This window comes from Humulus lupulus, chromosome 5 (assembly GCF_963169125.1).
Source record: "Humulus lupulus chromosome 5, drHumLupu1.1, whole genome shotgun sequence".
Taxonomy (NCBI): Eukaryota; Viridiplantae; Streptophyta; class Magnoliopsida; order Rosales; family Cannabaceae; genus Humulus; species Humulus lupulus.
Window position 1 is genome coordinate 115,117,439 of NC_084797.1, and position 72,089 is coordinate 115,189,527.

Genomic DNA, 72,089 nt, shown 5'->3' on the forward strand with positions numbered 1-72,089 from the left:
AGGCAGGAGTACTTTTGCAAGCCTCTGACACGTACTACAGCCGACCACCACTCCTTCAACACCACTACGAACTGTGCCACAACCCTGACAATGTACCTATGTACAATCTTGTCCCTTGGGACCATGATGTACCAGGATCCATTAGAGCTCCAATATAAATAAACTTTCACCCCTCTAGCAAGGGGGTTGGAAAACTCATTGTACACTCAGGCCATTGAGCAATATACAAAGGCTTACTCCATTGGTTATCTGTGTTTTACCTTTCCTTAAATTTATTCTAAGTTCTTATCTAAATCTAAATATCTCCATACATATCTTTGAGTTTTTCGATCTAATTTCGTTGACGAGATTTCACTGTCAACAGTTTGGCGCCGTTTGTGGGAAGAACAAGCATCAAGCCAACATTTTTTCATCACTTCCAACAAAGAAAGATGCTAAGGCGTTCAAAACGCCTAAGGCAGCTACAAGATGATAAGGTTCGTCGGGACAGAGTAGAGCAGAGGTTTTCCAAGAAAGACCCCCCTCTGCCTTAGCATGGAGGTAGGTCAGAGGAACCTCATCCCCTAATGGAGGAGAAGGAAGCATCATCCCTGGCTATCCAGCCCGACGGAGGTCATTCAGAGTTGCCAGTGCATCCACTTCACCGGCCCCTGGTGGCACCACACTCAGGCCACCAAGAGCCAGGTCCATCGACGCACGGGCCAGGCAAGGGTCCCAGGGTGCACACGGTAAGTTCCAGCTCAAGGACTCATTTCTATAAGGATGAGATTCAAGAGTGACATAAAAAGACTCGAAGGCTGGATACTATAGACCCAAAGTATCACTTAGACTACTTGAGTAACTTGATGAGGTTAAGTGGGGTCAGCAGCAGAGCAAAATGCCATTTCTTTGTTGTTACACTTAAAGGTGTCGCATACAAGTGGTTCAAGAGGTTAAGGCCAGGACCAATCATGTCATGGCAGCAATTATCTGGCGAATTTCTTTAGCAGCACCATGCGGTCTGTGATTACGTTATGCCAATTACCAGCCTCACTAACATAAAGCAAGGTGAAAATGAAAGTTTGAAGAACTATATCCATAGGTTCAATATGGAATTAACAAAGGTGGCAAGTTTAACCAAAGTGGAGCTCAAGATGGCTATTACTGCCGGAGTTCGTCTAGGAAGCAAGTTATGGGGTAACATGCTGAAAATAGAAGTTTCAAATTTAGATGATTTCTTTGAAAGAGCATGGAAGTACATATGTGTGGAAGAAGGCCATAAGAACTCGCATGTTAAAGAAAGCAAACCTTCCTCCAGTCGCCCTACTACCAATACGTCTGAAGATTCCATATAGAAGGGGACACCGTGCTAGAGGGGACGCTGACCAAGTTTAAAATTGGATAAGGACCATCTGGCCATAAAAGTTCTAACCCAAGGGGAGATCACCTCAAAGATCGTAAAATGGGTCTCAAAGTAGACGCTTGCAAAAATGGGTCTCAAAGTAGACGCTTACAAAAAAGGTCTCAAAGTAGATGCTCACAAAAAGGGTCTCAAAGTAGACGCTTCCAAAAAGGGTCTCAAAGTAGATGCTTTCCAAAAAGGGTCTCAAAGAAGACACTTGCAAAAATGGTCTCAAAGAAGATGCTAGCAAAAAGGGTCTCAAAGAAGACACTTGCAAAAATAGTACTATGCCTAATGACGAGAAGGATGCTTCTCACAACAAAAAATAAGCACGGGCAAAAGTGTGTAAAAGGATAACTAGAACCCAAGGGGTCAACATATCCTTATAGATACAACCAAGGTGCACCAAAGAGAGACCTACCGAACCCCCTTTCGCGTGGGTTCGAAAGGACCTTAAGCATGATAAATACAAAAAATAAAAAATAAAAAAAAGAAAGAATAATAAAAAGGAAGAGAACAGTGTAAAAGAACGCCTAAAGGCCTCCCAATAGACTGGGGGCAAGTGTGGATGCCAAAAATCCCTAGAAGAAAAAAATCTATAGTCCCTAATTGGAACACATGGAAAACAGTCACTTAGTCATGTTACTGGGCTCGTGCCCATGGGTCTCATGAGACCACGTTCTGGCCAAAACTCATAAAGCACCGTAAGTCTTTGCCTTTCTGGAGACTAAGTCACCTTATGGTAAGGAACCACACACCATTACGCCTTGTGAGACCCTCATGCCCAATGGGACCATCCCGCCTCACATGCAGCCAAGGAGCCCCGCGCACTGATGCCTCGGCCAGGAGGGCCTTACGCGAACGCTGGTGGCCTCGCACACATTCTGGTGTCTCGACCAGGAGGGCCTCGCACATGCTGGTGTCTCAGCTAGGAGGGCCTCGCACGTGCGCTGGTGTCTCAGCCAGGAGGGCCTCGCACACACACCGATGTCTCAACTAGGAGGGCTCGCGCGAGTGCTTCAGCCGCCCATTCTCTTCGTCTCACCCGCCTCGATGGAGACCCGATGGTCTCGCACACCTATGGGTCTCACCCAGGTGCCATCTCACGCGAGTGCTCCAGCCAACTCATGCCTCATGTAGTCGCGGCCCCCGTCTCGTTCTTAGGTGATGCAAACCTACGGACCACGCCCAAGCACCATCTTGCACATGCGTCTCGCGGCAGCCAAGCAACCTTGGCTCGATGGTCTCACGAGCCCTGTCATGCGCTTAGGTAATGGGCACCTACAGATCGCGCCCAGGCACCATCTCACACATGCATCTCGCGGTACCCAAGCAACCTTGGCTCGATGGTCTCGCGGACCCGTCACGTGCTTAGGCGATGCGCACCTACGGACCGCACCCAAGTATCATCTCGCACATGCGTCTCGCGACACCCAAGCAACCTTGGCCTGATGGTCTCGTTGCCCCTGTCTTGCGCTTAGGTGATGCGCACCTATGGACCGCGTCCATCAGTGCCTTGGGCCCCTCAACATCTTGCGCCCATCATGGGTGTCGTGAGGGCCTTCCCTCACAGGCATCTTCGAACCATGTCATCCAAGGCAGCACATAAGGGCTTCAATACATTAAACTCGTGGGAATAAGGTGCCTTGTGAGAGTAAGAACTCACGTATGACTCAAAGAGCAAGTACAGGTACGAAATGCACATACTAACCAAGACGAATTAGAGTATGGATACGACGTCCACGCCAGACAAGTAGTGGCAGTACAAGAATGGTACATGGTGAGGACTCCCTCAGCACGCTTATGAGGTCCGTACTCGACAAGTAGTGGAGGCATAATATGGTACTAAGGCAGGAGTACTTTTGCAAGCCACTGACATGTGCTAGAGCCGACCACCACTCCTTCAACACCATACGACCTGTGCCACAATCCTGACAATGTACCTATGTACAATCTTGTCCCATCGGACCACGATGTACCAGGAGACATTATAGCTCCAATATAAATAGACTTTCACCCCTCCAGCAAGGGGATTGGAAAACTCATTGTACACTCAAGCCATTGAGCAATATACAAAGGCTTACTCCTTTGTTGATCTGTGTTTTACCTTTCCTTAAGTTTATTCTAAGTTCTTATCTAAATCTAAATATCTCCATACCTATCTTTGAGTTTTCCGATCTAATTTCGTTGACGAGATTTCACCGTCAACATATATCTACCAGTCATATTTTCTGAATCATCACCCACTAGACTAACGTCTCTATGCAAACTTTCTACGATAGTGTATATATGTGCATGTGTCTCCATACTAACATACAATACAATAGTGGTTTCATGTTGTAGCCACACAATAGAAGTTGACTTACTTGGAGTCTTTTGCTCTCAGCAAGATTTCATCCTCCAATGTATAATCAAGTAATGCTTAGCCAATACTGCAATTATCAATACATTATACTCGGATTAATTGTGGCACTTCTTTATTCATTATTATTATTTTGGGTAGTTTGGTCATTTTAAAAATCATTTGTAATGATTAAAGATCCTTATTCGGTTTTACACCCATTAAGGAAATTCATACAAAAATATTTGAGACTAAACCCTAAGTCTCGAGGAGAACTACCCTATGGTCTCGATACCTAGGCTCGGGTATCATAATAGTATTTTCCCACAATCCGCTAAAAATCTTATTCTTTAAAAGTTCCGCTATTACCTCGTACATTCAACAGTCGGTAAAATATATAAAAGATTTTAGCTGGTATTATATCCCGAAATTACTAATTAAATTCCTTAATTATTTTTCAAGAAAATAAACTCTTAATATTCTTTTTATTTTACTTCTAGTTTTAATCTCTAAAAATCGTTATAAGAAAATTGCTTAGTTTATCTTAATTAGGAAAATCGTTAAAATTTTCCCATCTGGACTAGTTAATTTTTTTCAAAGTCAAATAATCAAGTTTACTTACTATAAAAATAATTCACTTAATTATTTTCTCAAAATATAAGGTTTTAAGCCCTCTTTTAATTTATTAACTCATTAATAAATTAATTCTTATATTTTTAGAAAGAATGAAAATTCTTTAATAAAAATAATTCTCACTAAACTCAAAGTGGTATTTTAGGTCAAAATATGTTTTCAAGACTTATCAAGTTTTTATCTTGTAAAAAGCAAAATTTTACTTTTTACCTTAAGTTCAAAAATCTCATTTTTACACTAAGTGTGAAAACCCTATTTTTCACATTTTTAACTACATATTTTGTTAGGTCATAACTTGAAATTTACTAACCCAATTGTTACCAAAATTTCCCAATTTCATTTTTGGTATGGCAGTTAGGTCATTGCAAAATCTTAGGTCAAAAGGAGCATTTTTTATTGGTAAAATTAATTTCCAACAATGAGGTAAAAATGACCTTATTTTCAAGTCCTTAATTTTTCCAAATTTTGGCACTTAATAACTTTAAAAAAGTTCAGTATTTTGTTACCAAATTTTACAGTGGAATACTAGGTTATGCCAAGATTATGTCCACCAAAGTTTAGAAAAAACTGGATTCATTTTCCTTATACAGTGGCTGTCCAAACTTGGTCCCGAAATTAAGAATACGAAAAAAACAGTTTTTTTTAACCTAAACTTTGAAATAGCATAACTCACTCATTTTTAAACATTTTTGAGTGTTTCAAAAGCTAAATTTTATGTACCTAATCTCAAGAACATCAAAGTACAATTAAATTTTACAAAATAAATATACAGTGGATGCTTGACCCCTTGGAAGTCACAGCTCAAAACTCGTATTTTGTTTAAAGGTTCTCACCAAAACCCTTAGGGATTTTGGTCCCTATTTTCAAAAAATCAACACACAAGCATCATAAATATTATAGAGCAACTACCATAGCCTTATTACATCACCAATAAGAAACTTTAAGCATTAAATATACAAAATAATGCTTAAAAAATAAAAACCATACAATAACAACCATAATAAGTAAATTTTTTACCTCTTGTTGTTCTTGTTCTAGGTTTTGATGTTCCTACTAGCTTTGAGTCCTTCAAAACTCTTTCAATACCTTAACCAAATTCCCCCAACAACATAGATAGTTAGCTATTGAAATACCTTTGGTTAACACTTTACAAAGTGAAGTTTTTTTAAAACTTTACCTTAGGGAAACCCTTCCTAGACCAAAGCATGATGCTTCCAAGCCTGCTTAGTGTTCTTGAGGTTGAAGATGGACATAAAACTTGAGAGAGAGTTTTCAAAAAAGATGAGAGTGAAAGTGAGAGAGAGTAGGGTCGGTTTGGGGAAGGTTACAAGAGCATATAAACTAAAAAAATATCTAAACACTTGAGTGGTTTTACCATCCACTTTATGCCTTAACCATTATATTTAAATTGGAATTAAACTAAAAAAAATTTGGTCAACCCCATTAACTCCTTCACATGGCCGGCCACCACTTATTTTATATATGTGATCATACATATTTTTTTATATATATAAAGGTTAATAAATATTTCCCAAGAAGAAAAATCCAATTTGACTTCCTATAACATTTTTCACTCTTATTAAGTTTTAAAAACAAAACTTAACACATAATAATTAAATAAAATGTCTCTCACATTAAATATAATTAATCACACAATAAATTTTAAGATAAGGTCCATTCATGGAATAAAATTCCCCAATTCGGTAAAATTAAGCATTTAACACAACATGCCCTAAAATTTCCATTTTCCCTTAGGTTTATAATTTTTGACCAAACTTCAATTTTTATGAATGTATTTTATGCCCAAAATATACTTGCAATAGTTTTTCATTTTATTTTCTGAGATTTTTACCCCATCAGGGTTTTTGTGTCGGTCCAAGACTGAAAGTCTTATCTTGACTTTTAAACACAAAATCCATAATTTGGCTAGCAATAACTCATGGAAATAAATTCCGAACAAATATAATATTATTTAAAATAATATTCTTAACTCGGGGAAAACAATCCCGACCCGAGTCGTTTCAAGGTACCCGAAACGCAAGACGTTACACCTAAGGGCAAGATCGTTTACAAGGGTCGTTCTTCATTTATTTTACGCTCAAGTCTAAGGAAAGAAAACTGCAGCCAGTATGTGACATGCATGGTCATTGATGAGGCATGTTGAGTGCTCTATATCTCGACATTGATTGCATTGTAAATGCTTAGCAACATTGCTTATTTGTGAATGGTATTGACTTATTAGTCAGAAACGACATTGGTCTTAGTACTGGTCATGAAGTATTCACTTATTAGTCATGATCGACAGTAGTACTGAGCACTGGTCATAAGGTATTGGCTTAAGAGTCAAGAACGACATTAATGTGTTTAACACAGGCTTAAATGTTTAGATCTAATAACAATGAGCTTTAAATGCTTGACCCACCCTAAGTTCAAAGAAAACTAAAAGCACTGGTCTAGTCTAAAGGCTATTTACTTAGAACCAGGGCCAAAAGGCTCAGGTGACTGAAACGTCACATGGCTTAGGGTGCAGAACCTGAAGGTGTGACTTATTAGTCACCTATCCAGAGTGTGACTCATTAGTCCCCTATCTAGGGTGTGACTCATTAGTCACCTATCCAGAGTGTGAGTAATTAGTCACCTATACAGAGTGTGACTCATTAGTCACCTATCCAGAAAATGACTCGTTAGTCACAATTTGATTAGGGCTGCAAGCCCCAGAATGATTTATTTATCTTGAATACTTGTGTATGCCCTAATTCTCCACGGGCTATTAGCGAGCTGAGGTAGGGCATAATTATATCAGCCACGTGGATGATACATACCCGGAGCTGCTATTACCAGGTCCCACATCTTTAGCTCGAGATAACCAAAGGCTTACTAAGGAGTCCGGTCAGGAGTATAGACACCACAGGCTAAGAAGACATCCAGCTTGAGGAACGTGCTTGAGTTGGAAGCTGTGACCCTTTATAAAATCAACCACGCAATGTAAACGTGCATATATCAGACATCACGTGTGTGATATATCCCTGAATTCTCGGACACGCAGCATAAACGTGCGTGTTCAGGCACCCACGACTGGGTTGGGCCGTGCGGCCCATTATCCCCCTTACCTATTGATTAGACCACACTTCATTTGTCAAGTTTTAGGAATTAATCATGAATGTCACAGAAGTGACATGATGGGTAGGAAGGTCACGGGATGACCCCCCTTGCCAACCCCCAGGTGCCCTCTCTTCTATAAATATGGAGATCCTGGGAGTTGCAATGGGTTGGATTCTATTGTGTAAAGAAATACCTTGTAAAGAATATCAGAAAGCTAGCTATAATATTGGCTGGTGGAGTAGAAGGATTTTAACCATTGAACCACCTAAAAAAGTATTCATATCATCATTTTATTAAAAGATCATTCATCTTTTACGGTTCATTACTTAGCACTAATCCCATTCTCTTATTCTATTAATTACCTGTTGGCGAAGAACTGCGTCAATAACTTGCATGTTTAAGTTTTCTTGCTGAGCCTCGGCTCACGGGTACTATGTGGTCCAGGTAAATGTAAAAGAAAGTTGTACCATCCTTGAGTTACAGAGCTTAGGTGACGATGTGTACATATGCGATTGCTCGACCACCACGGTCGAGGGTTTAAAGAAAAACTAGGGTTAAACCCTATTTTTCCCCTTAGGTCAACATGTTGTAAATCTTTTATTGTAATAACCTTTAAAATGTATTTTGGGATCTCAATGTATATAGTAAACATTTTAGTGACATGTTGTATCATTGACCAAAATTTTTAACCCTAAACCATTAGTCACTTTTAGTAACACAATTATGGCCAAATGACTCATTTAGCGAGTTTAAAACTGTTTAAAATGCACAGCATAACGGTCCCTGGGTAGTAGGGTGTTACAACTTTGTATCAAAGAGAGCCAATGTTAAGTTTCTTGTAGACAATCTGAGCATGTACACTCATCACTAAAGACAAGCTTCACTTAGGGTATGGTAACTATTTATGTAGTTATGTGCTTAAATGCTTAAATAGAATGTAAATGCATTACCTGCACGCCTTATTTGGGAGACTGAGATTTTGTTTGTTCTTAGCCCTTGAATATTGAATATGCTAATGTTATTACCTGCTCAGTGATTATATGAATGTGTTATTTGCATGCTGAAGGTTGAGGCATGGTATGTATGTTGGAATGCTAGGGATTATGATTGATCTATGAATTCCATGGGCATGTTTTTAGCACTGCAGTGGTTTGTGAATGTAGTGTGGTAAGATTGTTTCCGTGGGGAAAACATTTGAATGTGCTTATCATGCTTAATGGATCAAGTTATTGAATGCTGAATTAATAAGATATTATGTACCCAAGGCAGTTAATGAGGTCTGGTGGTGGTTATTTTGAGGCTGCGGATTACAGCCAGGGTTTGAGTTCTTCACCTGCCCCTCAGAATTTGCAGTAGGTGTTTATAGATATGCAATTTAGATTGCAGAGGTAAGAGGAAGAGATTATGTGTTTGAAACAACAACAGGTTCTATCAGGGAACACCTCTTCCTTTGCTATGCCCGGAGTGGCACCAGTATTGGCTCAACCTAGGATTGAGAATAGGTGGGAATTTCTCTATGGAAGATTCTAGGAATACTTCCCTCCAGATTTTTAGGGAGGCTTAGATCCATTCAGAGTTGAGAATTTGATGGGCTTGATTAGTTACATCCTCGACAGTATGGGGGTTGTAGGTCTTGATAGGATGATGACCGAATAGGGTGGGTAGTATTACCCCAGACACAAAATATAGCTGTGATGGAATGGAAAGAATTTAAGTAACTGTTTAATGAAAGATATTACTGTGATGCAGCCAAGACTGCTAAGATTAATGAGTTTCTGAACCTCGTTCAAGGAATTGCAACAATACTCAAGTATGTTGACAGATTCGATGGGTTGGCCAAGTTTGCTTTTGATATGGTACCCACGGATGTAGCTCGGAAAGAAAGGTTTATCCAGGGATTGAATCCCTGAGTAGCTCAGGGCATTAGAGTTGCCCAGTACATGAAATCTCTACCTATGCTCAGGTGGTAGGGAAGGCTATTGCTATTGAGAGCACACGGAATGAGATTATGAAGGAGAGTGTTGGACAGCGTAGCACTCAAGTAGTGATACCTCCATTGGTTGGATCCGAAAGGGGCGGAGATCCCAGTGATCAGGAAAGAAGAGTTATCAATGTATTCAGTACCTCTGGTTTAGGAAAGGGGTTCCGAAGTGTTACGGTATGCCAACGGGGCAAGAAAGAAAATTGGAATTTTTACCTAAAATGCACTCAGTGCAAAGGCTTATTTCTTTTATGGAACGATTGGCCACCTCATAAGGATTGCCCAGGATGGAGGACAGATGAGGAAAAGGGGGCAGACAGCTCGACTCCAGCTCGAGAGTTCACTCTGACGTAGTTAGAGTCAGAGACTGAGAGTGAGATTTGGGTTGGTTCCTTAGTGGTGGCATGTCAGCTTTCTAGTTCTAATTTGTGTATTGTGCTGATTGGTCTTGGAGCCATGTTGTTCTTTGCTTGTTGCATCTAGAGAGTCATATATTTGTTATGAAGATTACACGGTTATGTTGTGAGGAGAATTTGATACTTCATTGGTAATTTTAAAAGATGAGTTGGATTATTTTGGAATGGGCTCATCAGTTGACTTGATAGAGTTAGTTATGACTGACTTCAGTATGATCCAGGATATTGATTGGTTAGCTGAGTTTGGGCAATGATAGATTGTAAGGAAAGGATAGTAATCCTTGGGTTTGAGGGTGAGAAACCCTTGTATTTATTGGCACTGTGCATGGATCTTGTATGTTTATGACATCAGTATTTAGAGCTAGAGACCTATTGTAGGAGGATGCATAGGACTCTTAGCTAGTGTGGTAGATACCACTTAGGTCATGCCAGTGGGACCAGGATAGACTGGATTAGTTTGTGAGTTTCTGGATGTGTTTCCAGGAGATTTTCCAGGATTACCTTTAACCAAAGAGATAAAATGGTGATTAGGTCTAGGGCACTGTATTTTATGGCTTCAGCAGAGCTGTAAGAACTAAAGGCTCAATTATTAAGTGATATGGTATTCTCCAAGGTGGATATTTGATCTGGTTATTACCAGCTGAAGATCAGGGAGAAGGACATGCAAAAGACTGCTTTTTATATTAGATATGCGCTCTAGGAGTGTTGAGTTATATTTTGAGGATTTAATTAATGATGAGTTGTTTTGATGGATTAGATGAACAGAGTATTCAAAGATTATCTGAATTGGATTTTTGATCATCTTGATTGACGTATTGTGGTATACTTTTAGTTGAAGATTGGCCAAGGCCAAGGAATGGCTCAGATGATAGGAGTTTCCTTGGACGGACAAGATATTACTTGTGCTTTGTGTAAGAGTTCTGAGTCTTCTCACTAATCAGAACCAGTTTAAAACTTATCATGGTATCTCATTAACAGGAAAAGGTGATTTCCAAGTAACATGTTAGTCGAAGGGTGTGACCAGAACTAGAGTAGAGTTATTGGTGGGCCAGTTGGCAAACATTTTGTTTGAGTTTACTTTTGTAAAGTGGATCAAAGGAAAAATAGTTGAGGGACCCATAAATGGAAATAATTGAGGGGAATGTCTTAGTTGGATTAGCTAAGGATTATGCAGTGTCAAGTATGAGTTTATTGAGGTATAAGGATTGGGTTAATGTTCCGATGGACAATGGGATTAAATAGGAGATTCTAGATGAATCTTATATTACCCTCTTATTCTCTTCATCTAGGCATCGTGAAGATGTACCAGAATCTGAAAGCCTTATATTTGTGGCTTGGGATGGAGAGGAACGTAACTGAATATGTGGCAAAGTTCTTACCCTATTAGAAGGTCAAGACAGACTATCAGAAACCAGTAAAGCCATTACAACCTATTTGTATTCCATAGTGGAAATAAGGAAACAATGCAATGGATTTCGCGGTGGGGCTGCCCAGGATAGTGGATCAGCATGATTCGGTTTTGGTCATATTGGACAAGCAGACAAAGTCAGCTCACTTTTATCAGTGAGGACGAGTAATACAGTTTATCAGTATACAAGTCTTTATGCTAGATAGATAGTATGCCTTCATGGAATTAGAGGTTCATCTTATTAGATGAGGACCCTGTTTTTACTTCCAAGTCTTGGGGAAGGTTACGAGAGGCAATGAGTATATAGTTGGAGTTTAGTACAGTTTATTACCCACAAACTGATGATAAATCAGAGAGAGAGTTATCCAGTTATTGGAGGGGCACCATATGTAATGATGTAAGATGGAGAATATTTATCTCCCATTCACTAGGATGAAATGGGTGAGATGTTATATTTGGATCCTGTGATAGTTTAGAGGATCATTGAGGTTATTGAAAAGATTTGAGCTTGGATGCTCGATTCTCAAAGTAAATAGGGAAGTTACGTTGATGTGAAATGTAGGAACATGGACTTCCAAGTGGAAGACTATATCTTCCTTAAATAATCACCATGAAAAAGGGTGAGGAGTTAAGGGCAGGTTGATCCCTAGATTAGTAAGACTATTGGAAATCCTGGGAAGGATCAGTCAGGTTGCCTTTGGGTTTGCCTTAGTTTTGGCATTGTCGACTGTATACAGTGTATTTTAGATTTCCATGTTGAGGAAACATGTGTTAGATGAGACTCATGTGTTGAGTCACGATGATCTAGAATTGGAAGCTAAGTTATCATGTTAGGAGCTAGCAAGTTTATATATGAGACAGAAAGAACAGAGTTTAGAGAAAAAAAAAGTAAACCTTTGATTATGGTATTAAACCGAAACAATGAGGTCAGGGGAGCAACCCGGAAACTGGAATCAGTTATGGAAGATTGATATTCCGGGCTAGTCAGATGAAATTTGAAGGACGAAATTTCTGTAAGGAGGGGATAGTTGTAACGTCCCAAATTTCCAAATAAGGCTTAGGGCATTGATTAGGGGGCCAGGATGGCAAATTATTCAATTATGTGATATTATGTGAAATTATGTGTTTACATGCATGATTATATGAGTTATATTATTATATGATGATAATTGCATGCATGTAGGCCCATTTCTTATAAAAGGGCATTTGTACTTTTGGCCATTGAGAGCGTAATTGTATATTCATGTTCATATATATGATATATGGATGATACCACATTATTATATGGATATGTTTGAGCTATTCGGCATGAGAGGACCCTAGGATGCAAGTTAGTGGTTCAGTCTTAACGGGATTATAATTACGGGGCTTGGGGTGAGCCTAGGGGTAAATTGGTGTTTAGTACATCACCGGGAATGAGCGGGTAATGGGATATGGTTTATAATTATTGAGGATATTGGAAATAATGGGAATTGGAAGATGTTAATTATGATTAACGGGATAGGTGGGAAATGATTGTTTTGCCCTTGGGGAATTGAAGGTTTTAATTTGGCCATAGGGGCATTTTGGTCATTTTGACCAATGGATATATTTAAGTTAGGAAGGCTATGGAAATTAGCTAAGGCAGCAGCAAAACAGAGATTCCCCATTTCTCTCTCTCTCAATCATCTTCCTCTTCTCTCTCTCTCTCTCTCGGTTGGAATTTATGGGGCAAGCTACGGAATTGAAACTTGAGGATTAAGGCTTGAGAGTTCAGGCTAGTTATCAGCAGCTGAAGGGGGTTTAATTTGAAATTGCGGTAAGGTTTTCAGTTTAAATTTATGAGTTTTTACACTGTTTTGAGGTAGCTTATAAGCTTGAGGTTTTGATTTTAGAATTTGATGTTTGGTGTGGTTTTAAGTGGTATAAAGCTTGGGCTTCGTTGTTTAAATGGTTGTAATGTTGTGGTTGGTGATTAATTGTGATATTGGGATTGGTTTGATGAGTTTTGGTTGAGGTTTAGATTGAGAAAAATGCAGTGGAGCTGGGTTCGCAGGGTCAAGTCACGACCGAGTTCATGCAAGTCACGACTTGAAGGTGTTCCAGAGTCTCCCTGGGCTCTGTCAAGCAGACGCGTCGTGACCTACAGGGATCAAGTCACGGCCAGCCCCTGGCACCGAGGCAAGGGACCGCTCTGACTTAGGGGCACGCAATGACCCGCCTGTGTTCCTTGTGCTAGGTTGGGTTTTAATGGGTTTTAAGCGCGAGTTTCCTATTATCAAGGCTCGGGATTGAATCTACTAACCGTTTTAGTAGGATTCAAGGTCCCGAGAGCTGGGTTTTAATCCATGATCCTTTTATTACTCATCTTATTGATGGGATTTCATATGATTAGATGACCGCTAAGGATAGGATCGTTCTCAAGGGTCGTTCTTCATTTATTTTATGCTCAAGTCTAAGGTAAGAAAACTGGACCCAGTATTTGACATGCATGCTTATTGATGAGGCATGTTGAGTGCTCTATATATGGACATTGATTGCATTTTAAATCCTTCCCCGCTTTGCTTATTTGTGAATGTTATTGACTTATTAGTCAGAAAAGACATTGATGTTAGTACTGGTCGTGAAGTCTTGACTTATTAGTCATGATCGGTAGTAGTATTGAGCACTGGTCATATGGTATTGGCTTAAGAGTCAAGAACGACATTAATGTGCTTAACACAGGCCGAAATTATTAGATCTAATCTACATGAGCATTAAATGCTTGACTGACCCTATGGTCGAAGAAAACTGAAAGCGTTGGTCTAGTCTAAAGGCTAGTTACTTAGAGCCATGGCCAAACGGCTCAGGTGACTAAAACGTCACATGACTTAGGGTGCATAGCCCCATAGCGTGACTCATTACTCACCTATCGAGAGTGTGACTCATTAGTCACTTTTCCAGAGTGTGACCCATTAGTCACCTATCAAGAGTGTGACTCATTAGTCACCTATCCAAAGTGTAATTCATTAGTCACCTATCCAGAAAGTAACTCGTTAGTCACCATTTGATTAGGGCTGCGAGCCCCAGAATGATATATTTATCTTGTATACATGTATGTTTAAGTTTTGTTGCTGAGCCTCGGCTCACGGGTGCTATGTGGTGCAGGTAAAGATAAAAGAAAGCTGGACCATCCTTGAGTTGGAGAGCTTAGGTGACGATGTGTACATATGCAACTGCTCGACCACCACGGCCTAAGGTTTAAAGAGGAACTAGGGTTAGACCTTATTTTGCCTCTTAGGTCACTGGTTGTAAATCTTTTATTGTAATTAACCTTTAAATGTATTTTGGGATCCCAATGTATACAGTAAATGTTTTAGTGAAACGTTGTATCTTTGACTAAAAATTTTAACCCTAAACCATTAATCACATTTAGTTACATGACTATGGAAAAATGACACGTTTAGTGAGTTTAGCATTATTTAAAATGCACAACGTAACGGTCCCTGGGTAGTAGGGTGTTACAGTAGTTTTTCATATGTATCGTTGTTTTAATGCCTTTGTCTCTATTTATGTTTTGCCTCACATTTTTATCTTATGTTACTTCCCTTGTTATATCAAACTTTAATCCAGCCAGCAAAATTTTTAGAATTGATGTTTCCAATTAATGATGTAGGTTGTCAAAGTTAGGTTGTCTAAAAATTTCCACATTAATATATATATATGGGTGCACTTTTAATGGTTACTACCCATGGATGGTTACTTTAATATTAACTATTTGATAAAGATCAATTGTCCATATTTATAGTTGTTAATTAATATTTATAAAAATAAATTTTAACTTTTTTAAATTTTTAGAAGGGTTACCTGATGAAAAAAGTGTATTTATTATGAAAATATAATATTGTAAACTTTTTATTTTTCAAATGCATGTTAATTTCTAAATATAGTTAGCATCTCTCATTGGTTGGAAATAGCATTAATTATGACAAAAAAAATAACTAAATTCGAAATTAATGTAGAAAAAAAAAATTACCTGTTGGTGACTTGTTATACCAAGTTATTATGTTGTCACATCATCATAATTGTTAGTACACATCTATGGGTAGTAACCATTGAGAAGTCTTCCATATATATATATATAATAGTTAGTGACTTATGCAGTTGGTTCTTCGGAATAAATCTTTGACTTAAAAAGAATTAGTGACTTCATATATGAAAAAATTTCAAAATAAAACAAAACAATAGATATATAAGTAATGCACAACTATCTCGCTATAATCTTATAAATTTAATATATATTTATTCTAATATATACATAAAAAAAGTGTTGATTAATTACTGGAAGTATAATAATTTTCATGGCCAAGGAAAAGAATGTGTGTGGGGTTTTTTGGATCTTGTGGGATGTGGCTGCATCTATGTGTTACACCTTCTCTCTTTCAAAACATTCTCTTTCTTGCATGTTTGAACTTCTATTTCTCTCACATTCTCTATGAAGTATGTCTAAGTGACCATTTTATTCCTTTTAAATTGACTGTTTGCTTGGTATCCTCGTTTTGTTTGCTTGAGATTTTATATATGTTATAGGTATATAATATTGTACTTTGTTGATTATATTTTGGTGGACTTTTATATGTTTATACATGTATTTATAATTTTTAATTAATATTTCTAAAAATAAATTTTAATTTTTCAAACTTTTTGGAGGGCTATATGATGACATATCAGTCATATAGATATATATATTACTTAAAGAATAAAAAAGAATTTTATTTAATATTCATTCTCCATTTATTCTTCATTTTTGATTCATTCCTTTTATCTCTTTCATGAAAAATAAATAATTATTTTTGAATTAATGAGAATAATTAATGCGGCCATTATCTTTCCAACTAATGTTTATTACCTAATTAATCTAAAAAATTTGAAATTATTACTTTTACTTGTTTTATGATTTATGGTAACCATTCATGAGCAATAATCATTGAGAAGTCTTCCATATATATATATATTAATGAAAACATTATTACTTAATATCTTCCATATTTTTTGTAGCTTTTTATTATTGTCTAGTTTGCTCGTGTGTGAAAGAGAGAGAGCGAGTTCTTTCTTCTCAATAAATTTTATTGGTTGCTGCATTGAAGGGAACTTATGAAAATTTAGTGTATCTTTATTAGTGATAGTCAACCCTCGAACACTTGGAAATTTATGGAGTTTATGGTTGCCATAGTAGGGAAAGTTATGAAGCTCATGGTCACCACTCTAAGGTACTTGCCTTTATTAAAATTTTAGTTTTTGTGTTATTTAGATAGACCCATCATCATTATCATTGTAGTTTGGGAGTCAGTGGATCATTTTGTTTTATTGTGATGAATCTGACATATTTATTTGGGTAGTGTAAGCTTCAAAGTTATTGCAGCAAATTATAATATGGTTTAGCAACTCTTTCCTACTATGACTTGATCAATGAAATATAAAAAATTGGTGTGGGTTTTATGTCTAGAAAAAAGACTTCACCCTAACATGTTGCATAAATAAAAATTAAATCACACATACGTACACCATAACTCTTAAACTTACAAGTGTTTTCCAATTGTTCCTTTATAACAAAGTATATGAAGTGAATCAATATATGGCTAGCAACAAAAATATTTTGTTATACAACAAATAACAGGGCCTTAATTATAAAGTTCATCCATAAAGGTACGTATAGCCTAACTTAAGATAAAATGCTAGATATACTTGCCCCTGTACAACTTCAATTGATTTGAACTCCTTTCCCATCTTCATTTTTCAAAATATTTATCTCTGTGGTTTGAGACTTGAACTATTTGATTGTTGAAAAAAGCTTATCTGATCTAAACTTACTCGTGAATCATTGCTATACTTTAGTTAATAATTTAATATATAAATATATAAAGGGCTTTCTTAGTAAGCTTTATCATCATGATCTTTATATTTATAATGTGTGTAGACTTAAAGATAGACAAAGTGGAGACAAAGAACTTCATTATGATCAGAGTTAATCACCTACATGATATGAGGATTACTTGGTACTGACATGTTATTGTCTTATTTAATATGATGAAAATGATGAACAATCGGAGATGGGAGCTAGGGTGTGTTCATTTTCTTAATTTATATATATGGATAGAAAAATTGATTCTCATAAAAATTGATAAAATTTTAAGATTAGTCGTGTTTCCTCTGTTTTTGTGTAGTTTTTAAATGTACAAAAATAGATAAAACACTTTGTTTGTTGACTTTAGACTCCCGGGATAGTCAAAACGGATAAATGTTGAATTTTTGTTTTAATTTATTTTTGTTATAGTGCTAACTGGCAAAAGCTAAAATAAGTGATTAATATATTTCAATGCATTTATTATCATGAACAAAATTTATTGAGCTTGTCTTAGTATAACAACTTTTATGAATATATAAATATCTTGTGGTTACAACTGAATCTGTTATTGATTCAGATTTGCGGGATTGGAGTCCCGAGACATTTGGATGAATTTCGAGGACGAAATTTCAATAAGGAGGGGATAGTTTTAACGTCTTGAATTAACTATTAAGGCTGAGTGCCTTGATTAGTGTGCGAGGAGAGCATAAGTGGATTTATATATATGGAATTAATAGAATAAATGTGTGACTATGTGGCATACATGATTTATATGATAATATGAATATATATATGCATGTGGACCCATTCTTGTTAAAAATGACATAATTGTAATTTTGACCTGTTGAGGGTATAAATGTGATTATATGTGTTAAATGAATGATGCCACATCATTATGTTGATATATTTGAGATGCTTGGTCTGAGGCGATCCTAGTTAGCTGATTAGCGAAATAATCACAACAATGTCAAATACCCAGTTCGAGTTCGTAATCACTCACCTGAGGTAAGCTTCAAACTCTGTTAAATGAATTTCAATTTTAGATTTTGGGAAATTGAGTTGTTCAAACACAAGGTTTGAATTTTGGGGTGTGATGGATTTCTGGCTTAGTTATTAGAATGGTTGCATTGTTTATGGTGTTTAGGAATGCTTGAGGGGCTTAATTCTGGCTTTAGTTTATGTCTAGGATGGATTTTTGGTGAATTGAGTTTAGGGAAAATGTAGGAAAAGCCCCATAATTTTTTGGTTTTAGACTCGAGCTGTGGTCTTATTCTTCAGGCGCTACGACCCGTGTGTGCGAAGAGTCTAGGAGCCTTTGAAATTTTGCCAAGGCGCTGTGGCCCGTGCCCTTAGAAGAGAGCCTTGGGTGTAACGACCCAACTATTCTAGACCTTGGACCATTAATAACTACTATATTAATCATAAGAAAACGTACATGCGAAAACATCATAACTTTATTATGTAAAGAAAAGGTTTGAACACATAAAGATTTTACTTAGGATAAGGGATCCCATTGTTTTGAAAATAAAACAAAACATAACTTAAATAAATGGGTTACAAAATTAAGTGTGGAAAATAATACATAGAAATCATAATTTAAAGACTTAAAGACTTCATCCTCTAATTGACCGCTCAGTCCATCGATTCCATCCAGCCTCAATACACATCCCCACGCTGCCAAGAACCTTTTCCGCCGCCATAGCTAATTTCCTGCACATATAAACATAAAGGAATGAGCCTAATGCCCAGCAAGGAAAAACTAACAACATAAATCATATTACATACAATTTATATCATATGTTAAAAAAAAACATAACATAAACATATACTATAAGCGTATCATAAACATATACCATATACTACTACAATGACCATTATACTACTTAGGGCTTGTTAACTAATCAAGTCATATGCCCATTAGATTTGTGGGGCTTGCTAGCTAAGCAAGGCATATGCCCGTAAATTTATTGGGGCTTGTTAGCTATACAAGTCATATGCCCAAGTCTCTCAACATAACATAACATAAGATAACATATAACATATCATATAACATACAAAATCATATCCTATTTTCCTTACCAATATACCGGGATATGAGAACAGTATCAGGACTTTGGAACACTCCTAAAAACTATAATAGAAAGATGAGTATACTAAACAGAAAGGGATGAAAAGAATGAACTGCACCATCGAAAGGATACTTACCAACAACAATCTTACGTTCAAGATCTTAGATTCCTAACCAAGAATAAAGAATACGAGTTAGGATTTTGAGTAGAAAAAGTATAAGAATAACACAGAAAGGAACTCGAATAAGGAATACCTCGAATGCTTCTATAACCGAACTACACCTCGAACCAAAATATACTATGAACCTTACTTCCCTAATGTTTATTAAGCTTATAAGGATAAATCTTATAACCCCAACCCAAGTGTTTATCACTCTAAAATATCCTAGCAGCTTGCAGACTCTGAACTTAGCTTGATGAATGAATAAATGGCTGGGTACTAGGTCCTATTTATAGAGTTCAAGAATGAAAAGATCTTTATTTAGCTTGAATAAAATAATGGCTTTTTAATTGAAAAATCTTTGAAAAATCGTTCAGCAGAGGCTGAAGACTCGGTCAAAAAGATTCTGGACTTATCAAGAGGTTAAAGAATAAAATAAGCTCGGTTTAAAAAATGTTCCAATATCTGGCACTACAGCCGATATATCGCCCCTAGTAGGCGATATATCCCTGTCCTAATATGCCCGAGGCTCGTCGAGGTGGCCGTGCAAAGTTACGTGTTTTTCGTATCCGCGTATGGCGATATATCGCCCCCTAGTGGTGCGATATATCGGCATACGCTGAAATATTATACACGTAATTGCACTTTTTCAGCCTAATTTGAATTGAGTAAACAACCTTGACTAAGTGCTCTAACGATTTCAAAGCTACTGGCAGACCCTAGGATATTCAAATATTACTCTTATTAAATTTATTCATCAAAATACTTAATTATTAATTAAACATACACATGACAAGTGTCATTTCCTTATTGGGTTTATCTAAACCTTATATTATAATAAATATCACCTTCATAATCAGTCATATTAATTAAACCTTAGGTTATAATTAATATTCTTAAACTATAGGTTAAACTTATAAAATCTACAAGTGTTGCTACAAGTGTCCAACTGAATCCCGGCCTGAACCAAAATCCACAAACATAAAGATACTACAAGTATTACTATTGCTACTACTATCTAACTAGCTAAGTAAAATTCTTGGACTCTACATTGGGGCCCTCTGACTTGTAGCGCATCGTGGCCCTAGGGGGTTGTGCCGCATCTCAAATTGAAGAAAATAGCCGAAATAGATTTTTAAGCTCGGGAAGGATTCTACTACGCGGTTTAGTAGAGTTCGAGGTCCCGGAGGCTACTATGATATTTTTAAAGCTTTTAATTTGTTTAGGATTTTAATTGTTATCCATTATCGCATTGTGACTAGGTTATACCATTAAGGCTCTGGATTAAAGAATGTCCTCGGGACCACTCTACAACTTTAGCTCGAGACTCGAGGTAAGAAAACTCCACCCGCGTTGTGCATGGGGCTTAGACCCCTATTAATGAATATATTATGTTTGTGAATATATCTGTATATGAGAATATCCGGATTGGCATACTTGTATATGCTGCCTTTGATTGCTTGTTGTGTAATGTTTATTTGTGATTATATCTGTTTTAAGGACTGACCTAAGGGCACCAGGGGCAGATAGCAAGCGTGCATAACATAGCCTGGCCTAAGCATGTTGGGGTCGGCTATAATACCAGAGGACTTTTCCTAAGGGCGCCAGGACTGACATTATAAAATAAACAGGACTATTGTTGGCACTTAACTATTTGTATTGATTGATGAGCTTGGTTTATACGTTTGATTGAGCTGAATATTACTGTTAAAGCGGTTGCTTATATCCTTATTTTATTGAATTTAATTATTTAGGTTTTATGTTATTATTAGTGTTGTTCAGTTGTGCATGTTGATTTAAGTTTTCTTGTTGAGCCTTAGCTCAATGGTCCTATGTGTTGCATGTAAGGCGAAGGAGTAGCCGGGCCAGGCATGAGTTGGAGAGCTTCAAGGCGGTGTGTACATATGTAGCCAACTCGAACGCCATGGCCGTGGTAGCCTGGGAGGAACTAGGTTTGAACCCTATTTTGCCGCTTAGGACGGCTAATTTGTATTTCATTTATCTTTTATCAGTATGTAACTGATTTTTGGGATCCAGTGTATAAACTTAATATTTTTAATGAAAAATAATCACTTTGTTGACCAAAATTTTTAGTGCTTGGCCTTGAATTAGTCCTTGATTACACATTAAAGTCCAAATGACTCGCTTAGCGAGTTAAACCCAAAGTGTAACGGTCTTGGCTAAATAGGGCGCTACACATACATTGTGGTTTTATGTCTTACACATTGAACCTAGACCATTGTTTGTTGTTATCAATCCATTTTAAATAATTATTCATGAATGTTTTTACTCAAAAAAAAATTTGTATGGCCAAAAACTATTGTATTTTTTGTGAATATTTATGGGGTTGTTCTTTTGGAATTTCTTATTGGTAGAGTTTCAATTTATTAATAAGAGTTGCATTCATTTTCTTTCTAGTGTCACTTTGTTAATATGTTTGAAATATTAGCATTGATAAATATGTACAATGTATAATATAATATTAAAATAATATATGTCAAAGTTAGAGAAAAGTAATATGTATACTAACAGTAACAACAATAATTTGAGCATATTAAAATAATAAAATAATATCGAATGTGTTATTTTAAATAGTACTTTATAAGTAGCAAAATATGTTATATAAGCTATTATAAATCGCAAAAGGAAATACTTATCCATTTGTTAAAATAACACAATAAATTGTTATGATAGAATATACATTAATACATTTCCATAACTATGGAAAAGTATTATGCAAAGTGCTCTGATCTACAATAACATCGCTTTCCTTAACACATTGAAAAGGGTTATGATATGTATTTTATAATACTTTTTGAGTCTTATTGAAAGCATTTTTTCTTGTAGTAGTACACATAAGTGCTAGGGTGCATTTCTACTAACCATCCACCTTGGTGCACACAACCAAAACTCAAGAATTCATAAATTAAAACATTTAAATAAAATAAGTAACAATTTTAATTCACATAATATCTACCAAATAATTCAAATAATAAAAGTAAATTCCTCACACTTAACAATTAAAAGTAAAATAAATCACACGATTTAATAAAATAAAAAATATTTGGTGCGATACTATATGGGTACCATACTTACATTAGCTATTCTACTCATTTTTCTTTTATATTTCCTTGAATTTTTCTAACATATATTTTCTTGATTATAGTCATGTCACACTCGGAGATCATTGAGTTATACATTTCAGCCTCTCCTCCTACCTTGACCAGTAGAGCATAAAAAAGACCAGCCGCCGGGTCTTGTAGAGACTAGCCTCCAGCAAAGTATCCTAGGCAGGATCCTCGTGCTCCATCAGTTCTGCCTACAACAAGCAATGCTCCTCCTCCCACTGATCAAATGCCAACGCCTATGAGAAGTTGGCAACCGTGCCATGAAGTTATATTGGCATTGCTTAAGTACTGACGTCTTTGCTACCCTCGAGGAGACCTTTGTGGATGCAACCTTTTGTCAGTCTATCTCAGAGGTGTTGTTGATAATCACTTTGATTATTATTTCTCTTGTATTTGATTTTGCAGGGTGTGATGACGCTCTCCCACCCTCGTCCTCAAGCAAGGGGAGTTACCGACGAGCTGAACAAAATGAGGGCCACTTTGGAGAAATTCAAAGAGGCCAACAAAAAGAACCATGAGGCGACTAAGGAGCTCGAGAAAGATCTGAAGGAAAAGATCACCAAGAATGAGGGGAAGAGAAAAGTTATTAAGGCTCTCCTGGAGAAGGAGAAAAATCAAACTCGCCTCCTCGAAGAGCATGAGCATAGGTAGAAGGATCACGAATAGCGAATAAAAAGGCTTGAGGAGGAAATTTATCAACAAAATGAGAAATAATCCTCAAATGTGTCTAGATTTAAGAATACTGCCTAATTTTTTTTTTCATGTCTGGAAAAACAATAAGGAGGAAAATTTTGAATACTTGTTTGCTGGGCTTCGAGAGAAGGAGATCGTGAAGTTTGCTGCTAGCGAGGCTGTTGAAGCTGCTGAGGCTGCTTGTCTTGTGACTCCTCAACCAGAAATCTTCCTTAATCTTGATGGCGACCAAGTGCCAGAGTAGGTCGACGAGGGGGGCGTTGATCAGTATTATTGCAATTTTTTATTTTTTCAACACCCAAGCAATAATGTTCGAGGTTTAAAAATATTGGGTGTAGGAGAAACTTTAATGTTGGGTATTTCGTGTAATATTTTTCTTGCGTTACATATACTACACTACTCAATTAATTTTGGCTAGATATAGTAATTAATAGCTATATATATTTTATAACTTTCTTGTTCATATGAAAAAACAAAGTTTTTAATTTCTATGTTGTTTTGAGCAAAGAACAATACTTTATAAATCATAAAAAAAAATTCTAAGTATTACTCAGTTGTGCTTATTGATCTTTTGCTTATGTGAGATTAGGTATACCCTATAAGCCCCCAAGTGATCGAGGAGGTAAGTCCTTGTTCACTTGGTAAATAACCAGGCCTATTAGATTTAATCCAGCTGCTCGCAATATATTTGTTATGAAATATCACACATGTTAAGCAATACTTGTTAAAATAACAAAAATTGGCAAAATTTTAAAGTGTCAAGCATACTACCTTGTAAATATCTCATAATAAAATGGATGAAATCGTGCCTATTGAATCATAAATATTCATAGGAGCAATGAATTTTTTTGAATGAAAATAACTTGAATTGAATTTTATTAAATAACTGGTCATTTTAAAAAGGGCATAATCGTGCCGAACGACTAGGTAAAGACAAATCGTCTAGAAAATAGTTGGTTATTACATGAATGGGAAAAAGTGTGCCTTTACAACCCAAAAAAACAAAAACAAGTAATATGTTGGTCATGAAAAATGGGAAAATACGTGCCTTGCGACCAATGTTACTGATACAATGTCTTTCACATAAGTCTGTAAATAGATCACTATCAAACAAAGTACCATTGTCTGAAACGATCTTTTTTTGTAGCCCATACCTACATAAAATATTTTTCACTTTGAACTCACGTACTTTCTTTGAAGTTATTGCTGCCAGTGGTTCCGCCTCAATCCATTTAGTAAAGTTGTCCCCTACAACATCTGCAAACTTGACTACTGCTTTTCCAGTGGATAGTTGCCGGATTAGATCTATCCCCCATACAACAAAGGGCCATGGGCTTTTCATTTGTTTAAGATCATTAGGAGCTACTCGAGGCATCTTAGAGAATCTTTGGCACTCCTCACATTCATGGATGGCCAAAAATATCATTTCCTCATTATTTTCTTTGTTAGACTCTGCCCCCCTAGATAATTGCCACAAAATCCTTCGTGAACTTCTATCATCAACAACCAAGCTTCTGTTCTAGTGACACACTGAAGTAGTCGCATTGATTACCCCCGTATGTACATCACTCCATCAATGATTACGTATCTAGTAGCCTGCCTTGATAACTTTCATGCTTTGTTTCTGTCTTGGGGTAAAATCCCCTGCTCTAGGTAATTAGCAATTAGAGTCATCTAGGATGGGGAATTTCCTAGCAGCAATGTTGTCTTCCATGATACTTGGTTGGGCAAGGTGCTCGACTAGTATTATGTTTAGAGTGTTTACATCTTTAGCGCTTGCTAACTTGGCTAAAGCATCAACATTTTAATTCTTCTCACGGGACACCTGTTGTATGATATACTTTTTATAATGTGTAAGAAGGTCTTTAGCCTTGCTTAGGTAGGCATCTATCTTCATTCCTCGAGTTTGGTATTGCGCAAAGATTTGGTTGACCACCAACTTTGAATTGCTATAAATGTCTACTGATAAATCTTTTATGTCTCTAAAAAGTCAAAGGCCAGTGAGCAAGGCCTCCTAATCTGCTTCATTATTTGAGGCACCAATTCCAAAGCTAAATGCACTATGAATGTGATGCCCTTCAGGTTTAGTTAATATTATACTAGCTCCAGAGTTATGTTCATTTGAGGAATTGTTTACATACAATTTCCATGTTGGCCAAGTCTCCTCATTCGCCTCTAGTGTTGTTGCTTGGTCATTTTCATCTGATACACCTATGCATTCAGCAATAAAATATGTTAATGCTTGTGTTGACGGTAAGAACTCGTCAACGATTAAAGGTTAGAAAAATTTGATCTTTATACTACAGAAAGCTTTGAATCAGATGGAAAGAACTCGAATCAACAGAAGAAAACCAAAGCAACAATGAAACCAGAATCATATATTTCTTAAGTCTCTTTCATACACTCAGTTTTCCAACCTCCTTAACCTGAGGGGTTGGGGCCTATTTATAGGGGGGCTCTATTGGCCCCTGATACAAACAAGTCCCAGACGACAGGGACGTAAGTAGGTACTCTGATAGTGTAGTGGCTCAGGGCGTAGTGGTGTCTACCCTGATGATGCCATAGTCGTGGCCTAGGACATAGTACTGTAGGCTCTGGCGTATGGTCGGGGGTGTCCAAGTGGTACCACTACTCTTCGTACAGGTCTGTACCGCCACTACTCCTCAGATGCAGATGACAGGGTCATGCCTCTGCTCTATCCACAACCGTACATCCCGTGTCAGTACACGTGTCCTGTACCCGGTCGTCCTCATCAATCCCCGTTTGATACCCAATGTTGGCTTGGCAATCCCATTAAGTGTCTCTAATTGCTCCTCATGCCAATGTCAAGGAGGCTTCAACCTGTATGTGTCATGTGAAGCCAAGGTGCTAGGAGTCGAGGCTAGCCTACGCAGGTCACATGGAGGCGAGGCTGAAGACACGGGCAGCGCAACATGGCCGCACCCTCGCATAGCGAGGCTGCCCCTCTTCCCCCCGGGTGCAGGCGTGGTGAGGCTCGGGGCACGGGCGCCACAACAAGGCCTCACCCTCGCACAGTGAGGGTGTCTCACGTAGCGAGGCTGACCTTCTTCTCCCTAGTGCAGGCGAGGCTCGATGCTTGATGGGACGGGGCGCACGCAGATGGCCAGCCGGGGACCCTCGCATAGCGAGGGTGGCGTTCGGATTGGCAAGCGGCCGAGGGCCCTCGCATAGCGAGGGTGGCCCTCTTAGCCCAATTCCCTCACCATCCTGTGACGTCCTTATCCCCTTATGCGGACAATAAGTAGCTTTTAGGATGCCTCGTGGTATAGAGCTTCACTTGTGAATAGAATTCACAAGGGAAAAATTTCCACATTTACAGCTTGCCTTGTGATTATTGTTCATGGTTGGTATGTAATTTCGTATTACCCAAGCTATATTGCCCACTTAAGCAATCGACCTGATGCATCAGTAGGCAATTGGATGAGCATGGAAATACGACCTCAGTTTTCTTGCTAAAAGCAGTAGACAATATGCTAAATTTTTGATGAGGGGGTATCTTATTTCAGCTTCTACCATCCTCATGCTGATATAACACACTGAGTGATGGATTTTATCTTCCTCTCTTATATGTGGTTCACTAACAACATGCTAAGTGACTAGTAGATATAAAAGAAGAGTTTCACTATCAACTGCTTTTAACAAGACTAGTGGCTGCGTCAAATGGATCTTAAGTGTCTGGAAACCCTTCTAACACTCTTCCGTCCACTCGAACTTGCTATTCCCCTTAAGCAGATTGAAGAATGGAACGCATTTGTCTATCGACTATGAGACAAACCTACTAAGAGCAACTATTCTCCCAATGAGGCTATTAACATCCTTTATCTTTGTCGGAGATTTCATATCAACCAGGGCTTTTTTTTTCTATTTCTCGTGAATTGACGATGAACCCAGGAAATTTTTCTGAGCGTACTCCAAACGAGCACTTTAATGGGTTAAGTTTCATGTTGTAATGCTTCAAAATATTAAAGCATTATGCTAGAACTTGAACATGCCCCCAACCTTTTTTGACTTTACAAGCATATCATCGACATAAACATCCATGTTGTTGCCTATCTGATGCTTGAACATCATGTTAACTTGCTGATGATACGTCGCACCAACATTTTTTATTTCAAAATCATTACCTTGTAATAGTATAAGCCTATATTGGTCCAGTAGCTGGTATGATCTTAATCGGGAAGGTGCATGCTAATTTGATTTTACCCAGAGTAGGCATCCATAAAAGTAAGGACCTCATGCCCTCCCGTAGCATTAACTAGCTAGTCAATCCTTGCCAAAGGAAAGCAATCATTTAGCCATGCTTTGTTTAAGTTTGTAAAATCAACACAGGTCCTCCATTTGCCATCAGGTGTCGGTACTAGAATAGGGTTTGAAACCCATTCAGAGTAAAAATCTTCTATGATAAACCTATTTTCTTTATGCCTTTCAACTTCTTCGTGTAAAGCCTTAGACCTTTCTTTGTCGAGCAACCTCCTTTTCTGCTGAACATGTTTGAAATTTTCCTTGTCGATATTCAAGGCATGGTTGTTGTGGAAATTATGTACTACGTAAGTATCCACAATTGTAACAACTAATAAAGTGATAAATCAAGCATCGTTCCCACGAACATTGTTATTAACTACCAAAAATTAATCTTTAATTCTAATTGATTGACAAATAATGAATTTTGAATTTATAAAAGTAAAGGAATAAAATAATAAAACAATAAAATAGAACAATAGGGAACTCAATACTAAATATTAATTTATGGAATAAGAATTAGGGTTATTAATTTCATCAACTTTAACGTCCCAAATTTGCTAATAAGGTTTAGAGCCTTGATTAGCGTCCCAGGAGGGAAATAATTGATTTAATTATATTATTACGTGATTAATTGCAATATATGTGGATTAATACTTAATTGCATGAGTTATAATACAATGTGAATATATATGCATGTTTAGGTGAATTAAATATGCATGTGGGCCCGTCCTCGTTAGTATGGGCATATTTGTAATTTTTGACCCATTGAGGGTATATTTGTATATGTGTGCTATGATTATGATATGGCTGAGACCACAGTATTGTGGAGATATATTTGAGATGTGTGGTCGAAGGAGGTCCTAGGCAGCGCATTAGTGCAATATTCACAACGGGGTCAAATAACCGGCTCGGGGTAAGCCTAGGGTTTTGCAACTACTACGAACTGAACTCCTCCTTTCCCTTTGGGTAGTCTCCAAATCAGATTAATTCCCCATACTGCAAAAGGCCAAGGACTTTGCATTTGTTTTAAAATATTTGGAGGTGCTCTGGGTATCTTAGAAAATCTCCGACAGTTATCACATTTCTTCATATATTCCAAGGAGTCCTGGTTCATTGTAGGCCAAAAAAACCCTTGTCGTAAAATCTTTTTAGAGAGACGTTGCCCCCCAGCATAATCTCCTTAAAATCCCTCGTGTACTTCGGCTAAAAAGTTTTTCAACTGGTTGGGCGTCACACACCTAAGTAGCGGCATAGAGTACCCTCTTCTACATAACACCCCTCCATCATGACATATGGAGTAGCCTATCTCATTGTCCTCTTGGCGTCATTGCAGTTATCTGGTAAGGTGCCTTGTTGGAGGTATGTGATGATGGGTGTCATCCAAGTGTTAGTTACAGTAATTGGCATTGCTTCCTGCTCGGTGATACTTGGGTTTGTTAAGTATTCAACTAGTACTATGTTCGGAGTGTCAGCATCTTTTGCACTAGCTAATTTTGCCAAGTCGTCTGCGTTGGAGTTCTACCCTCGTGGCACCAACTTGATTGTGTATTCTTCATACTGTGCTAGCAAGTCCTTAGCTATATTTATATATGCCACCATATGCAAACCTCTCACCTAATATTTCCCTAGAATTTGGTAGACCACCAGCTAAGAATCACTATTTACTTCAACTGACCGGGCATGTACATCTCTGGCCAATCGTAATCCTGCCAAAAGGGCTTCATATTTTGCCTCATTATTGGAGGCATTGAAACCGAACCTTAGTGCGCAGTGGATTTGATGCTGCTCAGGTATGATTAACATAAGTCCTTCTCCTGCATGATGTCCATTTAAGGAACCGTCCACATAAAGTTGCTAGGTAGGAAAAGCTTTTCTCTGTCCAGCTACGTTTTCTGTCTGGTCGGGAATATTAGGATTTTTGGGGCATTCATGTAGTGTCCTAGAATTTTTACTTAGCTAGATAGTAGTAGTCGTTAGTATTAGTTTGTAGTATGTTAGTATCGATGGATTTTGGTTAAAGCCAGGACTCGGTTGGAAACTCATAGCAACAGTTATGGATTTTATATGTTTAAACTATAGTTTAGAAATATTAATTATAATATAAGGTTTGATTAATATTGTTGGTCCTAGAAATATTATTTATTATAACCTAAGGTTTAGGTAGAATTAATAAGAACATGGCACTTGTCATAATCATGTTTATTAAGGATTTAAGTATTTTGATGAATACATTAATTAAAAGAAAGATCTAGAAGCTCTAGAACCTTCCAGCAGCTGTTAGGATCACGTTTTGACTCAGTCAAAGTTGTTTAATCAATTCAAAATATGCTGAAAAAGTGCAAATACGTGTTTGATATATCAAAGTATGCCAATATATCACAACTATAGGGTCCAATATATCGCCTACGGGACATACAGTAAACATGTCGACTTCACACGAATGAATGAAAGGGGCTCGGGAAATAGGTCTAGGCGATATATCGCCCAGTGTAGGCGATACATCGCCCCTGGTAATGATTTCTGAATCTTGAGGATTTTAAAGTTGAAAATAGCCTTAACCACTTGGACCTGCCTTTGATTGATTTTGACCGAGTTCTAGGTATCTATTGAACAAAAATTCAAATCTTTTTCATTTTATATTCATTTATTTATTCAAATTAAAAGGGGTTAGTTCCACTCCTTGAACTCTATAAATAGGACCTAGTACTCAGCCATTTCCTTCATTCTTCAAGACTTCTTCAGAGTCTCCAAGCTGCTAAGATTACTATTGAGAGAAACACTTGGGTTTTGGGATAAAAGCTTTTCCAATCTAAGCTTTTCTAAACACTTGGGAAGTAAGATATAGAGTTATTTCGGTATCGAGGTATAGATCAAGTCATAAGGTCATTCAAGGTATTCCTATCCTTAAGTCCAGTTCTTTAGTTTTCTTTTATTTTCTTTCAGATCCTAACTTTTGTTTATGATTCCTGGTTAGGTGTTTAAGTTTCTTGAAACTTAAGGCTTTCGATAAGTTTCTTCTTTGATGGTTTAGTTCTCTTTTTCATCTCCTTTCTTTAGAAACTCACGATTCTTACTGTTGGTTTTAGGAGTGTTCCAAATCCCGTTCGTGTCTCCATATCCCAGTTTTTAGTAAGGAAAATATGTTAGATTATATGTGTTTATATGTTTATGTGTTATGATATGCTATGTATATATGTATAAATATGTTTTTAATCACTTGTGGCTTATGGTTTCTTAGATAGCAAACCCCAAGATTTTTATCACTATATGAATATATTTTTAGTCGCTTGGGGCTTATAGTTGCTTAGATAGAAAACCACAAGAATTTTTATCATTTTCATGGTTAGAGTTATGATTTACCCTACCTCGATTAGTAGACAGAGGACCTAGATGGGTTATTATATACTATATTTGTGATCTAACCTACCTCGATTAGTAGACAGAGGACCTAGATGGTTTTATCACATACCATGTTAATGAGTTAATGGCCATTAATATTGTAGTCCTATATGATATACGTTTTTTTATAGTATATGTTTATGATATAGTCTTATGTTTATGATTTATGATATATGTTGTTAGCAGATTTTCCTTGCAGAGCATTAAGCTCATTCCTTTCATTTTAGAATGATGCAGGAAAATGAATAGGAAGGCGGGGAGGATTCATGGCATCTTGGCATGAGTGTTAAAGATGAATGGACTGAATGGACTGCTGGAAGATCGAGGATGACGTTGTTTTTAAGTCTTTTGATTATGTTCTTATGTATTTTCGCATTTAGTATTTAAACAATTAATTTAAAGTTTATGTTTTCTATTTTAAAAAAATGGGATCCCATACCACATTTTATATATTTTTTTACCTTATTTTGTATTTGGTACAATATTTTGGGTTTTAAACAAAGTTATGTTATTTCTTATGAATGTATTCAAATTAGTAGCTATGTCATAGTAGTTTCTAATTGGTCGAGGTCTTAGAAATAGTTGGGTCCTTACAATTCAGTAATGAAGTCCACTCAACCTTGTCCTTTGATGGTTGATCGGGGTTGATACTTGATTTCGAATTGGCCTAATTCAACAACCCATTTATGTAGCTGACCAGAAGTTTTTGGTTTTTGCAAAACTTGTTGTAAGGGCTGGTCGGTGAGCACTTTGATGGGATGTACCTCGAAATATGGCCACAGCTTGCGAGATGCAAGCACTAAAAAATACACAGGTTTTCTATTAGCGTGTTTCTTAATTCTGCTCCTATCAACCGCTTGCTGACGTAGTAGACCGGATGCTGCACTTTATTTTCTTCTTGCATTAGAGCAGCGCTGATAGTGTGTTCTGTGACTGCTAAATAAATGAAGATGTCCTCTTCATCAATGAGCCTTGATAAAACTAGAGGCTGCGCCAAATGTTTCTTTATGGCTTGGAATGCCTGCTCGCATTCCTCTCTCTAGTCAAATTTCTTGCTTCCTCTTAGTATGTTAAAAAACGGGACACACTTGTCCATTGATTTCGAAATAAATATACTAAGAACAACAATTTGCCCAGTGAAACTCTGCACATCCTTAGCTCTAGTCGGGGATTTCATCTCTATGAGCACCTTAATCTTCTTAGGATTGGCCTCTATCCCGCGTGAGTTAAGAATAAATCTGAGAAACTTTCCAAAACTTACTCCAAATGAGCATTTGAGGGGTTCAACTTCATGTGATACTTTCTAAGTATTGCAAAGCACTCCCCTATATCTCGTACATGCCCCCTAGTTTCCTTTGACTTGACCAGCATGTCATCGACATACACTTCCATGTTTTTGCCGATCAAGTCACAGAACATGCCATTCACTAAATACTGGTAGGTAGCACCTGCGTTCGTCAAGCCGAATGGTATAACCTTATAACTTAATAATCCAATGCCTGTACGGAAGCTGGTATGCTCCTCATCGGGAAGGTGAATACTTATTTGATTATACATAGAGTAAGTGTCCATGAAGGACAAAGTTTCATGATCGGAAGTTGCGTCAATCAACTAGTCTATCTTGGGCAGGGGAAAACAGTCCTTGGGACATGCTTTATTCAAATCGATAAAGTCCACGCAGGTCCTCCACTTCCCATTGGACTTGGGCACTAACACTGGGTTAAAAACCTTAGCCGGATAGTAAGCCTCCCTGATGAGCACATTTTCCTTCAGTCTCTCAACCTCTTCCTTTAGAGCTCTGGCTCATTCCTTGTCAAGCAACCTCCTCTTTTGTTGCACTGCTGAGTAGTTTTCATCCACGTTGAGCACGTGGCTGATCGCAGTTGGGGAGATACCCACCATATCCTTATGAGACCAGGCGAAGACATCTTGATTCCTTCACAAAAATTCTACCAACTATGCTCTCACTTCCATCATTAAATTCTTTCAAACTTTGACCACTCTGGTCGGTTTGTTCTCACCTATATGGACCTCCTTCAAGTCCTCCATAAGTCCTACTTCACTCTCTAAATCCCCAAATCGAGGATCAATGTCCATTCCCTCGCTTTGTGGAATGCCCTATTTGGTGACTTCATCACCAGATGGGGCCTGTTGCTCATTAACACCAGGAATACTTTCCTGGTTGGTAACGTTTAAAACTTTCTCATGTTTAGCTAAATCCACAATGTTATATTGGTCGATGTTCATCTTGTCTACTACTTCTTCTCTCTCTCCACACACAATCATGTTATTCTCCTTGGCTCCCCTTCGTGCCTTAACCATTGAAGCATTGTAGCATTCCCTAGCTTCTCTTTTGTCTCCCTAGACACAACCTATGCCTGCACTGATCGGGAATTTCATAGAAAGGTGCCATATTGACACCGTCGCATGTAGAGCCCTGAGTAGTGGTCGACCAATCACCACATTGTACGCCGACAAACAATCTACTATCAAAAGCTCTATCATGACCATCTCGTGCCTAGGAGTGTCTCCTATTGTGATCGGTAGCTTGATTATTATGGACAGTGACAATCCTTCTCCAGTGAACAAGTAAATAACATGAGAGCATGGTTTCAAGTCATTGACGAACAACTTCATCTTTTCAAAAGATGACATGTAGATAATGTCCACAGAGCTTCCCGTATCAACTAGATATCTCTTTACTTTCATGTTTGCAATTTGGACCGTAATGACAAGCGGGTCATTATGTGGATACCTTACGTGTCTTGCATCATCCTTTGTAAAAGTTAAAGACTCACTTTCGTACTAAGGATTCTTTGGAGGCCGCTCGTCCACAGTCATGACTTCTGATGTTGATGTTGCATCCAACTCATGTCAAAGTGTCCGGGAATATCTTTCCTTCACCTCATTGCTATCCCCAGCCAAGTGTGGACCTCCACATATAGTGTCTAAAGTGAAGTCCACAGCCTCGGGTTGCAAGGGTGGAGATCGTTGTCGTTTGAACCCAGGATTGTTGTTCCTTCCTTCTCCTTGGGGTTTCAAGGCCCGGTACTTTTTCAACTTTCCCGACTGAAAAAGAAATTCTATCTCGTCCTTGAGATGATTGTATTCATTCGTATCATGACCATAATTTCCATGGAAACGACAAAGCTTATTTATGTATCTTTTCCTCATCTCCTTCCTGATGGGTGGGGGCTTCCGGTAGGGAGCCTCTTGATGATTTGTGAGATATATTTTTGCCCAGCTGGCCGAGAGAGTGGTGTAATTATTGAATCGAGGCTCATACTTGGTTGGCTTATCGCTTGGACCTGACTTGGCCTTCTTTTCCTCATGGTGATCAAACCCGTTATTTTCACGTTTCTTTCCACCATTTTGACTGTTTCCACCATTCTTAGGAGGGTTAGCAGATCCACCCAGATTGTTTATGCCCTTCTCCTCTTTCTCAATCGCGTCATCCAATTTCATATACTATTTCGCTTGGTCAAGAAATCGCTGAAGTGTTGAAAATGGATTTCTATGTATACTATCCCACAAAGGGCTCCGGTAAGTGATTCCAGAGGATATGGAAATCATCTTCCCCTCTTCTCCGACAGCAGTTGCTCGATTGGCCTCTCTCATGAACCTTCGATAGCATTGAATTGCATCATCTCTTCCTGGAAAACCCCCATGGCTTCCTGGAGTTTTTCAACTTCTGGAGTCGTCTCCTCGAGGAAGACCCTGGGCTCAGTGTCATGGTTCTCAGATGCAGGACCTTCTGATCTAACGAGTTTTTTTTATGTAACGGGCTTCTTGGGCACCATATTGGTAGGATAGTAATGTGTTTCTTCTGTTCAGGCTCTCAATGAAAGCACTAAAACTGGTTACCATGATTTTGGCCAACGACGAGTGGACACCAAAGCGACAGTAAACCTTGAATAGAATATGAATGACACAAATAATTTTATAGTGGTTCAGCCCAAATTTGTTGGTAATAGCCTAATCCACTTGAGTTGGGATATATGTAGCCTACACTTAAGATTAGATGAACCTGAGTCAACTAAGTTTCTCAAGTGTAAGTAAAAAAGTACAGTGTTTCTCACTCTAAACTCTCAGAAAATGCTCCCAGAAAGCCCTAAGTAACAGTCCTAAAGTCTCAAAATTAGAGACTTTTTCCAGAAATCCCCTATGATACCATGAGCTTCTTTATTTATAGGTTCATGGTTCATACATGAGAAATATCCTATTTTGACGGGGTCTTTCGTTGTTTCAACCAACTTTAATTAATAAAATAATAAACAAATTCCAATTACAACAATACAACTATTACTTTGGGATATTTGAGAGATTTGTGCGGTAGTTACGAGCGATACGGGTTGAAGTTGTTGCTGAGGCTCTATAAGAAGTCACTGGGCAGTTAACTCCTGAGATTCTGACACATCCGGTCGGCTACACCCTCAATTTGACATAGCTAGTCGATGAAACCCATTTCTTAGATGATTGGTCAGATGAACTACGTTACTAGTTGGCCAAACCACTTCTCAGGTCGGGTGAGGCTTCTCTCTGACCAGACAAAAGTATCCTCCGGTTGGGTAGATCATTTCCTGTCACCTGTCACCTCTGATTTCCACATTATCAAAACAAAATTTTAGGGATAACAATATGGTTCTGGGTAGAAAATGTATGTGAGTGGTTAGACTTTACGAGATTGTTCTATGGATAAGGGTTTGGCTTGTTTATGAGATTAAGTTTGATTATGTACATGAGGAATGACAACAAAAAGGTACCAGGCTAACAATTCGGTCGTTATTGAGTGAATGGCCTAAGGTGATTCAGTTTGGTAGACTGAGAATAGACGATAAGAAAAGAATTGTAATAGTTCTCGTTGTCTTTTTCTTGGGAGTTAGAAAGAGACAACTTGTAAATATTTATTGGATAAAAATGCATCAAGGGGCGTTAAGAGAAAGAGTAGGTGTCTGCATCTATGTGGTGAGGCCACTAGGTCCCCCGTTGACTGAAATGGCTTGAGGATGGGTGTAATCCTTTATCACCCTATACTTATGGTGTGATTTAGTATGTGTGTTATATTTGTTACATATGTTTCTGCATCTATGCTTATTGTTGTTGTACCGCTAGCATTTGTGATGTTATTTGCTAGATTCTTTTGTATGTTTGATTGTTACTTGTCAAGAATTTATGAAATCATGTTGTATTTTGTTCAACATGTCTTGGTTAAGAGGAGTAAGCCAAATTAGATAGAGAAGGCAATCAGTAGTTCTTACTAAGGAATAAGGGATGTTGTTCCAGCGTTAAGGAAGGAGGAAATATGGAATCATATAAGGTGAGCTAATCATCGAACAAATATAGAGCATGATCGGAATGCCCTTGATATTATACTAGCCACATGGATTATTGAATGTCTCTCGTTACGGTTTTAGATTCAATGATCTCCAACGATAAAGAAGAATTCGAGTTGTTGGGAGACGAGGGATTGGTTGGCTAGATGGAAACCATGAACTAGTGACACAATGACTAGCCGATAGGAGAATGAAATCCTAATCGTGCTTATGATGGACCCAAAGGTTTTATTTATAAAGGATTTTGGTTCACGCTTTGATGCGGCACGAAAAATGGATGGGAGCCAACAAGTACTTGGTATAAGCTTTTTCATGTGGAGTTTACGATGTATTATTTAGCAAGCTCAGAGCTTTAGTTGGAAGGTTTTCAAAGAAAGTTAGATGAGCTCATCGAGCAAGACTGTCAGAGCTGGTCGACTCAAGACAGGCAATGAGCAAAGAATCATAAAGGATTTAGTGGTGATAAGGAACAAGTTACCAATTAAGTTCGACTTTGCAGGTGAGACAGAAAACTAGGATGTGCAATAAATAATGGAATGGAAAGGAAAATACGCTATTAAGGACAACAAGAATTATGAGAACAAAGTCAACACAAAACTTCATTAAAGATCAATGATAGATCGGATGTAAGGGGAGGCAGTGAAAAGAATCCCATAACGATGGTAATTCTTCGTATTAAGGGAGTTCGCATGGTGAGAAGTGAGACTACCAATCAATGAAGAATGGCATTAAGTATAAAACAGGATTGAACACCTCTATTTTGAAAGAATGATAAGGATGACAAGAAAGCGCAAAGCACTCACTAGGAAGAAGACGACGAAAAACCACTGGTGAATGAAGTAGATTACACGAATACAACAATAGATTGACACAGGAGGAGATATCACAACGTAAAGCAGAACGCAGAAGCTTACTACATGACAAGATTGATACGACAACTTGAAGGAGCTCAAGAATTGGAAACATAGGAAAATGATTGAAGTTCTACAGACTGCAGATTTGGATAGGATATGTAAAAGATTTAAGACTACCTTCAAGATTTGTGAGAAAGTTTGAAAGCAATGGCTACAGAATGAAGGGCGACTTAGACCCTTACTATTTGATGAAAAGATAAGTGAAAGATAGACTTGCCTTCTAAAGAACACAATACGAATCCAGTTTTGGATTGTACCTGATTATAACGTATGTTCGAACAAGTTTTATGCTACTATTGTAGCTAACCAGTGATAGATTTTCTTTAACACCTTAATCAGTGGGGTAAAGAAAGATAATACCCACTCATTCGATTGGACGCATCAGAAGCAAGGAAATTCAGAAGGATCATAAATGAATGACTACATCTAAGGGTTAATAAAAAATCCACATACGTGGATAAAGTACTAGGATGAGTACAGTAGAATTGACAAATTCAAATGAATAAGAGCATGCAGCAAGTACTGCTTTAAGTGTCTTAAAAGAAAGCTATTTTAGAACAAGCTAAAAGGTGAAATAAGATGGGCATTATGAGCCTTAAATGTTTCTTAATGGAATTATTTAACATTTGTAATGACCCAACTATTTCTAAGACCTTGGACCATTAAAACTAATAGACATAGCTACTATTTTGGGAAACAAACATAAGGAATAACATAACTTTATTTAAAACCCCAAAAATAAATATTGTGCAAAATACAAAGTAACATATGAAATATAAAACACGGTATGGGTACCCATTGTTTAATACATAAAAACATAAACCATAAACTTAAATATTTGTTTAAAAACAAGTGCAGAATTATAAAAGAAACATAATTCAAAAGATTTAAAAACAACTTCATCCTTGATCGTCACACAGTCCATTCAATCCATTCATCCTCAACACACATGCCAAGATGCCATGAATGTTTCCTCCTTCCATATTCATTTTCCTGCATCAAGCTAAAAAAAACAAAGGAATGAGCCGAATGCCCAGCAAGGAAAATCTACTAAAAACATACATCATAAACGTAAGACTATATCATATACTATAAACCAGATGTCTATAAAAAATATATATCATATAGGACTATAATATTAATGGCCATTAACTCATTAACATGGCATGTGATAAACCATCTAGCTCCTCTGTCTACTAATCGAGGTAGGGTAAATCATAACTCTAAACCATGAAAATGATAAAAATTCTTGGGGTTTGCTATTTAAGCAACTATAAGCCCCAAGTGACTAAAAAACATATTTATACATACCATAACATAAACCTATAAGCACATAAAATCTATCCTATTTTCCTTACCAAAAACTAGGATATGGAGACAAGAACGGGATTGGAACACTCCTAAAAACCAACAGTAACAATGGTGTGTTTCTAAAGAAAAGAGATGAAAAGAAAACTAAACCATCAAATAAGAAACTTACCGAGAAGAACCTTAAGTTTTTAAGAAACTTGAACACCTAACCAAGAATCATAAACAAGAGTTAGGATCTGAAAAGAAAATAAAAGAAAACTAAAGAACCATAAAGAACTGAACTTAAGGATAAGAATACCTTGAATGATCTCATGAATTGATCTAAACCTCGATATTGAAATCTCACTATATCTCACTTCCCAAGTGTATAGAAAAGCTTCGAATGAATAAGCTATTAACCCAAACAACCCAAGTGTTTTTCTCTATAGTAACCTTAGCAACTTGGAGGCTCTGAAGACTGCTTGAAGAATGAAAAAAATTTCTGAGTACTAGGTCCTATTTATAGAGTTCAAGGAGTGAAAGTAACTCCTTTTAATTAGAATAAATAAACCAATATAAAATGAAAAAGATTTGATTTTTTGTTCAACAGATGCCTAGAACTCGGTCAAAATCGTTCAAAGGCAGGTCCAAGTGGTTAAAGCTGTTTTTAAATTTAAAAATCCTCAATATTAAAAAATGCTGCACCAGGGGCGATATATCCCCTACCCTGGGCAGTATATCGCCTAGACCACTATCCTGAGCCCCGTTCGTTCGTTCGTGCAAAGTCGACGTGTTTTCCGTGTCTTCCGTAGGCGATATATCGGCCCCTATAGCTGCGATATATCGACATACATTGATATATTAAAAATGTATTTTCATTTTTTCAGCATATTTTGAATCGAGTAAACAACTTTGTCTGAGTCTAAACGTGATACTAACAGCTGCTGGAAGGTTTTAGAGCTTCTAGATCTTTCTTTTTATTAAACTATTTATCATAAATACTTAATAAACATGATTATGACAAGTGTCATGCTCTTATTAATTCTATCTAAAACTTAGGTTATAATGAATAATATTTATATGACCAGCAATATTAATCAAACCTTATGTTATAATTAATATTTCTAAACTATAGGTTAAAGTTATAAAATCCATAACTGTTACTATGAGTTTCCAACTAAGTCTCGGCTTGAACCAAAATCCACGGAATCTAACATATTACAAACTAATACTAAGTACTACTACTATCTAGCTAGCTAAGTAAATAATCTGGGACACTACAACGTTAGTGTGAGAAGATGTTTGTGATGGAATCTATGGAAATAGGTATTAAATATATGTCTCATGGTTGCATGATCTAATTGTTAAGGAAAGAGGAATTAAGAGGATACACATAAATATTTTGGATATGAAGGAGTTGTAGAGAAAGCTTCATGTATTATGAAATTGGAAATATGGCAATAGTTGTTGAAACATGAAGTAGAACAAATATGGATAGAACAAACAGAAAAGTGGCAAGAATATCAAGTATCTTATAAGTTGAAAATTAAGTAAAGAATAAGTGATACAGTGAACAGAACCTGATTGTGGGTAATGTAAACTTGACAATGTATCTGGGTGTATGTAGATTATAATTGGACGTGGCTACAATACATAGCCAACCTATATCATGATGATCCTTAGTAGTGGGGATAAGTTATGACAGAAATATTTTATGGAAATTTTGATGTGACAAGGAAAAAGTTGAGTTGTTAGATACTCTCGAGGATGAAAGAAATCTTGAGATGTTATGGCATAGGAATTTTGAGGACGAAATTCTTTTTAAGGGGGGGATAGTTGTAATATCCATAGTTCCATTTCATGAGTATTGTGGTAATTTTGGTCTGTGAGGGCAATTTGGTAATTTATGTTGATGCATATGTTAATTTTTTTTTTGTTATTTCATGATAATGTGTGATTTATTTCATGATAATGTGTGATTTATTTCATGATTATGACATGCGTATGTATTGTACTCATAAGACACGATTGCATGCTTTATTTTAAATATCGAGATCTCAAGTTGCATGTTTTGTAAAAAGTGTTTATTCATGTTTATTTAAATAAAAGTTTTGTTTTTTTAAAGAAATTCATGTAAACATTAATTTTATTAAATATAGGGTATTTAGTAAATTAATGGGTTTTAAGTCGGGTCGTTACATTTGGTATCAGAACAATGGTTTTAACATTCCTACAGACCCTCACGATATGCACATGAAGATCCAGACGATTTGACTCATTGCACTATAAGTTTTAGTTCTGTAGTTTGTTATTTTCTTTTGTTATTTTTTTACGCTTTGCTACTGCATGTCCCCATAGATTTAGTAACGGAAAATTAATAAGTTGTGTATTTTTATGATTTTCTGGTTTAGTGTGATTGGCAGTCACAAGTGAGAAAGATTGGGTATTATGATTATGGAATAGGGTTGAGTGGCGTTGCGTTTAACACGTCATGCTCCATTTTTCACGTCGTAGCTTAATTCATATACTACTCATAGTCTATCACAACTTATTTTGAACTCTATATATGTTAAGGTATTGATTATGAGTAGTATGTAATTTAATTAATAAAATACTCATAATCTACCACTACAAGGGGAAAATCCCACAACTGTAAATGGAAAAGTTGACTGCTAGAGGGGCAGTCATGTGGTTTAGTGGTGGGGTTTTCCCCTTGTAGTTCCTGACTTTGGCATCTAGTATTGATAGCCATTGATTTAGTTAGCTTGGTGAATTGTGATTCTTGAATTCAACATTCAATGAAAGCACTAAAAAGTTTACCAGTGTTTTGGTCAACGACACTATGCCAAAAGGTTCAAATGAGTTTCCTTAGACTGAGAGAGAATACAATTCGGTAGGGATTTTATATGTAAAGTATGCTTCGGAAAATAATGACTGTGAGATACCTCTATTTATATAGCTCTTAGTGGGTCATGGGGCTTACAAACATGATCTAGGCCCTGTATATGTAGTATGGGTTTGTTACAATTGATTGCATATTTAAAATAATACAAGAGATATATTTCAATATTGGTTACATAAATATCTTGTTATTTCACACGTCCTACGAGCATGATCCATTTTCTAGCAGCTTTATGTGATCACTAGACCTTTGAGTAAGCCATTCTATTCGACCAACTATCTTTGTGTAGTTTCAATCTATTCAAAGCGCTTCTTTCACGTTGATAGAGCACACTCAAGCAATTTATGACTACGATCTGCCACGTTTCATTTCCATATACCACATCATCATATTTAATTTTGGCTTAAACAAACACAAAAACACAATTATTTGAATTTACATTTAATAAAACTAAACTTACATCATCATTGACAAACTTCTTATCATTTTTCGTCTAGTGGTATTGCTTCTAGTCCGCAATGAGGTTTGAGTTCACTTAATAAAGAAAATGAGAATGATAGAGAACTTATAATTTAATACATCTTAATTAAATTGATATTTTCACTTACTTTTTGGTGACGAGTGTCCGCTAATGATTTCATGCCTTGTGTTGTAGGATACTTCATTTTGTCTCAGTTTATTTTGTTCTTTTGTGAGCACGCAATAAACTTTGGAGTCGTGAAAAACTCACAAATTTCTTTCTAGTAATCTTTGTTTAAATCTTGCGGTGGATTCTCTATGACTTGGTCCCAATCATATAGTCCTTTGTAGAAATTTTTGTAGTGGGTGTGTCGCTTAGTATTCCTATCTCAATATCTCTCGGCCATCTCAGCATTGATACCCTCCTCCATGAGGGTGTTATAATCACCCCGCTCATCTATTTGATAGTGGTACTACAATCAAATGAAAACATGTTAATAATACTGGAATTATAAAACAATTATTTTTAAGTAAATTTTTTAATTTTTACCTTCACATTTTTAATGACTTTGTCCTTAAACTGAATTGGGACTTGTGCATAATCCTTGTAATTTCTTAGACCAGAATACGTGACTTGGGTGCCCAAAAGGCAGACAAAAGCAGCATGTTCAGTTCTGACCACCTTGTACGTGATAGGGTCACCCACTATGGGGAATGGATGTCTAGCATCTCACCTTCTGTCATCTATTTTTTTCCCAAAGGCATCCCCACAGCATTTTGTCTTTTGTGGGGCTGCTGTATTATTTTAAAGAAGCAAAACAACTATGTTTATCTGTTGTATAATAATATCTCGTTAGATATACATCAAGGATAAAAACAAAAATACCTTACTCACGACTGGTTGGGATCGTCCTAGGATTCAATGGATCTTGATCACAACTATCTCCACCATGGTATGATGCTACATCTACTAACATCTTTAAACTAAATATAACAATTTTGTTTGTTACTATGAATATCAAATATATATTACTTATGAATATATAGTTGTAATTACCACAGAAAATTCCAAAACATCCACAACATAACAAATCCATAAGTCATTCAATGTTTCCAATAGATAATTTTCTACATATATAGTTTTCCCTACACAAATACCAAAACTAAGTAGAATAGTCACTACGATCACTAATCAATTTGACATCTATCAGTGAGACATGATTGGTATTATCATCACTAAGGTCAATAAGCAATTCATCCTCTCTATCTGCTTCTTCGACGTCTTCGTCTTCATCTTAATCATAATTAATAAAATCATCATCATCTTGAACAGTCAAATACGATCGAGCGACAGTGTCTATCAATGTTGCTGATTGATTAGAATGTTTAACAACTAATTCCCCAAGCTCCACAGACACTAGAAAATTGGATGAGTTTGTGTCATGCACAACATCAATATTACCAATTTAATCAGAACTGTCTGTAATATCCCAAACTTGCCTATGATTCACATCTTCAACAAGTTTCCATGCTCGACCTCTAAGTAGATTATTCAGATAGAAAACCACTGAATAAGTACCTGTATAATATACTTCCAACATGTTTCTTCAAGTTCTCCATAATAGTTAAAACCTTCTGTCCCAACAATAGACAACTCGCTATATTGTGTAGTATGATTTTGATGTCGATTGTGTGTAACATATCAAACCCCATTCACTATACATGCTTGATAGGAGTATGCCAAGGGAATGAACCCAGATGTTAAAGCTAGCAATTCATCATCATACTCTAATGACCCGAGTTGGTGCAAGTCATATATCTAATTATAGAAAAATATATTAGAATGAAAAACTTATATTTCACTCTAACGACACAGAATTTGCTAGCAATAGATTACCTTCTTATGAAACCAGGAATAAAACACTTTTTTGTCTAATAGATTATGATCGCCAGCTGGATCCCTTTGTTTGATCTCACGAAGGTGTTTGCTGTTGATTCAACATAGTGTTACTAATATAGTTGAAAGATATTACAATAAAAACAACATAAAAATTAGAGAAAATTAAATTAAGACACTCCAATTAGACTTCAATTTCATAAGAATTCTCCAGTATGAACCATTCAGCTATGTTCTGAGATTGAAACACTGAAAGGTGGCGTGGGACATAAACTACATCCACATTTTGATATGGAAACTTAAATTTGGTTTCCACACCTTTGAAAACATAGAACAAAATTTTAAAGCCTCATCTGCCATCTAATAAAGGATACATCGAGCTTTACTTCTGATGTAGATTTTTTTTTCATGTATCTTTCAAAAGGATACATCGATCTCATAAATACTGGGCCACCTAATAAAGCTTCTTCCAGAAAATGTAAGACCATGTGTATCATTATGTCGAAAAAAGTTGAAGGAAAAATCAAATCCATTTTGCATAAGATGTGAATGATGTCTTTTTTAGCTTTTTCCATATCATTTACATTTAACGTCTGCGAACATAATTGTCGAAAGATATTGCATAGTTCAATTATGGTTCCTGATATAGATTCTTGTAGAAACTTACGGATACCCACTAGAAGTAATCACTACATTATCACATGGCATCAACGGGACTTCAACCGAATTATTTTTGCATCATTATCAGTCACTTTTTCAACTTAGAAGAAAAATGCATCTGGCTGTTTAACACATTTTAAAAATTGACAAAATTCTAGACTATCTGCAAGAGTCAACATGAAAGGAGCATGTGGTTTCATTAACTTTTTATTCTCATCTTCGTATATCCACAATGTGTCCTTAACTCTCATATTCTTCAGATCATGTCTTGCATTAGTAGTGTCCTCAGACTTATCATTACCCAAGATATTACAAAGGAGATTGTCACATCCATTCTTCTCATCATGCAACAAATCTATGTTGTATTTTAACTCATTCGTACTCCATTATTCAAGTTCATAAAATTTGTTTTTTTCCTCCAGTTACTATCCTCCACACATCTTTTTTGTTTCAAACCTCCAAACCTCTCGTATTTCCCCGAGACTTGAGGTGGTAGGGCGTTCACTTTATCTAAGATATGCTGACAAGTAAACTTTCTTAAAGGACGTCTTCTCTCAATTTTTCTATCGGATATAGTGTCATTTCTTCATCGATGATTATTGGCCAAGAATCATCTATGACAACCATAAGATATCTTACCAATCACTCGAATGGAGGATGTGTCTTCATCGCATGTAGGACGAGCGTTATAACACTGAGAAATCTATCTAGAAAAACTACGTCAAGAAGGAAAATCATTCACCATCCATAGAAGGGTCGCACACATCTTGAACATGTTGTTTCTACCATCCTTTGTATCCACCCCATTAATCCACAACTCTTTCAACTCATCCACCAGGGCCTTAGAAATACATCCATCTCTTTACCTAGTGATTTGGGTCTAGGAATAAAGAGAGTTAACATGAAATAATGGTCATTCATACATAGCCATGGAAGGAGATTGTAGTTTGTCAACACAATAGGCCACATACTGTACGATAAACTCATATTGCTAAATGGATTAAACCCATTGACATCCAAGCACAGACGAACATTTCTAGGATCTCCTGTAAAATAAGGATGTCTGGCGTCAAAGTCCTTCCATGCAGACCCATCAATTGGATGACGCATAACCCCCTATTCTTTCAATCTCCTAGTATGATTCTATAGCATCTATTTCATTGTACGCCTTGAACTACACAATATTTTTTTTCATTGGGGAATCAAAGAAAAATAACTCATCACCTTAGGTAGAATCTTTTTCCCATTCTTCTTTTCATTATTCCATCTACTACTCTCGCATATCGGACATGAATCTTGTTTACCAAGTTTTTCGGAAACTAGAAATATAATGAGAAAAGAGAGCTAGAAAGACAGGATTGAAGTTAAACAAGTAGAGTTTTTACGTGGTTAGGGCACTAATGAGCCTTAGTCCACAAGTCTATTGTATTAGATTTTAGAGAGTAATTACTTATATGAGAAAAATTGGATCCCTGCTACAGTGCACAACTGGTCCTATTTATAGGCAGTCAGGTGCAATGGGCTTGGGTCGGATTAATCCCGGCCCAATATGGATGTAATCATTGTTTACTTGCCAATGGAGTCATAATACAAAGGATATTGCTTAATAAAACATATTAATCAGTGCTCATTACCTCGAGCCAAGCCTTACAGCTGCCAATAGTACGTAACCTCAGACTGGTCCGCATGGGCTTCTAAGGGGTTCCTGGGGACAGGATCTGTCAGAGTACTGGTCGTACTGTTTCCTAGGAAAGCGTACATTTTGTGCGTAACCTCTTCTACAGGTTAGCTGAGGAGACAAACTTCTGTATTTCTTGGGGACATTTCAGCATTTGGGAAGATCAAACTTGCCCTATCTAGACGTCTGGTCTGGGTTCCTTTACTAATGTTCTGGTTCATTTACCGAAGCCCTGGTTCCCACACAAAGACGGGCTCATTCTTGACAAGGTCAATTCCCATACTAGTTAGCCTGCCACCTCTATTGGCATCCCAGAGGATACGGGTCGGTTAGGAACGAGAAGATTAGTTGGGCCTGTGTCTTGATCCCGGTTCCCTTATTATGGTTGCGCCCATCAAACGTTTTTTGGCTCATTGACGATTGGGCCATTAGGACTTTCTTCTTCCATGTTCATCGGGCTCAGGATGGGCCCGAATATTTTTAAGGGAGCCCATGGACCCATTGCGTTATGCCATGTGTCCCGAGCGAAAAACGGGGATAACATTTACCCCCCAAGTCTTCATCCATGCTTGCATGGTGAAGACTTGCCTTACTCTTCTAGATCAAATCCAAATATCCTAGTTTGTTTCTTAGGAGACGGGTTTAAATTCACAATGTTTTGCATGCGTGTCTTCAAGTTGATGGTGCATCTATTCCACTCGTGCCTGACAGATCTGAAAAGAATGTTTTGACTGTCCCTTTGTAACAATGCCATATTCTAATCTCTTTGTAAAATTTACACTCTATTTATAATTATTAGAATAATGCCATAAATTTGAAAATGTTCAGTGGGGCCTTAATAAAAACATGCAATATGGGCCCATTGTTTAAAAATAAAAAATATTATGCCTTTTATGTAGTTTAAAAATAAAAGCTTAAAGTCCCACTATAAACTTATTAGAAAACATGAATAACTCCATAAAATGTTCTTGGTGTTAACTTGATCGTTTGTTCGTTCATTTACACCCTGCGACATACATGCTCAGATCTTGGAACGCATCACATTACAGTGTGTGCCGTATTGGAAACCTAACGCCTACCTAAAAGGGGGAAAGTAAGGGGTGAGCTAAAAGCCCAATAAGGAAGTACAAGCAAGAAACAACAATTCACATAAGCACAATACAAGTCTATTCTCATCGTAACATAAGCTTACAATATATCATATCATAATCATCTCATAGTTTCATACACTTTATCTGAACATTTCATCATAACAAATAAAGCAAACAAGTTCTATGAGGCAACCAGTAAAACATACGTTGGTAAATCCTCCTCTTGAGGTACTCAGGAGCACTGCCTTAGTATCTCCTTTGTTGTGTAGCGTTCAACACGCTAACAACCACTGCTTTTCATACAACATATATGCACACATACAAGAAGCTAATATCATAATATTACTTCACATACAGTCAACATAAACTCATAGAAAATCTAGCAAGCTGCCTTACCTCAAGTCTAGGCTAATTAAAGAGCCTGGTACTTCACAACGAGCCTAGAATCACAAGCAAACACTCATCTCAATATCAAGTAAGACTAAGCATACTATAGAAGTATACTCCACATGTGCATGGGCCACACACAAGTGTCATGGATTACATCTCAACAATAAATATATAATTATTTCACATAAAAATCATTAATGAATAATCCCAATTCTACTAGTGAATCATCAATGTTTTTAAGGAGAAACACACATTTAACAAAATGGTGTATATGTGAACGTAAAACTCTATTTGCATTCAACATGCATACGTGGAAGGGTTCTTAGAATTCGCTCTATTTATTTCATTGTTACATTCTTAAAATTCAATAAGAAATAAATTTACCAACTATATTAATGTTGCCATAATGCCTCCTCATGAAAAAGTTTCAATCTAGATGTCATTTCATAAAATTATTTAATCAATTAGAACTTTAGTCACATTTGTTCCAAAAAGTCTCATTTAATAATTTAAATAAAGATAAAATATGACAATATTTTTCTATTTCTCATAAAATAATTAATTTTATAAAATACTCTCATTTATTAAATAAATTCCTTGGTCCCATTTTTTAAAATAATTTCACTTAATTATTTTGCAAATAAAAGGGGCATTAATATAAATGAGAAAATGCCTATATAATAAATGGAAAATAACCATATCTTTTCATGTATAAAATATACGGCATAAATCATTAAAATATACACTTTATATCGTTTAATCAGAAGAGATTTTTGTACAAAACTAAGAAAATCCGCAAGCAATATTTAACTATGCTCCCATTTGTCAAATATTTTCTTTTGTCATCTTTAAGAAAATAATTTACTAAATTATTCTGTAACAAAAATCTGCATGTATTTCTAGAAGAAAATCCATAGATAACATGTGATAATTACCCTTTCACTTGTTCTAGTTCTAAAACATGCACTTTAAGATATAATTTGTTCCCTTGATAAATTATTTATAATTTTCATAAGGTGTAAAATTAAAATCAGCAAGCCTACTTTATTCAAATATGCTCATACTAATTTTAACCAGTTACTCTAGAAAGTTTCTATAACTTCTCTGCATTAAAAAATACTATTAGCATGCAATAATAAGTTAGACCATTTTCAAGACATAAACTCCAATATAAAGCTTTAACCAAATGTACCATTAAATATAAAATATAGCTAGTCGTGTTTATTTTCTTTCACAATAGAATACCTAAACTCATCGTGCTTATATATGCAAAAATAAATAAATAAATAAAAATAAAAGAACCTTAGGCCTAAAACAAGGCTTGGCTGAACGTTTAATACATCAAAAAGAAAAGAAAAAAAAAATCCACTAATTAGATATGCTCAAGCCCCAAAAATTAATCTTTCAAATAGGATCATAATTCTCACAAGGGTTTTGAAACCCTACAAGATACAACCTCAAAACAAATATTATCATGTTTCTAATATCAAGATAAATTCAATAATAATAAACAACTTCTAGACAAAATCAACAACTCTTGAAAGCTAAAGATTTAAACATAACATTTCTTGCCAAACATCAACCAATATTTCAAAATCTCAAACAAGGACGAAAACATCAAAACAAACAAAACTAAAATCATACAAGAACCCCAACGTATCTAATACAACATTTACATTGATGAACCCAAGATAAATATAACAACAAAAAAAGGTCCTTACCCACCTTGAGTACACCAAAGTGTCGAAATCTAATGACCACTCTTTTTGATTGCTAGCTCCAACACCCTTGTATGATCACCAAATCATTAGACCAACCAAAAACCTAATTTCCATCAATAAAACATAAAAAAATAAAAGAAAAACTTACCCTTGTATGTGTAGGCCGATTCTCTATCCAACAACCTCTCGAGATCTTTGTGAAATTAAACCTATCACCACCATTGCATCCCAAAATACATAGAATCAAGAATAAGGAGGAGAATAAGAAGATAACTATGAATCTCAAAGCTTGACTTAGGGACTTCGAAGCTATAATGAACCGACTAACTCTAAGGCCTTGGACCATTAAAACTACTAAGCATAACTACTATTGTGGAATACATGCATAAAATAATAGAACTTTATTATAAAAATCCAAAGTACGAGATCCCATTGTTATTACATAAAATCATATGGAAAACAAAACCTTTAATTAATTGTTCAAATACTAAATGCGGAAAAACATAAATACATAATTAAAAAGTCTTGAAACAAAACGTCATCCTCGATCTTTCCCATCAGCCCATTCATTCAGTCCTCTCCCAATACACATGCCAAAGTTTCCATGAATCCATCCCGCCTTCCAAACTTATTTTCCTGCAACATCAAAAATAAAAAGGAATGAGCTTAATGCCCAACAAGGAAAATCTACTAAAACATATCATAAATCATAAGTCTAATAACATAAATCATAAAACGTATCACGTAAAAATGTAAATCATAAAACATAGTATTACAATATTAATGGCCATTAACCAATTACTGTAGTATGTGATAGAAACCATCTAGGTCCTCTTGCTAATATTCAAGGTTGGCTAAATCATAACTATAGTCTATGATAATGATAAAAATCTTGGGATTTGCTTATTTTCTATCTAAGAAACTATATTTCCCAAGCGATTACAACATAAACATATACATATATACATACATACACATAGCATATAAATACAATCATAACATATAAAATCTAACCTATTTTCCTTACCAAAAATCGGGGTATTGGAGACAAGAACGAGATTGAAAACTCCTAAAACCAAACAACAAGATCCATAAGTTTTCAAAAGAGATGAAGATGAAGAGAAGGTCTAAACCATCAAGATAAGAACTTACCGAAAAATTTTAGTTTCAAGAAGCTCAAACACCTAACCAAAAGCCATGATAAAAAGTTAGGATTTTGAAGATAATGAAAGAATAAGACGAACTATAACGAACTAAACCCGAGGATAAAGAATACCTTGGATAGATTAGAACTTCGATCTACACCTCAATACCGAAATATCACTCTATCTTACTTCCCAAGTGTTTAGAAAAGCTTATATTGGAAAGATTTTAACCCCAAAACCCTAGTGTTTCTCTTTAGAGTGAACTCAGCAGCTCGGAGGCTCTGAAGAAGGCTTGAATGATGAAGCAATTGGCTGAGTGAAAGGTCCTATTTATAGAGTTCAAGGAGTAAAACTAACTCCTTTTAAAAAGAATAAATAATATAATAACATTTGAATTTTCTGCTCAACAGATGCCCATAACTTGGTAAAAAAAAGGTTCAAGAGCAAGTCCAAGTTGTTGAGGGATATATCTAGCTCAGATTCCACGGACTTTCAAAATATGTGTGTGGAGCCAATATATCGCCCCTGTAGGCAATATATAACCTTCCTCATATTCCCGAGCTTTTGTGGTTTTGTTCGTGTGAAGTCGACGTATTTTACGTATCAAACATAGGCGATATATCGGCCCCTATAGCTGCGATATATCGATATACACTAATAAATCAAACACGTTTTTGCACACTTTCAACACACCTGAAGTTTGTTTAACCAACTGTGACTGAGTAAAACGTGATCCTAATAGCTGAGGGAAGGTTCTAGACTTCCTAGGTTTATCATTTGTTAATTTATTCATCTAAAATCCTTAAATCTTTAGTAAACATGCATGTGACAAGTGTCACGCTCTTAATTATTCTATCTAAACCTTAGGTTATAATATATATCATTTCTAGGACCAGCCTTATCAATCAAACCTTATGCTAAAATTAATATTTCTAAACTATAGGGTAAACTTATAAAATCCATTAGTATCTCTATGAGTTTCCATCTAAATCCCGGCTTGAACCAATAACCACGGAAACTAAAATACTACAGCACAAGCTACTACTATTTTGCTAAGTAAAATTCTAAGACGCTACAAAAGCCCTCTATTCTATCCCTCTTGCTTTCTTTCATTCTCAAGCTCTCTCTCTCTCTCTCTTTCACTCTTTAGATGGGCAGCTATTGCTTTAAAAATGATAGCAAGAGACTTAAGAATCTATTTATAGATGATAGCTAGGTTAAGAGAAAAAAGAAGAATGAAAATTCGAAGTGGGTTTTTCGTAACCCAAACATCTTGTAACTTTAGACACATTTTTGACCAGGTTACACCACGATTTTGGAAAAAAATTATTATTTTTAAAAAGTTGTAGATAATTGAATTATCTTTCTATCAATACCAAGATTTCCCATTTTGACACCTACAGCTCCAGTTAAGTCGATTTTACTACAGCTAAGTCCAAAGCTATAAGATTTATTATCAAAGCACCAAGCATTGATTTTCTTTATTTCCTCTCACCCTCTCCCCTTTCCCTTGTTTATATTATGAAAATACACAAAGAAAGAGAAAAAAAAACTATTTTGCATAATTACACCAATGTCAAATTTTCATATAAGGTAATTACTTAATTCATTTTCTCACATACCCTAATCTTTATTTTTCTCTAATTTCAATCAAAGAAAAGAAGACCAAAATAAATAAGGAAAAAATTTCTTTCCTTTGCTCTACCAATAGCGTCACGCCACTTTCTTGTATATCATGCAAGTCTATTTTCTTTTAGAAAGCTTCCAAATTGACAATTTTCTAAAATAGAGAAAACTTACACTTCCACTATGTAGTCTAGGTGCATGGCATTCACTTGCATGCTCACCATGCATGTCATAGACTTGCACACACACAATCAAGCAAGTCTTTCACTACTAATCATGCACACACATGCACACATTCAAAGCTCATGCACAACAATTTATATTAATTAAATAAATAAAAAATAAAAATCAATTCACACAATTAACACTTAAAAATTAAATAATTAAATTAAAATAATTAAAGACTTAAACAATTAATAAAAAATTTGTGCGCTACACCCCGACCCTTATCCCGACCCATGACCCCGACCCTCACCCCTACTAATGACCTCGACTCCGACCCCGACCCCTATCTCGACCCATGACCCCTACCTCGACCCCGACACCGAACCCTATCCAAGAATCCAACCCCCAACCTCGACACTGACTCGTACCTAAGGTCCAAACGCCTGAAACCTACCGAAGATCCGGGCCCCCCACCCATAATCACAACCCATGACCCTGACCCCTGACTCCCGACCCACGACCCCATCCCCCAATAATTTAAATATTATTAATTAAAACATATATGTACAAAAAATTGAGCAGTAATTCCCCTATAATAATGACCTAGATATCTGTGAATAGTGAAAAAACAATTCAAACAATACACAATAAGTTTCTTCCTTATATTTCTGTAACACAGAAAATTTTCCAATAACCTACTTCACTAATACACACATGTTCATAACCTTTTGTTATCATTATAACCCTTAATATGTATCTTATAACCTACGTCACTATGGATGAATATTTTAGATATTCAAACTCCTTTAACAATTGTATTGAATAATAATACTAAAACAAGAAACAAGAGACATACCTGTTACAATTAACTTTCCAAGAAAAATAAGCAAAATATTAATTTATAATATAACACTTCTATCCTATCTTTGGTAATCAAATTTTAACACCAATGAAAAGCAACAAAAATGAAATATTTGGTTGTCCTAGTTGTTTTATTGTGTCTTATGATATCTTATGATATCCCCAATAAAATATGATATTTTATAATGACTTATTATAAAATGTTTAAGATTATATATTATTTGATAGTTTTCATTAGATTTATTAAGTATGTTATTCTAGTTAAATATTAATGTTAATTTCATTTGAATTATTATATAATTAAATATGTTATCCACTCTGTTATTATTAATTATAATAAATTTAGTACTTTCTTTAAAAACTATTTTTTTGGATAATATTTTTTTTCTAAAGGTTTATCTCATTTTAAAATATTGAAATTCTTATTATCAAAGCTTAATTTATATCATTTTTCTTTTCAATTATCATAATCATTATTCAATTTTTATTTTTTGAAAGATTAATTTAATTCTTTACGTATTTCACAATTTATCTATTTAATAATAATAAACTAAAAATTTATTTTTATTATTCCTTAGTTGGTTATTAATTATCAAACTTATTTTTTCTTTTAAATACTAAATTTATGAACTAGTTTATTTTTTTCAAAGTTAAATGATCAATATTTATTTATTAATAATTAATTGAATAATATTTATAAATTACTATTATTTTGAATTTTGTTATTTTATACAACCTTATTTCTTCTCTTAATTTTTTTCAATAATTATTATTAAGTAAGTATTTTAGTATTTAATATTTATTTATAAAAATTAAATAATAAATGTGTTAATTGTTCTAAGTCTAACGAAATAGTTTTAATTATTGTTTCGCTTACTTTAATTACACATAATATTTTTATTAAAGACTTCAATGTGTAGTACTTTTAGTTATAAAATCTATAAATAATGTTTTTAAAATAACTCACCTAATTATTAATTTAACAGTGAATTATTATTAATTAGTTTTATTAATTATTTAATTTAGATTAGTTTCAATTAAGTTATACAAACACAACTATGTTTTCATTATTTATATATTCATATTATTAACATAATCATGACAACAAATTACACCACTAAGAAGATTTAAGTTCACATATTAAATACATATATGTATATACCCAATTTTAAATGTTAAATACACATATACAAAACTTTTGATTAAAATGAATAAACATACTGAGCCAAGAGAGAGAGAGAGGTAGAGCCGAGATGCACAAGAGACACAGATAGAGATCCCAATCGGTAGACAGAGACATAGGTTTCTCCTTTCATTGAAATTGATAAACACCTAAAAAAAAATCGATATATGTGTTGACGCGGTTCTTCGGCAACAAGTAATTAAGAGAAGAAGAGAAAGAGATTAGTACTAAAAGTAGAACCGTCACAGATATGAAATCTTTGTGCAAGAACTAGGTGACTCAAGACACGTTTTTAAGTGGTTCGAAGGTTAAAATCCTTCTACTCCACTAGTCAATATTATTGATATTCTCTGGGTATTTGGTTTACAAAGTATATAGTTCTTCAAAGACTATTTCTTCCAACCCCTATCAACTCCCTGGGTCTCCATATTTATAGGAGAAGGCACCTGGAAGTTGGTAGGGAGGTCATCCCGTGTCCTTACCATTTGTCATATCAACTCTGTGACATTCATGATTAATTCCTAAACCTGACATATAAGTGTGGTCCAATCAGCATGGAAGGAGATAATGGGCCGCACGGCCCAACCCGTCCGTGGGTGTCTGAATACACACGTTCCTGCTGCGTGTCCGAGAAGTCAGGAAGATATCGGACACGTGATGTCAGATATTTACACGTTTATCTTGCATGTTAACTTCATAAAGGGTCAGAGCTCCCTGAACAGCTCGTGACACGAGCTCTTTCCCTAACGTGCCCCTGGCGTTCCTCTCCAGCCTTGGGCAACAAGCACGAGCTGGGAATGGGGCCTCGTCGAGCCAAGAGGGCCCGACCAGGGAACAGGATCTCTTCCTGTGGGGAGCCTCGGCCTAACTCGGATTAGTTCGAGGCTCAACCTGCTAATCAGCCCGTGAGAAAACCAGGGCGTACATCTGCCCCCCAAGCTCCTGCTCGTGGTATATGAAGTCATATATGGGAGACCATAGTAGGGGCTTGTAGACTTCCCCCACAACCCTTCGTATTCCATGCTTTCCGCGGTGTGCTGACACGTGGAACGCCGTGGGAGGCGAAGGTACATTCTACGAGAACCGCATTAAATGACCTAGCCTACTGCCCTGCCGTCGTTTCATGTTTCGAGTGGAGGGCCTTCCCAGAGTCTTCTACACGTGATCTCCCCATTGTATAAAAGGGGGGTGGCCATCCCACGCACGAGTCATCTTATCATTCAAAACCTCTCAAATTTCCTTCTTTTCTCTTTGACCTTCCGAAGAACGAAACCCTCATTTCCATTGCTCTCATTCTCCTGGTCTACGAAGCTGAAGCGTACAAGTTTCTTCAAAGCCCTCGAAGCCACTGTACCAATGAAGCTCCTACCAGCGCAGCAATCTCATTCACCATCCAGCCACACACTGTAAGTTTCCTGACCCAGTTTATTTTTGAAAGCATGCCACTGTAGCTTAGGTAAAAATTTTTTACTGTAGCCACATGCAGGGGTTTTCTGGGTTGCGCGGATATGGAGGGTGACAGCCCTTCTTAGATTAGGGCACACTTGCCATGGGGCATCGTCTTAGAATATGGGTTCCATGGTTCTCCCTTAGGAACAATTTCTGGGTCGGACCCTTAGGAATTTTGGGGTGTAAAACTGGGTAGCTTAGGGAATACGCCTCAAAAGCGGTTTTGCAACGTTCTGCCTGCTGAAACTTTCCCCCCAAGGCAAATTTTTAACTGAGCCCCCTGACACACGAGTTCCGAGTAATCTGGGATCTGTTGAGGGCACAGGCGTGTGTTCTTCGAAACGCGTGGCTCTACTCTCCACGAGCTGGGCTTACCTCAGCTCGTGTAAATTATACTTGCTTCATTCTCCTGCTTGGGTTGCCTTTTCTAAAGTGTTTTCTTTTGTTCGATAGGCGACCAGATGGCTCCAAAGAGAAATCAGCCACAGAAGAATGTGGGAAGTTTGTCCTCCCAGCAGGATAAAGGGAAGGCGGCGATGACCAGCTCGCCAATTCCTCACTTTGGGCCGGCGGTGGAGAAACAGGCTGAGGTGGCCCCTGACGCATTTTTCGAGGCGGAGAGAATCGTCTCGAAGATAACCGACCAGGAAAAGATTAACAAAATCTTCCTCAATCACAACATTCCCCTGGGGAGGGCCTCTGTGATCGCCCGACCTGCTGCGGATGGGGAGCGGAGCTGCACGCCGCTCGACGAGTCGTTCGCGGCCTGGAGCGGTGAACACTTCAAGGCAGGGGCCTTCCTTCCCCTGGATTAGTATTTTGCTGATTTTCTGAACTATGTGGGGTTGGCCCCATTCCAGCTCCCCCCCAACTCATACCGTCTGTTGGCGGGATTGAGGTATTTGTTTCAAAAGCATGAGTGGGAGGTCCCCACTCCTGCTGATATTCTATACTTCTTTTGCCTCAAAGCCAGCCCGGACCAGCGTGGGCGAGGTGACGGGTTCTATTACTTAACCCGCTTCCCTAACACGGCAGCAGTCATCGAGCTACCAAGCCATCCAAACGACTTCAAGGACCAGTTTTTTATGTCAACTGGGTTCCGAAACTGCGATCATCACTATTTCAACCGTCCTCGTAAGTGATCCTTGATTTAGCTCGCCTTTTAAAGGTTATCTTATTTTAGCTCTTCCCTTATTCCACTTCTGACTTCAACCAACCTTGCAGCCATCTACGCGAGGACCGAAAAGTCTGTGACCCTCGGGGGTCAATACGACACACTGGCGAACTTGCCCCCCAGTGAGAAAGAATACTGCGCGCTCATGACGGACGAGACGATGGTATTCTGCAAGCTGATTTTCCCAAATCAGACTTTGAATTTGAAAAGGCCCCGGGGGCCTCCCCCAGCTCGCGACAGCAGACCGATCGTCGCGGAGGAGGTCGCAGACGACGAAGGCGAGGAGGAGGGTGAAGATGTGCCTCTCTTGATGAACATGAAGAGGACCTTGGAGGTCGTCCAGGGGATGGGCGAGGAGAGGGTCCAATCCGGAGCAGCCGCGGGTCCTTCCGGCCAAGGTAACCCTTACTTATTTAAGAATGTAGATAGGGCCACTGCAGACTACCGGCTGGTTAGGTTCAACCCTAGGCAAATCGTCCATCGTCATCAGAGGAATCCGGACCTGGATACGCTCTTACTCCATTGCATTGACCAGCTCGTGCTGGATAACCAAGAGAGTCGGCCTAAGGGCACCGTAGTAGTAGATAGCACCCTAGCTTTTAGGTCGATCCTCTTTGAGGAGTAAGGGACCAACTTGCGCACGTGGCCAGCGCTCCAGAGGGGCATCTATGCTCCGGGGACTAGGCAGTATGTAGAAGAGTCCAGCCCCGAGTCAGAACCGGACCTAGAACCTGCGCCAGTTCGCGAGAAAATCGTCCTAGGCTCTTCCAGCTCGGGGGGTAGGGCTCCCTTAGTATTTGCTTACTTATTTCCTTTGATCCTTTTGTCTCTATTTCTGCATGATTGCTACCTTGTAATAACCATGTTTTTTGTTCTTAGCAGAAGAGATGTCTCAGCCTGGGAATATTCTGCGGGGCGTTGTCTTTGGTGGGAACCCCCCGGCAGGGCCGAGGTTAAAAAGGCTCCGCGAGACCAAGAGCTCGGCTGGGACCTCCACCAAATCCCCGGCTAAGGAGAAGGAGAAAGCCCCGCCATCCCAGGTCGCGGGGGCGATCCTTCCTGTTGCCAGGACAGGGCCCATGCACCCGCCACCCCAACGATCTCCATTAGCCGCGCAGGACGGGGTAATAGAGATTGGGAATCTGGCCGCGGAAGCCCCGGATGTGCGTATCTCGGTCGATCCCCGGGCTCTGGAGAAGATGCCCGAAGCATTCCGGGGTACGGTGTATGAGTCGGCTAGCTATGCCGTCAGCCATTTCTATAATATCAGGGAGAAGGAGCTCCGGGCCATCGAAATAACGAGCCCGGTCCGAGTTATAGAATCATCGATGGACATGACCTTAACGGTAAAATGCCCCCTTCTTTTAAAGCTTTAACACTCACACGCCGCCTTTTTCCTTTCAGTTCGTTAATTTATCCTTCCATTCTTGCAGGGCATTGCTGCCGCATACAGAGGCATTGCTAGGACCAAGGCCCAGCTCGAGGGTTTGGAAACTGAGCGCCAGACCGCCCTCCAGGAGGCTCAGGAGGCGAGAGACGCGCTGGCGGCCTCTAAAGCCGAGCTAGAGAAGATCCGCTCCGAGAACCAAGAGCTTAAAAACTCCCTGGCCGCATCGCAGACAGATCTCGAGGCAGCGAAGACCGAGGCCCAGGCCGCCCTGGAAGCAGAGCGGGTCGTCTCGGAGCAGTCCTTACAAGACCTGTTCTATCACTGCTGGTCCCATAATCCGGACGCGGACTTTTCTTTCATGCCGCCGGACCTCTGGGCATCCTTGCTACCGAAGCTCCAAGCCCGCTTAAATAAAGAGGTACCTCCCTCGGAGACTGGAGAGGCCTCTGTCGCGGCGGAGCAGGATGAGACCGCGACCTCCAAAGGGCCAACTGATGGGGCTTAGGATACTTCTCCTTTAAGTATTTTGAACTCTCTTACTTTCTATTGTAATTCCTCTTTTTATTTTTTTTTAAGTGTGAGGTGTTTCCACCTCGAGACAATTTGCTCAGCCATTTTAACACATGTTTTTATGCGTTTGGCTACAATTCATCCCTCTATTTTTATGAACTTAGTTCGGGTTGACCGTTATTTATATCCCGGGCTTTTAAAGAAGACCCACGATCTATAAATTTTTAGTTAACCCCAAGTTTTATGACCTGGTTAAAACCAGGAACTTATTTTGAAAACTTAGTTCCCGTCAACTTTTATCCATACCCCGGGCTCTTTAAAGAAGAACCACGGTCAATAAATTTTAGTTGACTTCTAAGTTTTATGACCTGGTTAAAACCAGGAACTTATTTTAAAAACTTAGTTCGCGTCAACTTTTATCCATACCCCGGGCTCTTTAAAGAAGAACCACGGTCAATAAATTTTAGTTGACTTCTAAGTTTTATGACCTGGTTAAAACCAGGAACTTATTTTGAAAACTTAGTTCGCGTCAACTTTTATCCATACCCCGGGCTCTTTAAAGAAGAACCACGGTCAATAAATTTTAGTTGACTTCTAAGTTTTATGACCTAGTTAAAACCAGGAACTTATTTTGAAAACTTAGTTCGGATCAACTTTTATCCATACCCCGGGCTCTTTAAAGAAGAACCACGGTCAATAAATTTTAGTTGACTTCTAAGTTTCATGACCTGGTTAAAACCAGGATAGGACTTAATTTGTGATAACTCTTATCCATAGATAAAAATTAACACCTAAGTCGTTAAGGAGACCTGGTTATGTCCAGGTACCATATGCCCCCCCAAGTAACTGGGAAAGGGTCTTTCGTAGTTACTTTAAAATCACACTTGCAAATAAAGGGAAACATTTGATTTTTATTTATACATGGAAAGTGACCTTCTAGGCCTTACAAATGGATCACTGATAGTATTTCTTTAGGTGGATAGCGTTCCAAGTCCGTGGGACCGCCCCTTCACCAAGTCGAGCTAACTTATAAGTTCCCTCTTTGATGACTTCGATGACCTGGTATGGTCCTTCCCAGCTTGGTCCCAAAACCCCATCTTTGGGATCTTTCCCGGCAAGGAAAACTCTCCTCAAGACCAAATCACCGACGCTAAAGGCACGTCTTTTGACCTTAGTGTTGAAGTAGCGAGTGATCTTCTGTTGATAATGGGCGAGCTGGAGTTGTGAATCCTCTCGCCTTTCATTCCCTAAGTCTAAGGAATGGCATAGGAGCTCGTGGTTCCTGTCTTGGTCGTAGGACTGGACCCTATGTGACAGAACTTTAATCTCCACGGGGAGGACTGCTTCACTCCCAAATGTTAGGGAGAAAGGAGTGTGACCCGTGGGAGTCCTATGTGAGGTCCTATATGCCCACAGAACTTGGGGGAGCTGTTCTGGCCAGGTCCCCTTCGCCTCATCTAGCCTTTTCTTGAGGCTCACCTTCAGAGTTTTATTGACCGCTTCGACCTGGCCGTTCGCCTGGGGATAGGCCACGGACGAGAAGTTTTTTTACAATTCCGTGCCTTTCGCAAAATTTGGTGAACAGATCGCTGTCAAATTGAGTGCCATTGTGAGAGACGATCTTTTTTGGTAGGCCAAATCGACATATGATGCTTTTAACCACGAAGTCTAGCACCTTTTTCGATGTTATTGTCGCCAACGGCTCTGCTTCGGCCCACTTGGTGAAGTAGTCAACGGCTACTACGGCGTAACGGACCCCGCCTTTTCCGGTGGGCAGGGCGCCTACCAGATCTATCCCCCAAATGGCAAATGGCCAGGGAGATGAAATCATTTTTAGCTCGACCGGAGGAGCTCGGGCAACCGCAGCGAACCGCTGACACTTGTCGCACCTTTTTACATATGAGATCGAGTCTTTGGACAGAGTCGGCCAGTAGTAACCTTGCCGGAGAACCTTCAAGGCCAGGCTTTGCCCCCCAGCATGGTCTCCGCAGAATCCCTCATGAACTTCTTGCAGGATGGCCTTCGCTTCACTTGGAAGAACGCACCGAAGGAGAGGTAAGGAATGCCCACGTCGGTACAACACCCCCTCAACTAGCGTATACCTCGGAGCTTGATAAAGGACTCGTCGTGCGTCGTTGCGCCCTTCGGGTAACTTACCCTCGACGAGATACTCAATAATGGGAGTCATCCAGGTTGGCCTGATGTCAATCATTTCAATATCTGCTCGATCTCCGTCTATGCTAGGTTTCTCCAAGAACTCAACTGGCACCAACCCCAGGGCTTCTGTTTCTCCCGAGGTGGCGAGCTTGGCGAGAGCATCTGCGTTGGCGTTCTGCTCCCGGGGTATCAGTTCGATCGACCCTTGCCCAAACGCAGACAATTTGGATTTTACCTTTGCCAAATAGGCGGCCATCTTGGGACCCCGCGCCTGATACTCGCCTAGAACCTGATTCACCACGAGCTGGGAGTCGCTGAAGCATTGGACAGAGCTTGCCTTTAGCTCACTAGCTATCCTAAGTCCAGCTAACAAGGCTTCGTACTCTGCCTTGTTGTTAGACTCCTTGAACCCGAACCTCAGCGCCGAGTGGAATCTATGCCCCTCTGGGGATATCAGAATGATTCCGGCCCCGGAGCCGTTTTCGTTAGATGAGCCATCAACGAAGATCTTCCACGATGAGCTCGAGGAGGCGATCTGAGGTGAGTCTTCTGATGGAATCTCATGGAATCCCGTGCATTCCGCCATGAAGTCGGCCAAGGCTTGACTTTTTATGGTAGTTCGGGGTGTATAGAAAATCTCGAATTGACTGAGTTCGACCGCCCACTTTAGCAAGCGTCCCGACACTTCAGGCTTTTGCAAAACTTGCCTTAAAGGCTGATCGGTCATGACGTGTACAGAGTGGGACTGGAAGTATGGCCTGAGTTTTCGCAAGGCCGTGATTAGGCAGAACGCCAGTTTCTCCATCAATGGGTACCTTGATTCAGCTCCGAGGAGTCTCTTGCTGATGTAATAGACCGGTTTCTGAGCCTGGTCCTCTTCTCGCACTAGAACAGCACTAGCTGCGTCCTCAGTGACGGTCATGTAGAGGAAAAGAGGTTCTCCTATCTTGGGCTTTGACAGCACAGGCGGTTCAGCCAGGTGCGTTTTTAGGTCGAGGAATGCGCTTTCACACTCTACTGTCCATTCGAACTTCTTGTTTCCTCGGAGCAAGTTGTAGAAGGGCAAACACTTATCGGTCGATTTGGAAATGAACCGGTTCAGTGCTGCCACTCTTCCTGTGAGGCCTTGGACATCTTTCCGCGACCTGGGGGAAGGAAGCTCAAGCAGTGACCTGATCTTGTCGGGGTTTGCCTCGATTCCTCGGGTATTGACTATGAAACCCAAGAATTTTCCCGATGCGACACCGAAAGTGCACTTCTGAGGATTGAGCCTCATGCCATATTCTCGCAGTATGTTAAAGAATTCTTCCAGGTCGGCGACGTGGTCTCTGGCAGTCTTTGATTTGACAAGCATATCATCGACATACACTTCCATGTTTTTTCCGATCTGGTCCGCGAACATTCTGTATACTAGCCTTTGGTAGGTAGCTCCGGCGTTCTTCAGACCGAACGGCATGACCTTATAGCAATAGGCATTAGTTGGGGTCATGAAGCTGGTATGTTCCTGGTCTGTCGGATTCATCGCGATCTGATTGTAGCCCGAGTACGCGTCCATGAAGGGCATGAGCTCGTGCCCCGCCGTGGCATCCACCAATTGATCGATCCTCGGCAATGGGAAGCAATCCTTGGGGCAGGCTTTATTCAGGTCGGAGAAGTCAATACAGGTCCGCCACTTCCCATTGGGTTTTGGAACTAACACGGGATTGGCAACCCAAACGGGAAATCTGGCTTCGCGGATAAAGCCACACTTTTTGACCCGGGCCACTTCTGCTTCAAGGGCTTCGGCTCGGGTCGTCCCTAAGCGTCTCTGCTTTTGAGACTTGGCAGGAATGCTTTTATCCAGGTGGAGCGTATGCATGATGACGCTCGGACTGATCCCTATCATGTCCTCGTGGGACCATGCGAATACGTCCAGGTTTTTCCGCCTTTCTTTTATCGCAGAGGTTCTTCCCGAGCTTAACCATCCGTGATGGGTCTTGTTTATCGATGCTCACCTCCTCGAGCTCCTCTATAGCTTGGAGCTCGGACCTGTCCTCGCCTACCCGGGGATCAATGTCCTCGCTTAGGGCGACCTTTTCGCCTTCGGAAATCTGAGGTTTTTCAATCTCAGGGGCCACCTTGGGTCCCTGAGATTCCTCTCCGTCCTGAATGGCCATGGTCATCTGCCCGGGTTTAGATTTTCCCTTCATGGAAATGCTGTAGCATTCCTTGGCAGCGAGCTGATCGCCCTTGATAGTACATACCCCTGTTGAAGTAGGAAATTTCATGGCGAGGTGCCGAATGGAAGTGATAGCCTCGAAAGCAATGAGCGTAGGTCGGCCCAAAATGGCATTGTAAGCAGCGGAGCAGTCAATGACCACGAATTCGAGTAGTTTGGACACTGTTCGGGACTCGTCTCCTAGGGTGATCACCAGCTCAATCGTCCCTATCGCTGCTGATCCTTCCCCTGAAAAACCATATAGCATCATCGAGGTTGCCTTCAGCTCGGATACGGTCAGACCCATTTTTTCTAAGGTGGAGCGGAATAGTAGGTTCACCGAGCTCCCATTGTCCACCAACACTCTCCTTACTCTCCGGTTGGCGAGCTGGACTGCTACGACCAAGGGATCGTTATGAGGGAATTGGACATGGCTTGCGTCTTCCTCCGTGAAAGTAATCGGTTGTTTCTCTAATCTTTGTTGTTTTGATTGACGCTGTTCCGGGATGAACTCCGCTCCGTTATGGGCCTTTAATTCATTCACATACCTCTTCTGGGCGCCTCTACTCGTGCCAGCCATGTGTGGTCCTCCAGAGATGGTGGAAATCTCTCCCTCAACCACGGGGGGAAGGATGTCCTGATCTGCCCGAGGTCCAGGTTGACTGGCTGGGATCTCCGAAGCGGGTCGACTTGTCGGGACCCTGTTTCGCGAGTATTGCGCTAACGGACCTGCTCGGATGAGAGTCTCGATTTCATCTTTGAGGTGCCTGCAGTCGTCGGTATTGTGCCCGACATCGTTATGAAAACGGCAGAATTTGGAAGCATCTCTCTTTCCCTTAGGGTGTTTCAATGGCTCCGGCCTCTTCCAGGGGTCTCGCGTAGCGTTGGCCAGGAAAATATTCTCTCTGGTCTGAGTGAGCTCGGTATACGTTGTGAACACGGGCTTGAATTTATCCACCGACTTATTCTTCTTTTGATCGGGCTGGCTGTTTTAACCATTTCCTTTTCTTTTGCCGCCACCGGGCTTGTTATTCTGCGCAACATCGGGAATCGCCACTACGATCTCTTTTCCCGTCCCAGCGGGCTTCTCGGGGGCCTGGCCGGTCCCCGCGGCTGAAGCTTCAACTTCTTCCAAGTTTATCCACTCTTGGGCTCTGTTAAGTAATTCACTAACCGAGCTGACACCCCTCCTTTGAATATCCTTCCACAGGTCCCCGCCGACTAGGATCCCGGTCCTCATGGCCATGAGTTTGGAGCTATCGTCAGCGTCTCTGGCTCGAGCAGCGACATTTGCAAATCTGCTCAAGTAGGCTTTCAGTGTCTCACCAGATGTTATGGGCCATCATTAGGGTGTTGAACATCCCTTAGTGGTCAGATGGGTCTCCATCCCCGTTGAACTTTGACAAGTGGGGCATACGAAAGCCAGAAGGGTATGCCGTCGCTGCTATATTGGGGGCGAAGAGTTCCATCTCATCCCCTAAATCATATTCATCTTTTTCTTTTTCCGATAGGAGCTTCTTCATCAGCTCCTCCATCTGAGTTAAGCGCTCTAGGGTTTTGTCCTGAGATCCTGGGTTATTCCGGGGCTGTTCAACAGCTCCGGACCCGTTGCACATATTAGGCGGGTTGTTGCCCCTCCTATCTTGAGATAGGTCATTTGGGGCATTCCCGCCGTTACGTACTTCGGATCGGACCCCAACTGAGCGGGCCTGGCTACCATCCCTAACTCGATCCTCTCTGTGAGAGTTGAGGCGATCTCGAAGGTCGCCTCCCTGGGTAGTATGGTGACTTTGTGCTAAACTTAGTCGCTGTCGCAGGTCTCCTCCCGAAAGATCACTCCGTGCACTACCGGTCCAGTGATTCCTGCTGGACAGGCTCGAGGTGCATCTTTGGTGGCCCCGACCTGATCCTTCCCCCGGCACCCTACTGCGCCGGGAGGGCCCGGCCGATGGCGGGTCTCTCCTACTATTTCCGTAGGTCGGGATATCTCGGACGGGTTGAGGGGACGGATATCTGATGGGAGAAGGAGGATGCCTGACCGGGGAGGCGATCCTAGTACCGTCTGGTCGGACTAAATTTGGTGGGGGCCTCTCGGCCCTGCCAGCTTGCTGGTCCCGAGATGGGCGAGCTGGACGAGGGACTGGACGTTCTTCGGGGATGGGCTGACGTCTCCGGCTCTCCTCGGCCATTCTTCGGGAATTTCCTCGATCTCTTCTGGGCGTCCTCAAGGAAGGTTGAGAGCTAGGGGTTGATGTCCTAACCGAGCGGCTGTACTACTGCTGTCCAGTCCGAGGCATTTCCCTGAAGTTCGCCTCTCGATGGTGTGATGAAGGGGCGGAGCTAGCTGCAGGAAGTCTACCCGACCGGCTACGCCTGGACCGATTACTCCGGCGAGACTTAGGAGCCTCGCCTTGCCTCTCTCCAACGTTACCGTTGGTTGTGAGAGGGGGTAGTCGGCTCAGAATGTCCTGGAGTTCCTGACCAGCTGCTGCTATCTGGCTCCTCAGCTGAGCATTCTCCATCTCCACCGCAGTATAATAACATGGATTCGGATTAGGCGGCCGGGGTGCTGAACTACCAGTGTCGTCTTGGACCGCCGGCTGCTTCCCTGGCCTCTGCTGGACTTCAGGAACTTGCTCATCAGAGAGGGCAACATGGTGGGCCTCCTGCCCATCACGCTGCTCTGTCTCGTTGCCATGCCTGGATCGAGTGGTCACCATAGTTGTATGTTTGTGGTAGTACTTAATCGGACTTGCTCTCAATGAAAGCACCAAACTGATGACGCGGTTCTTCGGCAACAGGTAATTAAGAGAAGAAGAGAAAGAGATTAGTACTAAAAGTAGAACCGTCACAGATATGAAATCTTTGTGCAAGAACTAGGTGACTCAAGACACGTTTTTAAGTGGTTCGAAGGTTAAAATCCTTCTACTCCACTAGTCAATATTATTGATATTCTCTGGGTATTTGGTTTACAAAGTATATAGTTCTTCAAAGACTATTTCTTCCAACCCCTATCAACTCCCTGGGTCTCCATATTTATAGGAGAAGGCACCTGGAAGTTGGTAGGGAGGTCATCCCGTGTCCTTACCATTTGTCATATCAACTCTGTGACATTCATGATTAATTCCTAAACCTGACATATAAGTGTGGTCCAATCAGCATGGAAGGAGATAATGGGCCGCACGGCCCAACCCGTCCGTGGGTGTCTGAATACACACGTTCCTGCTGCGTGTCCGAGAAGTCAGGAAGATATCGGACACGTGATGTCAGATATTTACACGTTTATCTTGCATGTTAACTTCATAAAGGGTCAGAGCTCCCTGAACAGCTCGTGACACAAGCTCTTTCCCTAACGTGCCCCTGGCGTTCCTCTCCAGCCTTGGGCAACAAGCACGAGCTGGGAATGGGGCCTCGTCGAGCCAAGAGGGCCCGACCTGGGAACAGGATTTCTTCCTGTGGGGAGCCTCGGCCTAACTCGGATTAGTTCGAGGCTCAACCTGCTAATCAACCCGTGAGAAAACCAGGGCGTACAATATGTATGTATAAAAGTATGTACAAATTGATACAAAAAGACACACATATATATATATTTGAGGATAACAAATAAATTGATAAAAACCACTCAAAAAAATAATATGGGATGTATAAATTTGGGTTGACCGCCATGGGTTAGTGGTGGTTGTCCCATGAGACAAAATCATCAAAATAGTGAGAGAATTTATGCAACCATACGCAAAAACATATATACACAAAAATACATATATAATAAAAAATATATATACAGAAACGCACATACACGTATGTATAACTATCATCTTAACACCAAAAAATTGATGAAAAAAAATAAATGACATCATGTTGGGCCTGAGAGAGAGACACAAGTAGATTGGGAAGGAGAAGGAGAGAAAAAGACTAGGATGAGGGCTAGGACTGCTAGGTGGTTGCAGGTCTGACAGCGACCTGGAGGATGGGGGCTTTAGGGGTCGAACGAATTGGGCTCAGGGGGTCAAATGCAGTGGGGATGGGGGGTAAGGGGTCGAACGGAGTGGGCAATGGGATTTCGTGATTGGGGATCTGGTATATTTCGATTTTGTTCATCTTGGCGTGAATGAAGAAGACGACTAGGGATAGTTAATATAATTAGTAGGGCTGTTCATCAAACCGCCCAAACCACCCGCACCGCACCACACCGCAAAAAAAATGTGGTTTGAAATTCTTCGCGATGCGGTCGCAGTTTGAATTTTCACTAAACCGCGCGGTGCAGTGCGGTTTGCAGTTTTGAATTATTAAAATGCGGTTCAAACCGCACCGCATATTATAAAAATACTATTTTTTTATATTTATTTAAGTCTAATATGTTAAAGCCCAACCCAAAGCCCACTAATTCTATTGCTGAAAGTATTTTAGTCGTATCTTTCATATTGATGTTGGAATTTAATTAGTCTCAAGTTTGTTCTATGTTGTTTTAGGTGTGTTACTGAAACTTTATTAAGATTATTGACTTATAGTTGTTGTTGTAACTTTATTAGTCTCAAGTTTGTTGTATTTTCTTAGGTGTTTTATTGAGCCATTATTAAGATTATTGTATTGTTGAAAGTTTTCTTATTTTTTATTTTCAAGCTTTAGGTGTTGCTGAAATATTAATATGATTATTTATGATAGTTTAATTATTTGGCGGTAGTCCAAACAACCCAAACCGCACCACACCGCACCATTTTTTGGCGGTGCGGTTTCTGCGATTTTTTAGTTTCGCGGTGCGGGTGCGGTTTGGAAAATTAGAAAAACTGCATGCGCGGGTTGGTTTGAAAAAATGGTCAAAAACCGCACCACCCGCACCGCGTACATCCCTAATAATTAGAATATTAGTAGTGATAATTATTGCTGCTATTAACAATAGATGTCGCCCCTAACATCAAAATGATATCGTTGAAATTGAGAAGTCTAAAATCATCATGCGAACATTTCCCATACTTTTTTTCAGTCAAAAGTTTAAGAAATATCTATATTATTAGGGGCGATATGTCGCCCCTCATAATATTTAAGTCGCCACAAACATGTTCGGCAAGTGAAAACTTCTAGATGTCATATCATTTACGACGACATTCCATAGTCACTCCTAAATACCTTATTTCTTGTAATGTGTTAAGTGTTGCATATGGATTTAAACTACTAAGATTGTTGTTGTGGAAATTACATACGCAAGTATACACAATCACAACACAAGTAATAAAGTAATAAGTAGAGTATAGTTCCAACGAGGACTCTTACTAATTACTAAGAATCAATCTTTATTTCCTATTAATTTGACAAATAATGAATATAGAATTTACTAAACTAAAAGAAATAAACCATTAATAAAAATAATAGAGAACTCAATAATAAATATATTAATTCAATAGATAAAGATATAGAGGTATTACTTTCATCAATTATCCACCTATGCCTTTCTAATGTGAATTTCAGAATTCCTATCTCTATTGTGATAGCATATTACAACTGTAAATTATATTCTTACTAGGACTTATAACACTCTATATTAAACAAATCTCCTACATCTCCGTGGGAAATTAACATATCGAAGGCATTAAACATGTAATCCCTAAGCTACATAAATCATACGAATACTCTCGTCCAATATAAATTTATGATTATTTTACCATATAATATTTATCCTTCACTTCTCAGATCTCAGGTTAAAATTATATAAATCATGCAAATGGTGATCAAATATTGACAAGCATTAAACACAAGACAAATAATTCACAGTATTGATATGAAATTCATAATATTATATTAGATAATCATAAGGTTTCATGAAGAATCCATTAACAGTCTAAATAAGAAATTAGTTCATGATAAACATAATCAAATCCATTAAACTAAGTACAGACATCTCTACAATAGAAAGTAAAAGAAGAAGAAGAATGATAAAATCTACTAGATCCTCAATCCTTTACCTCCACAGAGTGTTTTCTTGAGCTGCTCCCTAGGGCCCCCCCTTCAAAAATTGTAATAATGTTGCTTATATAGTAGTTTTTATTTTGAATATGAAATTCCACTTTTGCCCCATAATGAAACGTCGCGGTCTGTGTCCAAGAATTGATAATTCATCTCGCATCTGCCTCAACAAGTGTCTCGGCTTAAATGCACGTGTGCCGCAACTATAATTTTCCAATTGATGGCACCGCGACTCAACATGCAGGCTTCGCGGACCTCGACTTCTCAGGATTTGGCCGTCTCTGTCTAAGCTCAGTGCTATGACTTAAATTGCCTTTTTCACCAAATTGCATCTTCTCGAGGCCAAACACGGTCCATTTCTCCATTTCCATAAATAGTGAAAAAATATCAAACATAGGAAACAAAAGTATGATACTACACAAACATAACAAAATAAGCTCAAAAATTTCCTAAAACAACTCTCTAAAACACTAAAAAAACTACTCTATCAAACTCCCCCAAACATAACTTTTACTCATCCTCAAGTAAAACCTATTGAATTTTTTTTGAAAAAAACTAACACACACACATGAATCAAATTATAACCTAACATTCCTCAACCTAAGAAACACCATGCAATACAAGCTCAGAATTTTTCAATTGCGTTTTATCAATAGTTTCTTAAAAATTAATTCAGTAATCAACTTCAATCTTTACTGCACCAATTAGCATTAACCAATATATAACACACAATCACAATACCATATACATGTCAAATCTTCCAAATCATTCCATCAAAACCAAGTATTTCATATGCTTGCATAATTCATTAATCACCCCTAATATGATAACTCTTGCTCAAGAATTAAAATAACTGTTTAAGCTTATAACGAAAGGCTTAGGCTTAGGTAGGTAAATAAAAAGTCATTTAGGCTCAACTATACCATAAGCACACAACTCAAACATACCAATCTTTCTTAACTTGAAAACCGACAGACAATCCTCAAATTTCCCGAAATTTCCCGAAATTTCCTACCTAAGAATTTGTTTATTTTTTTCATTTTTTAATGATACTACACTCCCCCAAACTTATTTCTTTATATTCTTATTTGGAGTATAGTTCATTTGTCAGTATGTTTTTATCTCTTTTTCTCTCTAAATAAATTTTTAATCACTATATTGTTGATACAATATTTTTTCACAGGAATCCCATTACAAATCATTCCCCTCCCCATCACTTTTCATATTCTCATAGTATATCAAAGAGAAATATAAATAACAAAGTCTCAAATGGGCTCAAATAAAATGTCAAATAACAAAAGATTCATGTTAGGCTCAAAATTAGATAATTAGGAATTTAATACATTAGTGTTGGCTTGAAAGGCTTAATCGTTCCAAAGAATTGCCTAAATCATCTCCCTAAGCATGCATCATTCCAATTTCAGCTCAATCAACAAACTATACAAGTTCTAAAATATTTTTCAAAGCTCAATAAACAAACCTACTAAACATACATATACTAAAGGATTGTAAGAAATTTATTAATTAATGCTTGCATGGCAATTAAAAACACATATCAAAGCTAGTTAAGACCATGTTCCAACTAAGCGTTTACATACAAGGCACACATGCCTCTATATGAATGCTAGTTGTATTTCTTCACCGTTGATGACCCTATGTGGATGTGAATTAGAAATATTTTACAAGCTGAGCCGAGTTCCTATGCATACATTATTTAAGGGGTTTGTCAAGGAGGTCTAAATGTGAAGTGTTATAACAAGTGTGCATTGTATTTAATCGCTAGAAAGGTGTTGGGTGCCCTCGTGGTTGTGAATTTAGTCTTGGTCCCTTTTAGACAGCTTCGTCTGCCCAATGTTCACCACAAAGAGAGACATTAAGAGGCTTCATTAGATTGGTGCATTTATACTTGCACCAGTGGTTGCGAACTAAAAAGAGTTGTTTAAAAATCATTAGTTGTGGTAAGTCGTAATTGTGTGGATAATATTAGTAGCTCATTGTATAATTGTTATGGACGCAAGGTACAAGAGTCAAAGACTCTTATTTGGTTATGGATCTTATAATTGTTATTGTGTTATTGTATTGTAATCTCATTACATTAGTTCTAGACTATATTAACCCAAGAGAAAGTAGTTACTTTTCAATTATAAGACTAAATGTCTTATTTGGTTTTGAATCGTAATCAAATTGGACCATAGCGCGAGAAGCTATATTTCCTGAAGTGGGGCACTATGCAAGATGTCAACCCAGGGACGATAACCATGATGACATGCTAGCTTGCAAGACCTTCACTAAAGAAGCTTTATTAGACGTCGTCTCACTTCAGGATGGCCCTGCAAGACCATGGTGCAACACCCCTTGCAATAGGTCTTCAAGTGTCATCATCTGTCCGTGAAAGACCATAATGCGAGAGCCTACCTTGAGAGGTTTCCATACAACGCATTGTGTGGGGTTGTTGTTAGAGGCCGTGGTATGGGAGCATGTGCGGGTGCACCCGAAGAGAATAATATGGGACAACATGCTCAAAATTTAGATAGAGGACCTATTTGACTTCTATGAAAGGGTCTTGATTAGAGTGGAACTACAAAAATTACATGAGACGGTTAAAAACTAACTTATAAATGTTCATAAGTTGGTTTCGAATAAACCTTCTATGCAATGACTTAGCATGTAAAACACATGGTAGGTTGGTTGGTGCTGAACCAAACTATGGTGTACAACAAGGTAGGTCGGTTGTCCAACAGACCTGTGGTGTTCTACATCATAAATTGGTTTATGTACAACCGACTTATGATGTTCTCACTACTACAAAAAAGATTTTTAGGGCGCGCCCCCACATGCCCTTAAAATTTATAAATAAGTGGGTATCCAATGTTATTAGTACACGCATTGAGTGTCCTTAAATGTTTTATTTTAGATTTTATAAAAATATATAATTCAATTCTTAATTGTATGATATATCTTATAATTCTAAAATTTCAAAATAATTTAAATTTAATTATTAGTTATAAACTCATAAATATATCTAAATCTTTCATTTTGTTCTAAGCAAATGTGATAATGACATCGCCCATTCAAGTGATTAGTTAAGATTAATGCCATGAA